The sequence below is a fragment of the Gossypium arboreum genome, chromosome 13 (assembly GCF_025698485.1).
Source record: "Gossypium arboreum isolate Shixiya-1 chromosome 13, ASM2569848v2, whole genome shotgun sequence".
NCBI classification, from domain to species: Eukaryota; Viridiplantae; Streptophyta; class Magnoliopsida; order Malvales; family Malvaceae; genus Gossypium; species Gossypium arboreum.
In genome coordinates this window covers 95,904,694-95,976,782 of record NC_069082.1, presented here as the reverse complement: position 1 = coordinate 95,976,782, position 72,089 = coordinate 95,904,694, and the positions used below count along the sequence as shown (strand labels likewise).

At 33.0% G+C, this 72,089-nt stretch overlaps 2 protein-coding genes, 1 long non-coding RNA gene and 1 other non-coding gene across 4 annotated transcripts; all 4 read left to right on the top strand.

Annotated features, from left to right (window-relative positions):
* The first annotated feature begins 22,430 nt into the window (after nt 1–22,430).
* LOC108455166 (uncharacterized mitochondrial protein AtMg00860-like) lies at nt 22,431–29,601 on the top strand. Its single transcript, XM_017753766.1, has 2 exons — nt 22,431–22,737; nt 29,480–29,601. Exons 1-2 carry the CDS (start codon nt 22,431–22,433, stop codon nt 29,599–29,601), a joined length of 429 nt encoding a protein of 142 aa, XP_017609255.1.
* Nucleotides 29,602–29,725: 124 nt separating this feature from the next.
* On the top strand, nt 29,726–32,468 carry LOC108456140 (wax ester synthase/diacylglycerol acyltransferase 5-like). Its single transcript, XM_017754737.2, has 7 exons — nt 29,726–30,065; nt 30,610–31,173; nt 31,261–31,327; nt 31,408–31,511; nt 31,604–31,813; nt 31,918–32,037; nt 32,136–32,468. The coding sequence occupies exons 1-7, from the start codon at nt 29,808–29,810 to the stop codon at nt 32,295–32,297; spliced, it is 1,485 nt and encodes a 494-aa protein (XP_017610226.1). The 5' UTR covers nt 29,726–29,807; the 3' UTR covers nt 32,298–32,468.
* A 7,604-nt stretch (nt 32,469–40,072) lies between these two features.
* On the top strand, nt 40,073–41,807 carry LOC128286644 (uncharacterized). The gene is made up of 2 exons (XR_008277262.1): nt 40,073–40,157; nt 41,557–41,807. It is a non-coding gene; the product is annotated as an uncharacterized LOC128286644 (long non-coding RNA).
* Nucleotides 41,808–66,713: 24,906 nt separating this feature from the next.
* On the top strand, nt 66,714–66,820 carry LOC128287125 (small nucleolar RNA R71). Its single transcript, XR_008277822.1, has one exon. It is a non-coding gene; the product is annotated as a small nucleolar RNA R71 (small nucleolar RNA).
* Nucleotides 66,821–72,089: the final 5,269 nt, after the last annotated feature.

Here is a 72,089-nt window from a genome sequence, read left to right as displayed (position 1 = left end):
AGGCGAGAGTTCTAGACGAGTAACAATTTATACTTTTATGATTTGAGTGTATATATATATATACATATACATATATACATTCATGTGATTGATACAAACCTACCTATTGAGATAAGATGATTAATTGTCTTATGAATTTATTCATGTTTGGTGATTTTGAATGTTGAGAATTGGACTAAATTGAATATAGTAGAAATAAGCATGCTATAAATTGATAAATGATTCATGATTGAATTGATGATTAAATGTGGTCAATTGCGTTGAAATGAGAATGGTATAATAATCAAGTAGGAAATGAAATTGAGATATATGATATGTTATATGAATATGGTATGAAACTTTGATATGTGAACATGTAATGATATATGATTGAACATTGATTACACTATTAATTGTTTGGGCAGATTCGGTTATATTTGGCATGCCATAGATTAGATTGTATCTGATTTTATACTTTGGTTTTTCCAATGATGCATTATGTATGCCAGTATATTTTCTTCGGTTCGTTCGATGATGCATTATGTGTGCCAGTATATTTGCTTAGGTTTATCTGATGATGCACTAAGGACTCGGGTTGGTGTGCTAGTTGGATGATCCATGTATCTATCTTAAGTTCAAGTCCGGTTAATAGGGGTTATAAGGTATGAACTCAAAAAATGATATTTAATTGAAATGATAATATGAAATGGTACCATATGTGTATACATGTGAAACATGATTAAAGATAACATGTGAAATATCATGCGAACCGATTATTACGAGCCCTTAGGGCTGACAAGGAAATGAAATAAACCAATTGATGAAGAAAGATTGAATAAATAGTAAAAAATGGAATGAATGAATATGTTATGTTATTGTAATATACGGCTTAATATGTGTATATAAACTTGGCTAAATGGGAACTTTGCATAATCTTGGTGTTTGACATGAATGGTATATGAATTGTTTGAATTTAGAGCTTGAATTGATTGTTTTCATATAACTAATGCTATTGTTATATTGACTTGAATCATGAAAGTACCACTAAGCTTTATTTCTCAATGTACAATTCATTTATTTCTATGCGTAGGTATTGTAAGATCGCGAACTCTCGAGAAGTGATCCAACATCTAATCCATAACCCTCGACTCAGTAATATTTGTTTAGTCTCTTCATGTTTCAATAAATGACACGTACTTAGGTTTTGAGTCATTTTTTATAATGTATGATCATTTTGATATTTGAAATAATAAAAGTTGAATTAAATAAGACAAATTAGTTTTACATATGGTGTACTTGAAGTTGCTAAAGCTGAAATGAACTTGTTATGCAATGGTGTTAATATGTTTGGATATATTGAACTTGTACCTAATGGTTATTATGCAAATATGTGGTAATGTTACGATGATAGGCTCTCAACGTGGCGATCTCAAACTTTTGATGTCGTGATGACACTCATTGTTTTGATAAGTTCATGACATGATATCCATGGCATCATGACATCAGCCCAATAATTTGAAATTTTTACATTTTAGTCCTCATTCGATCTTAGGTTATCAAAAGAGCTTTCGTTAACTCGTTTTAACCCTGAAAGTGGTTATATAACATATTTTAATGATGATTTGAACTTAATAGTATGTGTAAACTGTAAGAAATGAATTTTAATGGATCGTAGTTGCTTTGACAATGAATGTGACATCCTGCAGCTCGAATTCGACGATTGAGTCAAGTATGGGGTGTTAGAGGTGATGGATTCATGATCATTCAAGCAAAGAGGGCAAAGGTCACCTAGATTCATTCCCCAATTATCATAAAGTGTCTAGTGGGAAGGGCTTGTTGCCTACATTTCCAAAGGAAGAACTTTAGCTTCAAAGGAAGTTTAGCTCACCATATTGATCCCTAGATTTTATGGTTTGAACTAGGATGATCACCAATAGAAGAATCCCTATCCTCAGAATAAAAGAGTATGCACTATCTAGAGTAAACAAACTGAGCTTTGAAGGGCCCCCACAGATGAAGTTCGTACTAGAGTTGTATGAAGTTACTGAAGTACTTAGAAATATATCAACCACATTTAAAGGTATTTAATGCAATATTGGATGAGAACAACTATTCAACCAACTGTACCACCTGGTCAAATGACTAAGATTCCTCAAAGGGTGTCAAAGGACCATAAACCAAATTACAGATTGGGCCTCTCCTTATTCAATTATCATACTAAAAGCGAAAAGATTTTTCCATCTCTTATAACCCATCTTAACCCTGTGTCAATATAAATACTAATCTTCCTTAAGGAAGACCAAATTGGGGACACGTTCTGTAACACCCCTAACCCGTATCGGACACCAAAATAGGGTTACAAAGCATTATCGGTTAACACACCTCATTCACATACATTTATACATTCATAATCAAAATCCATTCATCTCAATCACTTACTCCCTTGTAAGGTCCTAAGAGGCCTTAAAACATGCTTAGAAGTGGTTTGGGACTAAACCGATAACATTTGCAAACTTTGAGAAACTTAGAAATTTTCTTTAATTTTAAGGTCACATGCCCGTGTGAATAGGCTGTGTGCCTCACATAGCCACCAGACACGCCTATGTCACAAGCCGTGTGAAAACAGGGCATACATACTGATTTGTACCACACGGCTGGAGACACGGCCGTGCGCCATGGCTGTAGGAAAACTGGAGAGGTTAATGACTTGGGTCACATGGCCAGCCACACGCCCATGTGCCAGCCCATGTGCCACACACGGCCAGTAGACATGCCCGTGTGTCTAGGTTGTGCCAAACCTGTATGGTATACTGACTTTAATTTGAAAGGTACCCCTAGGGACACACGGCCATGTAACATGAACGTGTGTCGCACACGGCTGAGACACACGCCCATGTCTTTGCCCGTGTAGACAAAAATAGGTCATTTACAAAGCCATTTTGCCACCCTTTTTCTCATGCCCACCTAGCCATCAAAATGGTATCATTCTAACTCTTATATAGGTAGACAAAACATGTCAATTGACACAAATATTATGCCATCTATCATCAACCATTTCAACTACTCAATTTCGTAATCCAAAACATACCAAAACATTATACCAAAATCATCAAAAAATCACATGATTTATAATTGCATTTCATCACCTTTCCATTAACTAAATCACACCTCTCAAACATATCAAATCATCATCCTCAATTCATACCAAAATATACCTACTTCCAAGCAATAATACCACAATATATAACTATCCAAAAGAGCATTCATACAACCATTCCAAACAAGCCATCACTTAGGACATTATATACCTCACATATATCATTTATCAAACATATAATTCAAGCCAACTTAAATGGCCATATTCCAATATTCACAAGCAAAATCTCCTGGCTATACTCACAACCCAAAACATACCAAAATGACAATAGCCTATACATGCCATATACCAAATATATAAAGCTTCAAAAGTACCAACGAGATGATCGATAGTGTGGTGATGTTTCTCGACGATCCCCAAGTCTGAGCTTGCTTCGATAATCTATAAAACATGGAAAGAACACATAAAGTAAGCTTTAAAAGCTTAGTAAGCCATACACAAATAAATCATCTTATGAATCAATATCATTTCCATCAATTAAGCAAGATATAAATAAGCACATCTAAATACACATTCAAATTCATAAAATCTTTCTCATTGTACACATATTCAATATCATAATTGAATTCATCAAATGTTTTCCGTTTCAATACTTGTATGAATCTCATACGCACCTGAGTCACTTAGCTCATTCACATATTTTTTCTCGACTTGACTTTTCTCGTTGAACCATTCAGAATCGTTAAGGATACTCAAAATCATATAAAGCTCGTACAATGCCATAACCCAGATATGGTCTTACATGTTATCACATATCGATGCTTCTATCCCAGACAAGGTCTTACACGAAATCAAATAACGATGCCAATGTCCCAGACATGGTCTTACATGTAATCACATCTCGGTAACCTAATGTCATGACATTTGTATCCTATACTATTTCTAGGGTTCGTATGGGACTTTCGGATATCGCAACTCTGTTGATTCTTACTCGTAATTACTTGTTCAACATTCATATCAATTCAATCATAATAAAACATATATAATTCAATGCAAAGAAGTTTATTTTCATATGAACTTACCTCATAATCGGAATAAATGGACTGGATAGAGTATTCGATAACTTTGGATTTCCCCCGATCTAAATCCGATTCCTTTTGTTCTTAATCTATATACATTAAAAATTAACTCTTTTATTCATCAACACATTAAATTTAGTCCACAAACACATATTTAGGCATTTTTACACTTTAGCCCCTAAACTTTCACATTTCATACAATTTAGTCCTTATTTCACAAAATCACAAATTACACAATTTCTTTCTAATTTCATGCTAGCCTAATTTTCATAATATACATATTAGCCCATATTTATTATTTATTCACACATTTAACTCCACATTTTCACATTTTCACAGATTAACCCCTTTTATGCAATTTTACCAAAAATTACTTTACAAAACATGATAATCTATCAACAATTACTCATTTTCCACCATCAAACATTCAAGAAATCAAGCATACATCAATGGAAACTTTCAAAATCATCAAAAATTTCAAAAATTGAAGCATGGGCTAGCTAGAACACGAAGCAACGATCATAAAAACGTAAAAATCATTAAAAAACCGAGCTTAGAACACTTACCAATTAAGCTCCTAATTGACCGAACCTTAAAATGAATTTTATGCTTTCTTCTTCCACAATATTCGGCCAAATATGGATGAAATGAAGCTTAATTTTTAACTTTGTTTTATTTAATCTAACTTATTTACAAAATGACATATTTACCCTTAATGAATAAACATTAAAATTCCACTAACTATAGGCATATTTGTCCATCAATTATTCAAATGGTTTAATAGCATCATAAGGACTTCAACTTATTAAACCATAGAATTTGGCACTTTTAACAAATAGAATGCAACTTTTGCATTTTACGCGATTAAGTCATTTTTTCTCAAATTGAGCTATTAAACGATAAAATTAGTTCACGAAATTTTCACACTTATATAATCACATACGGTAAGCACCAAAAATAATATTAAAATAATTTTACGACCTCAAATTTGTGGTTCTGAAACCACTATTTTGATTTAGCTAAAACCGGGTTGTTACACATTTTTCAATCAGTATGGACACGTTCTTCAATCAATATTATTTTAGAGTACATTGGAAATATATCTTCTTAAATTTGATGTTCTTGTATCCCTAAATCATAAGAGATATTTTCCTCGTAGGAGGCGGAACACTTTAGCGAGAAAATAATATGCAATTTATCGAAGTTTATAGATTGACCAGACTTAGCCATAAAGTTGTCAAGGGTATTTTTAATCAAGCCTGCTACTTTTGCATCAGGTTTTGCAAATAATATTACATCATCTACAAATAGGATATGAGATAACCAAGGTACTCCTGGAAGTTCTTATAGGGGATCATTCCAGCTTATCCACTTCTTTTAAAATCATCAGAATGAGGAACTCCATGCAAAGAACTAATAAGGGGATAGAGTTCACGTTGTCAATGCCTCTGGATGGTTTGAAACTCTTAAGCTTGGATGAATTTAAAATCGAAAAGGTGAAGGTCGTCGACATATAGCTCAAAATCAGCTTAATCCAGCTAGAAAGACAGTCGAATAATTTGAGGACCTTTCGAGTAAAGCTCCACTCAAGCTTATCATAGGCTTTCTCTATACATTTCTTTCCCTTATAGCAATTAAAAGAATGGAGAACCTCCTGAACTCACACCACATTATTTGAATATTGATGCCCCGAAAGGAATCTACCTTGGAACGAAGGTATAACATTAGTGAGAATAGGTCGAAGTCGCATGACAAGGATCCTTGTAATGATTTTATAGGAATTATTGCATAAAATGATCAGACTGAATTGATTAATTGGAATAACTTCCCGAGACTTAGGAATAAGGGAGATTGAGGTTTCATTCAATTCGTTAGGGATCTTAGAATTTTGGAACACCATCAATACAAGACTAATCACTTTATATTTAAACTCCCTCCAACAACGTTGGAAGAAAAACAGGTGTAATCCATTCGATTTAGGAGCTTTAGTCAGTTTAAAAGACCAAATCATTTTTGCAAACTCAACCTTAGAAGTACTTGCACACAAAATTTTTTTATCGAAGTTGAAAATCTTTAGCCTATTGATATCTGGAAACACTAAAATATATAGACTTTTTCAACACTTTTTGAGCACTAATTCATGTAGTTTCTAAGCAATTTCTGTCAAATTTTATACTTTTATTATAAAATAATTAATTTAAGGTTCATTTTTAAAAAATTTGAATTTTAATTATTTTATAATAATTTTACATAATTTGGGTTATTTTTGGTAGTTTTGCACAAAATGTGAAAAAGAAAACGATTCGGTAGTCACCTTGGAAGAATTAATTTATGAGACACATTGGGAGCTCAAGATAATGAATTAAAAGCCTTAGAGGATTTGAATTAATGCTTTTGGACTCTCGTGAATCAAACAGTCCAATTTAATTTTTATCGGGAAAAACAGACAGCTTGAAGTAGAGAAAAGGAACTGAATTGAGCAAATAAAGAAGGTTGATTTTAACACCTAGAAATCATCCCTTGAAATCTTCCTAAATGTCGTTCAAACCCCTCCTCTTTCTATGCATTTATTTTTTTGCCACAAGCTAAAAATAGCAAAACCAATTCAACCTCTCCTTCCACCTAGCATGGCCAACCATAAGGAGAGAGATTTGGTCCTACTTTTAACTAATGCATGCTGCCATCTCCCACTATAAATACCTCTCCTTACCTTTTCATTTTTCATCAACTCATTAATCCACACATTTCCTCATTCATTCCCCTCTTTCATTCTCTTTGCCTTTCCAATTTTCTTTCTTCCCTTTACTGATTTCCCCTCATGAAATTGATATAATACATTTATGTCATACTGATTAAACCCGTTTTTAGAAATTGTGCATTTGGAATTTTATTTTCTTAGCTAATCACTTAGTTAATTTTTAGTTTTTATATTGCCTTTTTCAAATCAACATATTTTTCCTCACCAATTTGTTTAATTTTTATTTCATAAATATTTCCTTGTATAATCCATGTAGGTATGATAACTCGACATACTTGTCACTTTATTTCTTGATATAATTGTGTACACTTACACATTTTTGTCGTTCCAATATCCCCACTATAGACTTGAAAAAAAGATGCACATTTAGAGGAGCTAAACAATTTATAGAAATTACTGGTGTAAATGGATTCCAATTTGACCCTACTTGTAATCCACCTACCAAAGGTGTCGTTTAGCCCAACTATGTTATTGTAATTTCTTTGAACCAAAGTAGACAAGTGAAAGAATCTTGTGTTTTGTGCCCCATTGATGAGTCAATGCACATGAGATTTTAAAGCCCAAAGGAGTTCTTCTTCCCTAAGGACAGAGTTCAATTCCACAATGAGGGACTTATGAAGATTGATAAGATGATTACATAGAGCTTTAGCCAAGGTCTCTTAGTCCTCAAAATATGAGCTAAAATATGAATTTTTTATAATAAAAATATTTCCAAACATATTCTAGATCCACTATTTAAAAAGTCCTAGAAAGGAGTGATGGTTGCCAATAGAGAATAATCTGAATTAGTCCAGAAGTTATCCATAATTTGATTGAAATCTAGATGATCAACCACATTAATTGGAAACGGAAAAAGGAATTCCATTTTTTCCAAACATGGTTTTCTAAATAGATAAGTAACAGATAGTGATCTGAATGAATCTAAGGAAGATAAATAACCAATGAATTAGGAAAATGAATTCTCCAACTCGGGTTCGCAAAGGCATAATCTATTCGCTATTGAATGAGACAATAGGGACTACGTAGATTGGACCAAGCAAACATTGGGCCTTTGAACCCAAGATCAATTAATTTAGAATGGTTTAGGCTGTCATAAGAGTCTCTAATCCTATTACAAGAAGGTGGGAGACCCCCAAGTTTCACAAAATTACCAATGACCTTATTAAATTTTCTAGTAACAAGCTAAGGTTGGCTATGATTATTATGTGTGGCTTTAAGATTATGCTGCAAAAGCTATCATTCATTTAATCTAGGGCTGGTATAGATAGTAGATAAAATTCATTAAAAAAAATTAAAGGATGTACCTTAACAATGACGTGAATTTCTTGTCCAATCTCACAAAAAAGCTCAACTATCACAGCCAAAGACTAGAGAAACTAGATGCCACCTTTATGACCAATAATAGTAGTATCATAACAAGCATCAAACGACAAACTATTAGTACCGGTAGAAACATCCACATTCTTCATTTTGGTTTCAATGATGATCATCATAGATTTCACAAAGTTTGGGTGGCGAGCCCCTCTATAGTTCTATGTAAGTATCGACATCGATTTCTGATACAAGGGTATTCTGGGGTGTCTATTTCCAATAGCAGTATAAAAAGGAACTCAACTTGTATAGTAAAGTTTCCTTCCCTTGGACAATCCGAGAATTCACACTCAACTTGAATTTCTCCACATTTGTTTCCACTTTCAGTAATTGAGTCATTGATATGTATTTTATTAGATGAATTTCAATTGTCAATTCTGAAAAAGGGATATTGGGAAGTCGTTGATCCAACCAAGGTTTATCAAGAGGGTCAGCTCCCTTGCGATGATGCCCATGGATAATAAGCAACTTGGTTCAAGCAATAGTGGCACTAACGATGACAATATCACAATCGAGATAATGGTCCAAAGTTGATTGGGTTTGTTGATCACTGTTCTTGATGAACTCACTATTCTAGATCGTGGAGATGGGGAACGTGAGGGATAACGTGTTGGAAAAAATCTAGTTCTAAAATGATTTCTTTGCATAGAGGAAATATAAATTTTGAAATCAAGCTGGTTTGTGATATTTATAGCAATAAACTTTTCCCAAAATATACTTGTGTTTTGAATGGGGCATATCCTTGTTGTTCCCAGTTGTAACACCCTATTACCCAACCCGATCACTGAATCCGAGTTATAGATGTAACATTTGTTGCCGGAGCAATCACAATCAATTTATGATTAAATTATGCAATTCATTGAAATAAATTAAATAATTATACATACAATATGAAATACAATCATTCTTGAGCTTTGTATGGGCTTACGAAATCTCTATAGCTAAATAGAAATTGAAGGACTAAAAATTCTAAAATTCAATATTGACGTCATGACTTGAGGGAGTTCCTCGTCGCAATGTCACTCCCTATAATCTGGAGCTCAAATTTGTTTCAATAACAAGAAAGTTGACATTTCGATGTTGATCTCTTGTCACGACCACATGCATACGACGTTGCAACGTCACAGGCTATTTCTACAAAATTTCATTCAAAAACATGCAATTTCCATCAACACCAATTCAAGCAATTTTCTATCTTCAAGAATGAACAAATGATCTAGACATTTATGACATATCCAACTACAATTAAAACATATACAAATCACTAAATCTCATTCAGCTAAAGTCAATTCAAACTTAACATACATTAAAACAGATTCATTTTAACTTGGTACACCACATATAAATTCAAACATCAAGTTCTATATTAAAATGCACATTATACCATTTATCTAAACAAAACTTACAATTTTATATACCAACAAAAATTACCTATAAATGCTTACTAAACTGTTTAATTTATTAACAAGATATAATCAACCATGTTAGTGCATTCATACACATTTCAAGCAAACCAATTACTTGTTCATTCATACTTAATTCAACAATCACTCATTCATTCTTGCTAATTCAATAATCAAATCATGCATCAACATATTCAATACACATATATCAACTATATCCATACTACTTACTCTTTTAGCTTCTAATCGATCAATTAACCTTCTAATTATCAACCATTCAAGCAATTAATTTTACTTATTATATCACACAACAAAAGTATCATTTTATAATTACATGATTTATACTATTTTCAAGATTATGCTAACATATACATTTTAAATACATTAACTACAATCCATCATTCGAAAATAGGTTGACATAATTAAAGACTCCATAGTGCACATGCCCTTAACTAACATAGGGAAAATCACCAACATGGTTGAGTTTGGGATTCTTGACAGATGCTAAATTTTGATGATCGATTGACCAAAATGCCTAACCTACACATGAAAACAAAATTGTATGCTGAGTATAACTCAATGGTATTTCTATATTCGAACATTAGAACATAATGTAAATTATATAATATAATGAACCAACAAACCAAATATTTATATGCAAATCAATATGTCAATCTTCAAGTTCTAATACATCACCTGATTATGTAACTCATTTTGCTTATCTTAAATCGAGCTATCACACTTGCAGCATATACATTATTCCAAATATCAATAGAATCGATTAAATCGTGCAATTTCAAATTCACATTTCTGGACTTATAATCTAATATCCACTATCCACCCTTATTTCAATTTCATTTATAATAAATTTCTCAATTCTGCATATTTAACAACTAATTCCAACACAAAACATATTCAATTGCATATTTACAACAATATACAATATTTTTGAAACTATTCAATTTAGTCATTATCGCTAACAATCAATCCACATAAATTAAAATCAGCTCATTTTATCATTTCTAACTTACCTTATGATCTTACCATGGAACACAGTTCATAAATGCAACAATTGAAAATGGTTCAGATTATAGAAATACAAATCGTAAACTCTGATCTATTCGTCAACAACCTTATCTTTTCCTTTCTTTTTCGAAGAATCTAGATTGACGTTAGGTACAGATTAATACAAACATACCAAATCATCAATATAAAAACAAATTCACACCCAATTGTAAATTTACGCAACTTTTACATTTTATTCAATTTAGTCCCTAAAACCGAGATTAACATAACTTTTAATTAGAACTCATATTTTCAAGTCGAATTCACTATAGTCCATTTAGGACCTTTAATTTCTCATTTCTACTACAAAATTTGAAATTTATGCATTTTAGTCACTACGGAACACAACTATAAATTCACTTCACAATTTAGTTCTTTTTCAACTCTAAGCTTAAAATCTATCATTTTAATACCTAAAACTTCACAGATTCATCAATGGCATCATTCTAAAACTTTAACAGTTTCAAAAAATAATATATGGATTAGTTAGCTTAAGCTCTTGGGATTTCAAAAATATAAAAATGACAAGAAACAAACTAAATTGCACCAACCAATTGAAAGCCTAAACCTTGAAAACCCTCAGCCAAATGTTCTTTGTAACCTCTCAAACCTGACTTAGACGTTAGGGCTAGATTGAGAATCCATTGAAATGGCAAACCAAACTTACGTTACCTTTGAAGACTTTAAATAAACTCATTTTAGAGAAAAATCGTAATTGTACTTCTGTGTTAGTTTAAAACATTCATTTATTAGGTAACTACACTTAAGATTCATTTTATTGTTGATAGTGTTGTTCTAGCAAAAATCATTTGTTTGTCGCTCATCTTTGTAAAAACTCAATCTTAAACTAATGCAGTGGAAAAAAAAAACCATTTTTCAAGTTATTTTGGAAACCTAGTTGCTTTATCGATTTGTTTTTCAAAAACAGTTCCTTTGCAATGCAGCGAAAATTAAGGAACAATGTCAAATTTTACTTAAGCCTGATATCATGCATTTTCTAGTTATTATGCTTCAGTAATCCATGCATGCAAAAATCTCCAAATGAAAATTTATCAAGCCACAGACCATAATTAATTAAAAATTAAACCAAAACCAATAGAGACTGATTAATACTTATTAAAATTAGTCCGAGGTCCAAGGTGATTTTTCGTATACCGAGTCCAATCCTAGTGTCGAGTTTTACTTGAAAAGTTAAACATTATAGGGGGTGAGCTTATGAAAGATCAATGTGAGTTGAATAGTTATTTAAACGGACATAAATATCAAATGCAGTGAAACATATTAGTATTAAGAACACAGAACCATTATTGGAATTTCATATCATTATGTAACACCTCAAACTTGGCCTAAACGTTATGGTCAAATCCAGGAGTACTACGAAGAAGGGTTTTGAAAACGGAGTTGTTACTTTAAATCGTTTCAGCTTAATCACTCATATTCGTTTATGTCTATAGTCGAAAATGTTGTTTAATTGATTTCTTTGGTAAAACGTAATTTACAGCGGATGATTCTTAAAATTACGTTTGTGTGTTTAGAAAACCTTAGTTTTTTAGTAAAATCATGTTTTTTATATCACATATAAAATATAAAAACAAAATCCAAATCCCAGAATTAAATTAAACAGTCTAGAGAGTCCAATTATTACAAAACTCCAAAAAATAATCCTTAAATTAAATCAAAACTAGTACTTAAGTCATTTTAAGAATTCGTGGTCACCGTGAGGCTCCGTCACACCGATCTGCCTAAGCCTGTGGATTACCTAAACAGAACAGACAAACAGATGTGAGTTTTCGTAAACTTAGTGTGTAACCCAACAGAATTAGACATGCATAACATACAAAAATCACATATACAATCAGATTCGGATTCAGACCTAGGTCCTTTACATAAGCAGATAACAAATTTAGATATGCAAATCAGATATACAGAGTCCTACCCCATCCTCTACACATCGACTTCGACCATCCTATCACATCATGTGGGGTTAAAAACACCCACTCATCCCTACACACCACATTGTGTCTTTACGACACATATCAGATAATATGTAGCCAAGCTACCAGAATATAGGCAATGATCGCCATACAGAGCACTTCTTCCACATATAAAAATCCCACCCTAGTCAGATATATATATTCAGAATTATCATGCTTACATGCTAATATATAGATATCAGTATATATATATATACATCAGAACAATCAAACATGCACAATAGTGTCATATACAGAGCAAAATATTAGACTAATAGATCACATAGTTTTAGGGTTTGGTTAGCCCTTACCGACAGTATGGTAGGCCCACAATCAATCGGAACGACCCGTGCTACCCTAGGAAAAATTACAGAAATATGGGCCCACATGCCCGTGTGACTTGCCCATGTGGGCCAACACGCCCAGATTGGCCTTGCCTGGGTGTTCCACACGCCCAACTTGGCCTAGCCCGTGTGGCTCACACGGCCACACTCACACCACCACACGACCGTGTCTTGTGCACGGCCATGCCTTCGTCGATCACACGGTCGTGTCTCGTACACGACCAACCACACGGTGGGCCACATACCCGTGTGGTGTCGACAGTAAGCATTTTTAGCTTTCGACCAAACTTAATTTTTCATGGTTTGGGAACACACCTGTTACGATTTTGATGAAAAATCACTCCCAAGTCACACAGCACCTAGTATTGACTAATAAATCACCAAATTAGTCGCTTAAAATGCTAGTAAACCGAATTACTTCGAAAAAGACAACCCTTTAATCTACCAAAACCCTTACCTTCGAATAAGCAACGGTGATTCGCACAATTAAAGCTCCGATTGGAAACCTCCAGCCAGTTGATCTTCTCCTAAATACCAAACGAACCCCATTAACCAATGATTCACTAATTAAAACAAAAATTGCCCTTACCAAACTTACCAGAAAATGCACAATGAACACCAAAAATATGGGATACGGAAATTCAACAGTAGAAAGAAAACAAAAATAAAAATCGCTGAAAAGGAAAAGGGAGGAGAAAATGGCAGAGAATAGAAAGAAAAGTTGATGTCAGACTCTTTTGGGAATTTTTTAAAGAGAGAAGAAATTTTGAAAAAAAAGAAATAAAATAAAATATATTCACATATCCCTTAATTTCTTCCCACTAACCCACTACTCATAACTCCCTCAGAATTTTAAATCTACCGAAACTCTATCAGACAACTAATCAAAAATTAACATCCACGCTTGTGCAAGGATTCGAACATAAGACCCCTATCACAATAAGTCCCTTATCACTCAAACCAGCAGGCTTATTCTGATATAAAATAGCAGACAACCTTATATAAACCGACTCAACAAAGGTAAGGCTAGGATTAGAAAAATAACAAAATTTGGAAAAGGGGAGAATTGAACCCAAGACTTCACACACACACCCAGAATACTTAACCACTAAAACAGATACACAATTGTGTCAGATATTTATAGAAATAGAAATAAATTATTCAGGGCGTTACACATTACATAGCCATTATCAAATAGATTTCAAACGATGTATGAGTATGGGTCATCATTCATTCAAGTAACAATCATTAATTTCGATATCATTCAATACAACACAATATAATACGTAGCATAAATCAATAACATTTGAGTATGTCGTGAGCATGATGCAATGCAAAAAGGTTCTTACCCATGCCATATGTTACACACCACAAGTTCTCCAGAACTCATTTGTGAAACTCCAACGAATACGATTATAGCTCGATGTGGTAAAACCACCAAATAACAATAATGCAGTAAAACTGTCGAATAAAAAATAATACGATATAATTGCCAATACCCTCAGTACTCCAAATGCAGTTCACTGACTATGAATAAAATGCAGACTTAATATGTCGTCGGTACTCCATGGAACTCCTCCGTCAACCACAAGATATCTCATTCCAATGCACATGCAATAAGTCATACAATCTCATACATAACCATAATTTAATACTTTTCACATTTAATTGACATGTTCAACATGCCCTCAATAATCAAATACTTTCAGTGAATGGATTCAATATTCCAACTTTTAAATTACCATTAAGATGGTATCATTCAACATTACACAATTTCACATACTTTTACGAATTTCCAATGTGTATGTATATCAACCTTTCCAATATAACATAGCAAATTTTCTATGCAATTATATCATGCATAAACTCATATTTTAGCAAATCATGCAATATATACAACCTATCTCATACCAAATGACACAATCATGCATCACAACATCAATCATATAATCACACTGTCAAACTAGCAACTTTGCTAACACATCAATCTTTTAGGGCTCAAAACGTATTAGACTCGACCACTTACAAAATTAATTATTTGGATATTAATTCAATTCAATCATCAAGCTAAATCATCAAATATATCACAAAAATTAACGCTTTTAATTAAGTTTTTGAGTTTACAACCCACTCTTTATTTTACGCTTTTTCATAACATACTAGTGAATCTTCCAATTTCCTTAAAAAACATTAAAGCGAACATAAATTAAAAATCAGTATAAATTAAATTAATTCACCTCTTAAACAGCCCCCTAAACACCTACTTATGGGTTCAAACCAATTTTCACGATTACAACTATTTTACGAATCCAAACTAGTTAGATTTCTTACATTGTTTTGATGTGAATCTCACACACGAACATCTTTCAGCTTTACAGTTGATTTTGGGCATTCGGGTCAGCACCTAAGATATTTACATACTTGAAAATAATTATCCAATATTGATTAAAATCCTTCATTTAATCAATCTATAAGCTTTACCCAATAACTATGTCGAAACAACAAACTAGCATGCATATAATCGCACTTATGCTTCTCAATTTGTGAGATTTGAATGGCCAATTGATCAATAACATCTTTCCTTAATTGATATGTAATTAAAGGTTGATTAAGAGGGTTAAAGAACTCGAATTAATGTTGTAAATAGATGGACAAGAATTTAAAAACAAAGTAGCCCCTTTTCTTGCACCTAGGCGCATGTACAACCACTAATGATGGCCAAAATTGGGGTTGATTCAAGAACGATTTTGAGATCCTTTTAAAAGTTGGAAAAAAAAACCTTTAAAATCTTTAAAATTATCCCAAATTACATATCAAGAAATTTAGATTTTTAATTGACAAGATTAATCAAGAAATTGAAAGAAAACAAGAACTTACACAAGCTAAGTGAAAGATGCAGCAATGGCACTTCTTAGCAACAATAGGAATTGATCTTGGAGACTCAATATTTCATATTTGGGGCCGATTTAATTAGATAAAATGGCATCAATATGATGGAGGAGACGATGCAAAATCTTGTGGCAAAAAGAAAAGAAAAAGATGATAAAAGTAGGTGTTATGGACGATGGCAACAATGGAGAAAGGAAAAAAAATTGAAAACAAAAGAGGAGGAGAAGGGAGGAACAGCTAGGGTGAGTAAAAATAGAATAAAATTTGATTATTTTGTGTAAAATTTAACATTTATACCTAGGATTACAAGGGTATGGGTGGCACACACATTAAAAAACAAGGGATTTTGTGAAATTAATTATTTTACATGAGAAAGGATTCAAACTTAATACCTCAATTTAATACCATACTTTCAGATATAACAACTAACTACTTAGCCAACTTCTTATTTTTGAAATAATTTTGAAATATTTATTTTAAAAACAAGGCATGTCACATACTAGGGTTTGAGGCAAAATTTGCAAAATAATAAAAATGGTGCGATAGAAGGGATTTGAACATCGGTTTCAAGGAATATTTCACTAACACTTATCTAACAAACCAATACCTCATTTATTTCTAAAAACGCATAGATAGTCTCAAATATTAGGACATGGCTACACTCTCTCTCTTGATTCACAAAGTCGATTCTACTAACCCCCAACTTTTGGATGTTATATTCTTTCTCATTTCTAGAATGGTGGTTTAGTTTGTGGAGAATATGAGAATCCTCAACTCTTTCTTTCCACTTTTCTTTATAATTAATTTTTATGTTTTTCTTTATTTTATATTAATTAATATTATTCTCTTTTCATACAAAATTCATATAATGCATGCCACTATCCACTTAACATTAAAAGGTGTATATTCCTTTTAATCTCTACTGATTTTCGATTAAAGATTCTTTAGTAATTAAACTTTTATTACTATTACATTTTAGTCCATGTATCTTAATTAATCACTAATTCGTTAAAATTACCAATCCAAAATTTAATTGTCTATAATATAATTTCGTAAACATTTATATATTTATGGGTTCGATTTATAGAAATGGGATCTAGAAACCACATTTTTCAATACCGCTAACTTTAGGATCATTACACTTATACCTTAATTAACTATCAATTAAACAAAATTACTATACCAAATTTTAATATATTTTTATATTAGTCCCCCGTAAATATTAACTATTAATACGAACATGGTTTACATAAATGGTCTTTCAAAATCGTAATTTTCGACACCACTGACTTTTAAGTCGTTACACCGACTATCAACCAAAAGGTCTTCTTCGCTATTCTCTTACCACGAACTGCTTCGTGTATGAGCTTGAACAATTCCGAATTAAACACAAAACCAAAAATAATTTTCTTACTTTTAGTATGAAAGTAAATCTCTCTTTTATAGAAATCAAAAGAATTTTTATTCCCAGAAAATAGAATTTCTACTTACAAATAAATTCTCACTATTTTTGGGCAGAATAACAATATCTCAAAAGTTGTGTAACTTATTGTATTTTTAGCCCTACCAGTGTCATCTATTTATAGGGAGAGGAAATGAAACCCTAGTTGAATTAGTAGAATACATTTAATGCATGTCTTCAATAGAAAAAAAAAAATCAATCCTCTAGCTGAATTAGGAGAGAGGGGCTGTAGCGCCCAAATCTTTTGTTTCTGCTTCTGTAAAATTTGTCATAAATATCTGTCTGCTATAGTGGTTGAGTGGTCTAGGACTGTGAGAGAGGTTCCAAGTTCAAGCCTTACATTTGGTAAATTTTGGTATTTTTCTGACTTAAGCCTTATACGTGCTCAGTGGACTTATATTAAATGACTTGTAAAACCATATTAGAATGAGCCTGCTAGTTCGAGTGGTAAGGGAGTCTATGTGTTGTGTGGAGGTCCTGTGTTTGAATCCCTGCGCGAACGTGGGTATTTATTTTTTTGCTTGATTATGGGCCAAAGTTTTGGTAAAGTTAAAACTCTGATAGTGGGTGGTTATGATAGTGTTGTAGTGGGATTTGGGCAAATATGTTTCCCCAAAATCCTCTTTAGAAAAACTAACATTCTCTTCCTCTTCCCTTACCGTTTTCCCTTTTCCCTTCTACTCTCTGCCGATTTCTTCTTCTCCTCCTTACTGCCACTTTTGTTTTTGATTTCCTACCTACTATCAAGCTTACGTGTCTCGTTATAACAATGATTTTGGGCATTATCGATAAGTTTGGTAAGTATAATTTTTGTTTTTGCTAACGAATCTTCAGTTAATGGGTTGCATCTTATGTTTAGGAGAAGACCAAGGGGCTGGAGATTCCCAATCGACACTTTGATTGTGCAGAAATGTTGTTAAGCGTTCTAAGGTAAATGTTTTAGATGATTTATGGGTTTTCCATTACGGTATGGTTGGTTTAATATCATTTCTAAGTAGTTAATTGGGGTTTAATTGATCAATTTTAGGTTTCAGAAGGCTCGAGAGTATTTTCGTTGCGAAAAAATATCAGGTGTGTACTCGAAATGCAAAAAAATAAGAATTGATGAAAGCTGAAAAACCTCATTGTCAATGCCACACTGTCGTGTGGTAGGCCATGTGCGATGACACGACCGTGTGATCGACGAAGACCAGACAGTGCATAAGACACGGCCGTGTGATGGTCAGAGTGTGGTCGTGTGAGCCATACAGGCTAAGCCAAATTGGACGTGTGGGCCCCCTACAAGGATGCCACACGGGGGTGTGGATTTTGGGCTAAGCCTTTTGATCCACACAGGTGTGTGGGCCCATTTATCTAAATTTTTCCTAGGGTTGCATGGGTCGTCCCAAACGACTATGGGCCTACTGTAGGGTTGGTAAGGGTTAAATAAACCCTAAACTGGATGATATGATTGTTTAATATACTGATTAGATTAGGATACTGATGCACGTCTACTTGCACTATTATCTGCATATCTGTTATCTATGTACGCTTATATGTAAGCATGTGAGCATGTTAGACTGTTTATCTGTATTTGTATATTTCTATATCTGGTATTAGGGATGAGATGATATATATTGGAGGAAGTGTTCTAAAAGGCAATTTACGCCTATTATCTGACAGCATGGCTGCATTATATCTGTTATGTGTCGTATCGGTACAATATGGTGTGTAGGGCTACGTGGGTGTTTCAAACCCCACATGGTGTGTAGGGATGGTCGGAAATGGTGTGTAGAGGATGGGGGTAGGATTCTGACTTCTAATTTTTTATTCTGATTTGCACATCTATGTCTGAATCTGAGACAAGCTTAGGCCCGAATATGTATCTGTCTGATTCTGAATTTCTATTTGTGTGCATGCCTAATTCTGTGGGGTTATACACTGAGTTTACGTAAACTCACTCCTTTTTAGTTGATCTGTATAGGTAATTCACAGTTTTAGGCAGATCAGTATAGCGAAGGACTCGACGGTGACCACGTGTCATGGATCAATTTCGATTATGGTTTTTACTTTAAATTCTTGATTCTTTTCTAAGTATCTTTGTAAAAAAAATAGAATTTTTTGGACTATTGTTTATACTTGGGTTTGACTGTGCTTTGTGATTTTAATATTACAAAACTCGACAAAAGCTCAGATTTTACCAAAAATAAAGGTTTTCTAAAAACCTTAAACAATTTTTCCTATATTCAACGATTTTATAAGCTTTCGCTACAAATACGATTTACCTCTAAGCAACTGATTGAATTAAATATCAAAACTGATAAATGCGAAAAAGGTTAATGAGTTAATGTGGTTTTAACTTAGCGACAACGGTTTTCAACCCCGTTTCATGTGGTACATTCAGATTCAGCCATAACGTCTAGGCCGAGTTTGGGGTGTTACATTTAGTGGTATCAGAGTCAGGTTACAGAATTCGGGCTGTGAATTTTGGGTTAGAAAGTATTGGATTTAAAAATGATTTGAATAATTAAGGAAGCATGTGGTTCACCGAGACTCTGACGCTGATCTGTAATTATTTTTGTACTTGGTCAAAATTGTTCTAAAACACTGTAGTTAGCACATACAGAAACTGTATTGGAATAGTTAGACTGGAACCTTTGGTGATAATTTTGAACACCTGATAATTTACGCATAAGACATCCATTAATAAATACTGAAACTGATACATAAAATTTTTAATATAGATAAAACTCAAATTAGACAATGAGCGCTCGTGGAGCACGCAAGCGTGGTATTCGTGGTCGTGGTAGAGGTCGTATGGGGCTAGAGCTGAGACATCCTCTCTGGGCAGTATGCCGAATTTGGATACGAGTGAGATACTAGTTTCGCCTACTACTGAGACTGGGTCTTAGAGTCGCTCGACTGGGGACGACACACTGTTTCAGGCCATGCTGAGGATATTGGAGAGGCTTATTGGACCTCATTCTGGATCTGAGGGTCGAGGGTCGGTAACTGAACGACTCCGATCTAACGGAGCTTAGTTATTTAGGGGTGTCACTAAAGTCATCCCTAGTGTGGCCGAGTATTGGCTAGAGGCCACTGAGAGAATTATAAACGACTTAGACAGTACCCCCGAGCAGAAACTGAAGGGTGCAGTCTTCTTGCTTTACGATGAGGCTTACCAATGGTGGTTGACGGTTGAAGAAGGTACTCAGCCTGATCGTTTAAGTTCGGATTTCTTTAAAACCACCTTCTAGAGCAAATATGGAGGAGCGAGCTATGTGGATGCTCTCAACTGTGAATTCATGAATCTCACACAAGGTGACCAATCTATGGCCGAGTATGAGGCTGAATTTTTTATGTTGAGCCAAACGCTCGAGAGATGGTGGCATCTGAGTACGAGAGGTGTGTCCGATTTGAGGACAGCTTAAGAGAGAGTCTGAGGGTACTAATTGCTCTTCAGAGGGAGTGCGAGTTTGCTGTACTAGTAGAGAAGGCGAAGGTCGCCGAGGATGTTAAGCTCGTGGAGTGCCAGAATAGGGACAGAGAAAGGGGTAAGAACAAGAGGGATTCAGAGCCCTCTAGTTCTATTCCGAGCCCTCTAGATCTGATGGCCAGCTAGAGTGGGGGCTCCTGTTACTCCAGCTAGGCTAGAGCCATGCGGTGATTGTGGTAGGAGCCATACGGGCGAGTGTTGGATGAGGATTGGGGCCTGTTTATAGTGCGGATCTTTAGAGCACCGTATTAGAGATTGTCCACAGTGGGCAGATCAGATGCAAGCTTCGGGTTCTGTACAGCCTCAGATGGTAGTTCAACTACCACCTAGGGCCGTAAAGCGACTAGGGGTGGTAATGGTTTGGGCCGTGAACAGAGAGCACCGAGCAAATATGATAATCAGATAGAGGCAAAGCAGCTTGCACTAGTTTATACTGCACGTCGTCGAGAGGATAGAGATGCTCCTGACGTCATCACCGGTACGTTCTTTAGTTTTGATGTACCATTCACCGCTTTGATAGATATAGGGTCTACTCACTCATATATAGCTAGTTTTGTTTTTGAAAACCTGGGGATTTTCGTTGAGAGCACTTCAAGTGAGGTTACTGTATGAGTCCGTTGGGGCAATCTATTCGGGTTAGTAAACTATATAGAGATGTTCCGTTAGTGGTGCAAAGGATCGTTTTTTTGGCTAATTTGATAGAATTTCCATTTGGAGAGTTCAATATAATCTTGGGTATGGACTATTTAGTCAAGCACCGAGTCAATTTGGATTTTATAACTAAGAGGGTCGTTCTAAGGACTATGCATGATGAGGAGATGGTAATAATCGGTGAGCGTCGAGATTATTTGTCTAAAGTGATCTCTGCTCTTGTGGCTGAGAAGTTGGTTCGGAAAGGGTGTGAGGAGTATTTGGCGTACGTTAGTGTTTCTGCTTCTAGGGACTCTACTATTGGAGATATCAGAACTATAAGGGATTTTTCGGACATCTTTCCTGAGGAGTTACCAAGATTACCTCCTAATTGGGAAGTGGAATTTAGGATTTAGCTTCTTTTGAGTATAGCTCCGGTGTCCACCGCTCCCTACCGTATAGCACCGAAAGAGTTTATTGAGCTTAAGGCTCAACTGTAAGAGCTTCTAGACCGCGTTTCATTTGTCCTAGTATGTCTCCGTGGCAAGCACAAGTTCTATTTGTTAAGAAAAAGGATGGGACCATGAGGATGTGCATTGATTATCAGTAGCTAAATAAGTTGACTGTGAAGAATAAATATCCGTTTCTTAGGATCAATGACCTGTTTGATCAGTTCCGAGGGGTTTCTATGTTCTCCAAGACTGATATTCAATCTGGGTATCATCAGTTGGGGGTTAAGGATATGGATATTCATAAGAATGCATTTAGGATTCGTTATGGACACTATGAATTCCTAGTTATGCCTTTTGGTCTGACGAATGCTCCAACTGCATTTATGGATTTGATGAACCGGGTGTTTCAGCCTTATTTGGATCAATTCATCATGGTTTTTTATCGACAATATTATGGTATATTCTAAGACGGAGGATGAGCATGATGAGTATCTCAGAATAGTGCTTCAAATTCTTTGTGAGAAGCAAGTTTACACTAAGTTAAGCAAGTGTGAGTTCTGGTTACGAGAAGTGACTTTTCTGGGGCATGTAGTTTTTGCTGAGGGGGTTCGATTTGATCCTCGAAAGATCGAAGCTGTGTTTGATTGGAAACAACCTAAGAACGTGTCTGAGATCCATAGCTTTCTGGGTTTGGCGGGATACTATCGACACTTTGTTGAGGGATTTTCTCTGATTGTAACTCCTCTTACTAAACTTATACGTAAGTGTGCCATTTGTATGGACGGATGCGTAGTAGTCAAGCTTTGAGAAGTTCAAGTCTTTTCTGACTTAGCTCCTGTTCTGATATAGCCTGAATCTCATAAGAAGTTTGTGGTTTATAGTGATGCGTCATACGTTGGTTTGGGGTGTGTTTTGATGCAGGATGGTAAGGTTGTGGCTTATGCGTCCCGTTAGCTTAAGACACACGAAGGGAACTATCCGACGCATGATCTTGAGTTGGCTGTGGTGGTCTTTGTATAGAAAATTTAGAGGCATTATCAGTATGGTGAGAGCTGTATCATCTATACCGATCACAAGAGCCTCAAGTATCTCCTTACTCAAAAGGAGTTGAACCTTAGGCGGCATCGTTGGATTGAATTGCTTAAAGATTATGACTACACTATAGAGTATCACCCTGGTAAGGCCAATGTGGTTGCCGACTCTCTAAGCCATAGAGCGATGATTGATCTGAGGGCGATGATTGATCTGATGATAGGAGCTTATTAGTTGAGTTGCAAGTTAAGCCAACTTGGATTGATCAAATTTGAGATAAACAGTTAGTCGATGAGACTCTGGATGTGTAGTTCTGTCAGGTTAAGAGTGGCAGCACTTCAGATTTTGGATTGAATAATGATGGGGTATTATGTTTTCAAGGTCAGATTTATGTGCCGGATGTCTCTGAGACAGTCGATTCTGAAATACGCGCATAGTAGCCCATATGCTATACATCCCAGTGGTAATAAGATGTATCGTGATCTCCGTAAGTTGTATTAGTGGCAGGGGTTGAAACGTAAGGTTACGAATTTCGTTGCTCATTGTCTAACATGTCAACAAGTTAAGGCTGAGCATAAGTTACCTTCGGGTTTGCTTCAGCCGGTTAAAATTCCCCTTTAGAAATAGGAGCGAGTGACGATGGACTTCGTTAGTGGGCTGCCTTTAACACCCACTAAGAAGGATTCTGTTTGGGTCATCTTGGATCGATTGACCAAGTCTCCTCATTTCATTCTGGCTCAAACTGATTATTCTCTGCAAAAGCTAGCGAAGTTGTACGTTTCTGAGATAGTAAGACTGTATGGGGTTCCTGTCTCAATCATTTCTAATAGAGATCATCACTTTACTTCTTGGTTCTGGAATAAATTGCACGAGGCTCTGGGTTCAAGGTGGACTTCAGTACTGTGTTTCATCCTCAGGCCGATGGTCAATCTGAATTTTCCCTAAGGTTGCATGGGTCGTCCCAAATGACTGTGGGCCTACTGTACAGTCGGTAATGGCTAAATAAACCCTAAACTGAGTGATATGATTGTTTGATATATTGATCGGATTAGGATACTGATGCACGTCTACTTGCACTATTATCTGCATATCTGTTATCTATGTACGTTTATATGTAAGCATGTGAGCATGTTAGACTGTTTATTTGTATTTGTATATTTCTATATCTGGTATTGAGGATAGGATGATGTATATTGGAGGAAGTGTTCTAAAAGGCAATTTACGCCTATTATCTGGCAGCATGGCTGCATTATATCTGTTATGTGTCGTATCGGTACAATATGGTGTGTAGGGCTGCGTGGGTGTTTTAAACCCCACATGGTGTGTAGGGATGGTCGGAGATGGTGTGTAGAAAATGGGGATAAGATTCTGATTTCTGATTCTGATTTGCACAGCTATGTCTAAATCTGAGACGGGCTTAGGCCCGAATCTATATCTGTCTGATTCTGAATTTCTGTTTGTGTGCATGCGTAATTCTATGGGGTTATACACTGAGTTTATGTAAACTCACTCCTTTCCGATTGATCTGTACCGGTAATCCACAGTCTTAGGTTGATCGGTGTAACGAAGGACTCGATGTTGACCACATGTCATGGACCGATTTCAATTATGGTTTTTTACTTTAAATTCTTGATTCTTTTCTGGGTATTTTTGTAAAAAATTGTGGACTTTTTGAACTGTTGTTTATACTTGGGTTTGACTGTGCTTTATGATTTTAATATTGTAAAACTCGACAAAAGCTCAGATTTTACCAAAAACAAAGGTTTTTTAAAAACCTCGAATGGTTTTTCCTACATTCAACAGTTTTATAAGCTTTCGCTACAAATATGATTTACCTCTAAGCAACTGATTGAATTAAATGTCGAAACTGATAAATGGGATAAGGGTTAATGAATTAATGTGGTTTTAACTTAGCGACAACGATTTTCAACCCCATTTCATGTAACACGTCTGGATTCGGTCATAACGTCTAGGCCAAGTTTGGGGTGTTACAGGGGCTAATGGGGTGTGCCTCCCCCCATACGTATTATGATTGGGATTCAGACTTCTTTTGTATTGGGTCTAATTATATGTGCTTCCTTGATTTTTAACCCAACACTTTATAATTTAATCCAACCTAGTACATATTTTTCTATTTCTCAAAATAGACATTATTTATAAAAATAATTTTAATTAATTAATTTTTCAATTAAATAATTTTCTCAACCTAATTTTAATTCTTTTAAAATCATGGAAAATTTATCGTAAAAGAGTTTATGAGAAAATATATTTAATTTCTACATTCAACAGATTCACAATGACCAATTAATTTAATTCTATTTTCAAACTTCAATTATTAAATAATAATTCGAAAAACTTAAATTAATTCTCAGGTCATTTCCATACTTAGTGAGAAACCACATTCATTTCCGAATGTAACCCATTTCTCTAATTTTATCAATTCTATTCATTTTTATTCATTTGATTCAACATGCAAATCATTTTTGGTTTCAGCAAGCTAAAGGAGGGACCAATTGGACATATGTGATTAGGGTTCAAATGATTTATAATTAAGTTCCAGCTTTTCGCCTATTAATTATAAACTCATTTAATCATAAAGTCATTCCACTATAGTATCGTGACTAAACTCTCCCTAATAACATATCATTACGGAAGCTACTGATTAGTGTTAATCCAATGACCTTGTCATAAGTGTGTTACCCTCATAGGATATCCTTAATCTCTTTAGAATAAATTTGTTCTTATAATATGATCCTATTTTACCTCATGATAACCATTACATCTTCCTTTATGAAAAGTCAATTACTATCAAATAGTAATTAAATCATTCATTACAAAGATATGTGACGTGTGGCCACATTTACTTTTCATCTATCATGTAATGCTAATCAGAGGATATCATTTACCCATTTCTTGGGCTATGAATTCCACTATTGTGAATGATGCTACATACTGTAGAAGTCATATACCCAACACACTAACTTTCAATTCCTTATCTATTCGAACTCAAACTTTTACTTACTTCAAAGTATACGAGTCATACATACATAGTTCATCATCCACTCAAGTTTAAGACATGTCATACTATGAATGTCACAAGTGAATAAATCCATAAACAAATTCAAGATCTATTCTACTTGGGTCCTATCCGATGTATTGTCAGTTTAGTCAATCACATTTATGTCTCTATCTTCTAAGAGTCATCCACTCTGATGCTTAAGACAAAGCATCTCCCAATTGGACTTGATAGATGACATATTAGTCTTTCAATCAATTTGCTTATTTCCAATTAGACAAAGGACATGTTTACGTTCATCTACTAATATAAGTTGTCTTTCTGTATTACAATCTAACCATGTACTACCGCTTAATATTAGTTAAACATTAGATAACCAATGAGCTAATATTTGCTTCCATTTTGCTTTGCATGCAAAAACCATTGAGATATAAAGGGTATTAATGTAATTCGTGAATAATTTTATTAAACCAATCCATTCAAAAAAAAAAAATACAAGTGTACATAGACAAAAATACTACACTTAGGGCACCATATCCAACGTGACGTTCCTCTTCGGGGATCTTATAGCAGCTCCAATAAGTGAGGTCCGTCGTCAAGAAAGATCATTGGGTCATTCACTAACTCTAAGTGGAAAGGGGAGGTGTTTCTCCTTTGATTCTGTTTTAGTACTTTGTTGGTGCCCGAGGCTCTCTTCCATGAAACTGCATTTTGTGCTAACCTCTTTAGCCGTCTTTCCTTTTTTTTTGGTCCCTTGATGCCATTGCTATATGAAATTTCAGTGGTTAGAAAGCAAATAGATGAAGAGGGATGCAAGATTATTCATATATTTGACTTGATCACATATCTCGTAAAAATAGAAGGATAATTACAATACAAACAAACTAATATATTAGTTTCCTTGTTAATAAAATTTCATTTAAATTTTCTACACAAAAAAAAATCATGAAAGGTAAAAAAATGCCAACAAAAAATGGACATAAAATACACAAAAACTAGTTGCACAAGTTGCAATTGAGTATTTGCGACTACTTGTATCAATAGTTCTTTTAAAATTCGATGGCCTTTTAGGGCCTACTTGGTTGGATGGAAAAAAATAAGGCGGGAAGGAGGGAATAAAAAGGTGAAAAGAAAATAAATTTTGAGTGTGATTGGTAGAGAAGAAAAACGAGACAAAAGAAAAGAGAATGATCATTTTGAATCCTAATGCATAAAAATTAATCTTTCCAAATTGGAATGGTGAGAGGAGAGAAAAAAATGAGAGAATGTCTATGATAATTCAAATTATGCATTTTTCAAATGTTTTATTTTTTCCTATCATTTTCCAACACTATCATGTAATGGAGGGAAAGAAAATTACATTTCCATCTTTCCTCCTAAGCATACTTAAGGAAAAAAAACTATATTTTTCACCTTTCTATTTTTCTATTATTTAAGTTTTTATTTTTTTTTAATTTTCTTTCTACTCTACCAAAAAAAAAGCCTAAGTTTGAAATGTAAATATAGATCAAAAGCAATAGCCAATTTTACTTGACTAGTTTGACAACGAAAAGGAGTATTATATTGAAACTTTATGGCACCACATTAGTTAGGACTATAAGAAGTTCCCTTTTTCTCTCTGAGATAAAAAATATATTTATTTATTTAAAAAAGTATGGGTTAGGTCATCAGGAAAATGGATCATTTGGGTTGGAACTCAAAACTATATGGAAACTTTTGTCTTTAGTTTAGTGGATCAGTTTTAATCTAGGTTATTTAATTCATTTGTATTTTAGGCTTCGTTTGTTTCACCGAAAATGACTTCTGATTTCTAGAAAATGATTCACTTTTTTTGGAAAAGTTAATATTTTCTAGTGTTTGGATGAATCTGTGTAAAATATTTTCTATTGTTTGGTAGATTTCCTTAAAATATTTTATAAAAGTTGTTTTCAATTAAGCAAACATATATCTGAGATTTTTTTCATTGTTTAATTGAATTTATTTTTATATATAATTTTATATTTTACATTGGTTTTCATATATTAAAAATATTATGTTAAATTCAGATTCATTGCAACGTCACTTTTTAATTACATGACTACTAAGTGAGTATTGATTATTTAAAATGTGACATCAACAAAATTCACAAAAAAATTTAACGATGTCAACAATTGGACTTGATTTTCAAATTTGAAAAGTAAAGGGACTAAATTCTTAAAAATAAAAGTACAAAGACTAAATTAAAAATCCGTGAAGTGTACATAAACTTATGACATATTTTAACTTTTATACTACAAAATATTTATTATTAATATATCTATAATTGTAATAAATACTTATTATTAAAATATTAATTTTGAATATTTTCAATAATATTTGAATAATATTATTTAAAATTATTATTTTAAAATTTATTATTAAAATAAAATTAAAATATTAAATAATTTATTATATGACTAAATATAAATAATTAAATATGTATGCTTAATAATATTGAAAAATATAATATTTTAAATATTTTAAAATAAAATTTATTATCAATATAATAATATTAAGCTTGATTTAAGTTAATTTTATATAAAAATAAAATTATCTAAAGATAAGCTCTTTTCCGGAAAATGACTTACTCTTTCCAAGATGGTAAGTCATTTTACGGAAAAATAACTTATTTTACCTTAACCTGTAAGTCATTTCCGGTTGACCAAACTATTTTCTCGTGAAACAAACAATGGAAAATGTAGAAAATATTTTCCGTAAAACCTTTTACATGTAAACAAACAAACTTTTATATTAGTTTGATTTCACTTTATAATTAAATATGTATTTTTAATTATATAATAATTGTATTGTATTTTTAAAAATTTTAAGAAAAACGGACCTATAAGAGCATATTTGATTGAGAATTTTGTTAGCAAAATTTCTACAATAAAAGTTATCGCTATCAAAGAAATTCAATTTCATTTTGACACCTTAACCACTTAAATCCTCATCATCTATTTAATATTTTTTTATATAATATTGGAGATGACGAGTTGATAGAATTTGAATTCACGTGAAATGAGTGTTTGATAAAAATTTTAATTATCACCTATATAAAACAATATATATTCTATTTAATAGTTAAGCTAAGCATAATTATTGAAGTTAAAAAAATTGAAATTAATTTTAGTTTCAAAGTTTTTAAGGACACATCTTTTTAGATTAATTTATTGCAACAACAAAAAATATATAGATATGAATTGGAACGTATTAAAATGTGTGCTTAATAGAAAATATTTTTTTACATAATTTTTTAGTGTGTATAAATCTTTTGGGTTGTAATGTGTATATAATATTCTGTTTTTAAAATTTTGAGAAAAAAATTTATTAAAATATAAAATTCCAAAAATACTTCAACTACGTTTAATCCGAATATAGGGGTAAATAAGGATTAAGGAGCCTGCCTTTGGCCCTGTTTCCTTGAGAAATATTGCAGGAAATGTTAATGGGTGGAGTCTTGTTGATATGTGCAGAGAGATCAAATCTGAAGCTGATAAGCTTGCCAAGTCTGGTATTAACAGGCCAAGTGCCCTCGTTACGGTTCTAAGTGGTTATTGACTGCATTAATCACAATTTATTTATAACAGTGACTAAATTGTTATTTTGTTGATTCAATGCAATTAATTACAATTTTGTCCTGATGTCTGATTTCTATAAATATATAGACGTCAAATGCGAATCCAAGCAAGCAAGAACAAATAGAGAGAGAGAGAGATCAAATTTAGTTTTTTTATATTTCTCCTTTTTGAGAGTAAAAAATATATATGGAGTTGGAACGTAAGAATGGGGAATGGATAAAATCGGGAAGCTGTGATCTTGGTCTTAGAAGAATAAAGGTAAGAAAAGAAAGCGTTGATGAGGAAGAGGAGCCCTTGAGTCCCATGGCTCGTATGTTCCAACAGCCTGAATCCAACGTCTACATTATTGCTATGTTGGGATTTAAGAGCCCCATTGACCCACACTTTCTCAAGGCAAATTTGGTTGACACTTTTCTTAAACATTCTCGTTTTTCTAGTGTGCAGGTAAGAAAGATTAAGAAATTTAGAATTTTTTAATACAATACTAAGAATAAGGAATCACAGCTCAAATTCATATCAATTATATATGAGGAAAACTTAGATCACTACTGAATTTTAATCAAAATTTTTAATTACGTTTTATATTTTTCATAATATAAACCATATATGATATCTCCATCCGTATTAAACTCCAAACATATTTGTTTTGGTTTTTGGCAAAACAAACTTTCAAAGATCCTTAAAAAATTGGATAAGTTACTTGAATTTTGGAAATGCTCAGCTCAGTGTTTTAAGGATTACTTTAATTATTGTCTACTATAAAATTATTTATTTATAATTAATGGGCAAAGAGAATATATATTTATATATAATTATTAGCACATATTAGTGCTTCAATACATTTATATATATATGAGTAGACTGACGAATGAATGAAAATGTTTCACTTGGTAAAACTAAATTTAAAGTTTAAGCTATCAGCATAAACCTAAGTCTAGTACATCTACTTGAGCATTTTTAACATTTTCTTTTTAAAAAAATCCATTAGGTTGCAGATGAGAAGAATGGTGGAGAGGTGAAATGGGTGAAAACAAAGGTAGACTTAGATAATCATGTTAAAATACCCATGGTTGATCAACATATGGCCTCCCCAGACCAGTTTGTTGAAGATTACATTGCCAACCTTACCAACACCCACATTAGCACCTCCATTCCCATGTGGGATGTCCATATTTTGAACCTCAAAACCTGTGATGCTGAATCCACACTGGTTATTCGAGTTCATCATTCCCTTGGCGACGGAACATCTCTCATGTCATTCCTCATCTCTTGCTGTCGCAAAACATCTGAACCTGACGCCTTGCCTAGTTTTCCGGCCGCCAAGAAATCGAGACCTGACGCCGGATGGTTTTGGAAATGTTGGTCTGTGTTGTTATTAGCGTGGAACACTTTGGTTGATATATGGATGTGTGTGGCGACAACGTACTTCTTGAAGGACACCCAAACTCCCCTCAAAGCACCTTCAAGAGCAGTTGCTTTTACTTCTAGGAGAATTATGCGTCGAACTTTCTGTGTTGATGATGTCAAATTGGTGAAGAATGCAACCAACACGGTTAGTCTAGTCTAGTCCACCATTTTCATAGCACTTAAGTATAAAACTTAAGTATAGTTGATAAGTTTTGGTATGATTAATTTGCAGACGGTGAACGACGTGGTGCTAGCAATCACACAGGCAGGCTTGTCTCGCTATCTCAACCGAAAATATGGTAATTAAGGTTGCAAGATGGATAACATGAAAACTGATATTGCAGTTTGATATTAACAAATGCTATATATGAAATGGCAGGCAAAGGTACGGGCGATGGAGAATCATGGGAAAACAACCTTCCCAACAGTATTCGTCTTACAGCAACTCTGTTCATCAACTTGAGATCATCTCCAGGGATTTATGTATTGACTTCATTAGCAGTTTCCTTCAAAGAAAAACCAAAAACTTCAATATTTAAAAAATAATAATAATCTCATTATAATTTAATTTACAGGCCATAGCAAAAATGGTGAAGAAGCATAGCCAAACCGAGTGGGGGAACAAGATTGGTTATGTTCTCTACCCGTTTAAAATTGCATTGAAAGATAACCCATTGGATTACATTCGCGATGCCAAAGCAACAATGGACAGAAAAAAAGCTACTCTTGAAGCTCAATTCAGGCTGTTTATGGCCAAGGTTTTTGTGAGGTTTTACCCTACCAAAGTAAGACGGCATATATTGTTCCTTCAAGATTTGCCTTTACGTATAGAGAAAGGTATATTTCAATTAGATTGAAAATTCTTATATTGATTGTACATTAATGGCAGCTGGCCACATTTCCATTGACGACTATGTGGTTCTCGAATGTGGCGGGACCACAGGAGGAAATTAGCCTTTTTGGCAATCAAGTCACCTTCATTGCTCCATCTTTATATGGTCAACCGGTGGTAAGTTTAAATTACGATTTCTTTGGTGAACCAGGGAAAATCCCCGTATAAACCTATATGATGAAATAGTGGTAAGTTAGCCTTTCATTAATTTGCAGGCGCTCACAATTCATATAATTAGCTATGAGAAGAAGATAAGTATGGTGTTATCGGTGGATGAAAACATTATTCCTGATCCCTATCAGTTGTGCGATGATTTTGAAGAAGCTCTTAAACTCATCAAGAAAACGATCGTTGCTGAAGGTCTGATAAAGAAGTGATTTAGAAGGGTCGTTTCGAGTTTCAGTACTTAGTGGGCTGTGTGGCCACAATAAAGTTGCTTAAATATCTCTAGGATTGGCGTGTATGCTTTGGTTAGTTTTCATACCATGCCATCATGTTTTGTGAACTATACTTACTATAATAAGCAAATAAAGTTTGGATTTGGACAACAGCTGTCGTATACATACGTGAACAGGGAGGCCTTAAATACCCACTACAGGAAACTCATCTTTTAACAACCAAATTCGGTAATCATGTAATAAACAACAATGGTGTAAATTTAGAATATTCGTAATCACTTTTAAATATTGTTATGGGATAAGATTTGTCGATAAAATAAATCATTATTAAATGTTTTATCGTATAATTTAATTTTTGGTCATTAATCGCAATAATACAATTTGTTATTGTGAATTCTTTATGAAATATGTAACAACAGAATTAATTGTTAGTGAATCTTATTATATTAGTAACAATTATAAAATATTATTTTTAAATTTCAAGCGTATTTATTAAATAATCGATCCATTTATTAATAAAAAATAATAATAGATTCATACTTCTATATTAAAGGGATTGGTCAATTTTTTCTCAATAAACCAACATTGCTTATATATGTTTGGTTGCAATTATTTGGCTCAATGGTGAAGCCAACATTTTTGTGACAATGATTATGAAATAGTAATTGAAAATGCATTGTTATGATGTTAATATGAATTACTATTGAAACGTTTGTCAATATTTATAGTTATCATAACGCAATTTAATTTTTTTTTATAATGATATTTAAATCAAGTTAGAAAAGTGGAGTGAGCCTCAAATAAAGCATTTGAATCCTCAACTCCTCTCATCTACTTTCCATACGAATTGGTTAGATGAATTAAGGGATTGGTAAATTTATTTAAGGAATGAATCCTTTTTTGCTTAAAAATAAAACATTGTTGTTTCCATCTATTTATTTAAAGGATCGATCCCCTTTTTAATAAAAAATAAAATAAAATACTGACCCGTCCTCTTATTCCAAGGGTTTAATCAACTCTTTCTTTATAATAGAATATACCTATAATTTTGTTAATCAAATGAATTGATCCATTTACTTGATTGATCCTTCCTTTTTTATAGAAAAATACACCAACCTTTCTATTTAAAACAAACGATCAGTCCCTATAATAAAGAGATCCATCCCTTTTTCTATAAAACATACACACAATATTTTATTAAGTAAAAGAATCTATCCACATATTTAGTGATTAATCCTTTTTCTACAAAAGTAATACTAATGTGATTTTTTATTTAAATGAATTTCCTCCAAAAACACCTATGTTGCTTTTTCCCTACAACACTAACTACTTATAAATATAGAATGGAGTTTTGGTTTCAACATTCATGGTTAAGCTTTGCATCGAGTATTTTCAATAAAATTTATATCTAGTTAGTTTTCTTCTCAAGTCACTTCTACTTTTATGTATATGTAGGCTATTAGCCAAAATTTTGAAAGTCATATAGGTCGTTGTTGGGGGTGTGATTTTAATGTAACAATACATATTTAAGTTATTTCAACAGAGATGGAGGAGGAGGAGAGAGCTGGTGTTGAGGAAGTTGAGTTCACCCATTCATGGGCCAAGAGTAAAAAAAGTAGAAGGATTCAGGCAAAAAAAGGTTGGAACTTTAGTTTGTTATGGTTTTGTGTGTGTGAATAGGAGCCCCCCTGTTATGTGGTATCTTAGGGTATTTATAGGTAAGGGTTCCTACCCAATTATATCACCCATTTGGCCCTGTGTGGCCCAATAGAGGGTCAAATTGGGTCCAAATTGATGTAGGGATATAACAATAGTCCCCCTAGTCAAGAGGTAGGATATAAAGTGACTATGCCTCGAGACCATCTATAAGTTGGCCCCTTACAGATGGTAGTTGTAGCAAATAAAGAAACAGGACGAAAGGCACAATTATAGGCTCGATAACCTGGGAATATTTGATGCCTTGTAAGGCTTTTGAAATTCATGCATACCCTTTTTAATAATGTGTTTGTGAATGATATTTCTATTTGTAATTGATTTGTATAAATTTTGCTTTGTGATTTAGCAAGTGGTATGCCCATAGGTTCAACAATACAAGAATATATAATATATACTCAAGTGGTGTAGTTCTTAATTTGAGTATCATGAGTTATACAATGGAGATGTGTTATATGCATATCGTGGATGTGATTTTGGGAATGTGAAATAAAGGAGGTTCAAACAATTCATTGGCAATATAAAATGTAAGAGACGTGACCCGTTCATTGGTAATATGAAAAGTAAGAAATGCATATTATTCGTTGGTGATATAGAACGTAAGAAATGTATACTATCAGTTTGTGATATAAAATGTAAATAATGCAAAACCATTCATTGGGGATATAAGATGTAAGAAGTGTAGATCGCTTGTTGACGATGTAAAATGGAATAAGTGTAAACCGCTCGTTGGTGTTATAAAATGGAAGCACTGCGTAATGTTCATTTAGAATATGAACAAGAGAACTATCCAGCGCTATAAATAATGGCAATAAATGTAGCTTTTGGCCTGAGTTTTTTATGAGTAATTAGTTCCAAAAAATGACTATTGATCTAGGAAATAATTGTTGAATGCATGTGCTTAGAGTTATAAGATGTATTCGTTAACCTAAATTTGATTGCCTATCCCTACACATGGAAGGGGATTTATAAGAAGAATTACAGGTTGATCACATTACCGTGGCTCTTGCAAGTCAGAATTACGTAGAGAGTAACAAATTTCCTACTCCTAATTGCATGAGGAGAGACTTATGGAAGGTAGTAAAGTGACCCTACTCCTAGAAGCAGAAAAGGGACAAAACTTTAGTGTTTTAGGGTTTTGTGTGTGTGGAAAGGAATCCCCCTACTATGTGGTTGTTGAAAAAAAATTGGTTTAAAAATAGTTTTCTGTCACAGCGAAAAATTAAAAATTTGAAAAGCGAGCCAATTTGTGATATTTATAGCAGTAAACAGTTCTCAAAAAGTACTTATGTTTTGTGCGAGATGGATCCTGGACATTCTTGGCTTTCAATCGAACGACCTTCTCCACTATTCTCATACCACAAATCACTTCAAGTGTGGGCTCAAACAATCATGAATCAAATATAGAACCAGAAATAATTTTCTTACTTTTAGTAGGAAAGTAAATTTCTCTCTATATAGAAACCGGTAGAATTGTTATTTCGGAAAATATAATTTTATACTCAAAAATAAATTCTCATTATTTTTGGGCAAAATAACAGCATTGAAAACTTATGTGTTAATAGTTCTACCAGTGCCATCTATTTATAGTGAGAGATAGAAGAATGCTGGTTGAATTAGTAAATTTTTATCTTATATAAAAATAAGTCCTCTAGTTCTACTAGGAGAGATGGGCGATTAACCCTAGTTAATTATACTAGGGTGTGCCACCCCTCATACTTACTATGAGGGTTTTGGGTTTTCTTGTATTGGATTTAATTATACATACTTTTTGGACTTTTAATCCAACCCAATACATGTTTTTCTATTCTTAAAATAAAAATTATTAATTAAATTAATTTAAATTAATTAATTTTACAATTAAATAATTTTCTCAATCCAATCCTAATTTTGTTAACGTCATCACAACTTTACAGTACAAAAATCTATGAGAAAATGTGTTTAATTTTCATATTTAGAGGATTCAGAATGACCAATTAATTTAATTCTATTTTCAAACTTCAATTATTAAATAATATTCGAAAAAATTAAATTAATTCTCAGATCATTTCCATACTTAGTGAGAAACCATACTTATTTTCGAATGTGACTCATTTCTCTAACTTAATCATTTTTATACATTTCTGTTCATTTGATTCTAAATGCAATTCATTTATGGTTTCAACAACCTAGTGGAGGGATCGATTAGACATATGTAATTAAGGCTCAAATAATTTATAATTAAGTTCCATTTTTTTTCTTATTAATTATAAACTTATTTAGTCACGAATTCATTCCACTAAAGTATTGTAACTGAGATCTCTCTAATTATATAACATTACAAAAGTTACTTAATAAGTACTTGTCCAATGACATTGTCATAAGTGTGTTACCCTCATTAGATATCCTTAATCTCTTTGGGATAAATTTTTTCTCAAGTGTGTTACCCTCATTAGATATCCTTAATCTTTTTGGGATAAATTTGTTCTCCCAATATGATCTTATTTTATCTCATAGTAACCATTATAACTTCCTTCATGAAAAGTCAATTACTATCAAATAGTAATTAAGTCATTTATCGCAAAGACAAACGACGTGTGACCATGTTTACTTTTTATCTATCATGTAATGTCAATGAGAGGATATCATTTAGCCATTTCTTGAGTTATGAATTCCATTTACATAAAAGTATACGTGTCATATATACATAGCCCATCATTAATCGGGAACAAAATATGTCACATTATAAATATTATGTAACATCCCTAACTCGTATCTGTCATTGAAATAGGGTTATGGAGCATTATCAGACTTATTTTATAAATAATCATACAATTCACATACAATTTCCATTTTCAAATATAAATCATTCACAATCAATCATATAGTTCCTAATACGAGCCTACGAGGTCCAAATCATGCATTCGAAGTGGTTCGGGACTAAACTGATAACCCAGGAAATTTTTATAAAACTTAGAAAATTTTCAAAATACAGGGGACACACATCCATATGGCCCAAAACACGGCCAAAGACACGCTCGTGTCATAGGCCGTATGGATATTTGAAATGGGATCACATGGCCGTGTCCCAGCCCGTGTCCAAACTCGTGTAACTCTCTAACTTTAGTCACATGGCCAACCACATGCCCGTGTGACTAGTCCGTATGCCCTTCGAAATGGCCTCACACACTCATGTAGCAGGCAGTGTGCTAGGCCGTGCCAAAACTGTAGGGTATACTAACTTATGCCACACGGCCAAGTCACACGCCCGTGTGCTGGGTCGTGTGGAGCATACTAACTTGGTTTCTAATTAAACACCAGATGACACATGGCCGTTGTAATGGCCTAAATTCAAGGTTATCGGAATAGTGGTTTCGTAACCACAAATTCGATTTAAAGAGAAATTTATTTCAATATTTTTGCATGAAAATTGATATGATAGGAAAATCATATGAAAATATTGATAGAAAAATTTTACCGATTTAGTGGTTAGTTAGAAAAAGAAATTATTGAAGAAATTGGGTAAAATAAGGTATCGGGACCTCTATCTCGTAAAACCGAGTCGAAAATAATTTTATAAATATTTATGAAATGTTAGTAATGTGGTATTAAAATTTCATTAGGAAATTTTAATGTTTGGATAGTTAATTAAATAAAAAGGACTAAATTGTAAAAGGTGTAAAAGTGGATGGGATGATTAAATAGCTTAAGTGTCTAATGAGAGAGGATTTAAAAGGCAATTAGACCCAAAATTTATTTGGGCTGGACGGCAAGGGCATGAAATCAACAGGAAAATTGATAAATTAAGGGCAAAATTGGAATATTGCAAAATTAACTAAATAAAACTTGGACTAAATAGGAAATATATAGATTTCTCTTTATTTCTCTTCAATTCCAGCAGCTAAAAATGCAATAGGAGGGTTCTCTAAGCTGGTATTCCATAATATTTGCACCAAGTGAGTTAATCATTGCCTTTTTCTTGTAATTTTTGTGTTTCTAAGACTTTTACAACTATGTCCTACTATTAAATTCATTAGTTTTTTATTTCATGGATGAAATTGAAAGTCACCACGGTTGAGTGCTGTAATTTTATGATGAAATAGAATGAAATTAAAGCTTTAATTTGTTTATGAGATGATTTTATTAGGTAATTTCAATAGAATTTGATTTTTAGGACCTAATTGTGAAAATGTTTGGAATTAAAGTCTATTGCTGAAATTTTGATTCCTAAATGTTGTAAACTAGTTTAAGGTGATAGAATAAAGTGTTAATTGAGAAAAATCAGCTCAATTGAGAGGCTAATTGAGTAGGGACGACATTGTTATTTATTAAAAGCTTAGGGAAAAAATGGTAATAAACAGCTTGCACTAAAACAATATTGGACAACAGCAGTATACTAAATTTGAAAAATCACCATAAATTGTAGGAATTGAATTAGAAGATGAAAAAAATATGAAATTAAAAGTCTAGTTTCTAATAAAAGAAACGGTGTAAGCAATGGATCTGTAAATCATGAGATATAATGAATTTTATGAGACAAGGTCAGAATGAATTTGAGTTCCCCTGTTCTGAATTTGAAAAATCCTAAAAAATTAATAAAAAATTATGGGCTTAAATTTATATGCATAGAATCCTGAATGAGTCTATTTTCAAGAGAAACAAACGGAAACATCACCCGAATTCTGTATGAAGAGATAATTAATTTTTAGTGAAGAAGGGTTAGAACTATCAGATAGCAGAACAGGAGTGACTTTAAAGAATAAACTGTACTTATTGACTAAACCAAAAATTCTGAAAATTTTATGGTAAGAATATATATGAGTCTAGTTTCATGGAAAATTAACAGATCTTAATTTGGAGTTCTGTAGCTCAAATTATAAATAATTTAGTGACTATGACTCAAATAGACAGCTTTGAATAAACTATAAATAATAATAATGAAATTATAGAAATTGTTGCATATGAACATGAAATGTATTAAATTGATAATTAAATTTATTTATTTAGATCCAGAAGATTCAAATACGAAGCTAGATCGAGAAAAGGAAAAAGTTCAGGATTAGTAGATTTTTGTACACGAACAAGTATCAAGGTAAGTTCGTGTAACTTGAATTATATTCTTAAATGTTTGAAATGTATGTTATTGATGTGAATATGATTTGAATGTTCATTGTATGAAAATTGATGAAACATTGATATATTTGATAAAAAGCGGAAGAAATCCCTGTTGGATGGAAGGAAAATTCGATGGATCTCTGAAAAGGAATTGACGGTAAAAAGGATCTAGCTCGACGGGTGATCCTATCCCGATATAGCCCTCCCAAGAATATGTGGAAAATGGATTTAGCCAGACGGTAATCCAATTAGGTCTCAATTTAGCCTGACTGGTAATTCGATCCAAGCTCATTAAAGTAATTGTCGTTGTGGGATTTAGCTCGACCGGTAATCCCATTGTAAGGATGAGGTTCATGGAGTGTGCTCTCGAAATGGAAATGTGCACATGAATATGAATTGACGGACCGGAAATGTACACTAAAAGTGTACCTCTGAAAATCCATCAAAAATTCCAAGAAATTCAACGTGATAAATATGAAGAAAATATATATATATATATATATATATATATAAGGAAATGGAAATCATGTATTGATGAGCTCATCAATCATAGTATATATTATTGGTACATGGAAATTATTGCTGTAGACACTCAATTTTGCCCGGGCCCAGAAATAAGTCCAAAAACAAAAATATAATAAACCCCCAAAAAAAATGAAGTCCAAGTTCAGTCCAGAATTAAAAATATAATTTGGCCCGATCAGAATGGCCCATTACTTGAAAAGATTTAAGGTCCATCTACAAGCTTGACTTATATGGAAATGTAATCTTTAAGGATATGCAATCTTAGATATGATATGATATGATATGCAATCTTGAAGATATAATTTTGTAATCTTGGAGATTTAATTTGTAGATATCCTTTAATCTTAACCGTTGATGTAATTGATCTGTACCGTTGGATTTGGGGAGGCTCAACTATAAATAGAGGCCTCTCCCTTCATTGTAAATCACTTGAGTTTTGGGAAGCAATAAGAATTCTTGAGAGCATTCACTCAAATTTCTCTCCCTCTTGCGTTCTTACTCTCTGTGGTTTGTTCTTATTTTATTCTTCGTCTATATTAGTTTTTCAACCTTTTTTTTATTTTAATTTCTTCATTTTTTCAAATATGTATATTTATTCCTATCTTTTATACATTTGATTATGTATTTTATATATTATAATATTTAACCTTTTATATAGTTTATTTTCAAATATATATTTTCTATGCAAGTATATATATTATATTATCATTTCATGTATTTTGAACTATTGCATCATATTTTTATAATTTGTAAATGTTCTATTTATTCATTTTTTAGTGTATGTCATTTATCTTATTTGTGCATAGTTTCATTTTTTTATATGCTATATTTAATTATTTCTTTTATATGCTATTTTATCATATATATTGTTGTATAATTTTTGCATGTATTATGTTTTTCTTTTAGTTTACTCATGTTTTTATTTGTTTATTATCTTTTATTTACCCTAGTATGATTTTTTTCATTAAGCTTATGTTCATGTTATTTAGTTTTGTCATAATGATATTATTTATGTTTGTATGGAAATGTTAGAATATTTTGTACATCTATGCTTCATGATGCATTAATATGTCATCCTAAAACTTCATTTAAAAATAATATTCCAAGGTTTTTTTTAAAAAAAATTAAAAGGCAATGCTTGATGTTTGGAAACTTCGAGAAAGGTAGTGCCCTAACTTACTGGGTTGCAACTTTTCTCGTTGAATTCGAATAGTCAAGCACTCTTCTAAGTGATTTTGAGTTTTCAAAACTTAAACAATTATTTCGAGATTTCAAAATATAGTGTCCTAACTTACTGGATATGACGTTTTGTTGTTTCGAGATAGAAATTTTCGAAAGACGAGCTTAGTTTTGAAGGTTTTAAAATGTTGCGTCCTAACTTACTGGATGTGATGTTTTGACTCGTTTGAAATAAGTGAACCTTAATTTTCAAAATTGAGACATTCTAAATAAAAGAGGTTTGCATCTTAAAACTTTCAAATTTCCGACATTAAAGACACTTGATAATCAATTAGGTACCAATTTTTGGGCGTTACGAGGGTGCTAACCCTTCCTCGTACGTAACCGACTCCCGAATCCGTTTTCTCGACTTTCGTAGACCAAAATTAATGTTTTAAAACAAAACATTTTATAAGGTGATCCAATCACACCTAAAAAGATTGGTGGCGACTCCCGTTTTTGTTTTTCTTAAAGTAAATTCCCATTTTCCAAAACTCGATTTAAAAATGGTCTCGACAATTGTACTAACTTGAATGTTGAGTTTGTGCATGTTAGGGTAATAATGCATTAAATGGATATAGGAATGTTTATTGTATTGTATTGAAAATATTAGGTAAGTATAATTCTTGTTACATGAGCTTACTAAGCACAAAGTGCTTACCCTATTTCATTTTCCCCTGTTTTGTAGTGTTAAGAGCTCGAAGGTCGGATTTGGTTGGAGACACATCACACTATCAACCTCAGGATTTCGGTATATAAAGAAACTTTATTTTGGAAATCAATGGCATGTATAAGCTAATAAAGTAAATGTTAACGTGAAATGAATATAAAGTTAGCCATTAGTATGGTTAACAAACCTGGTTTTGGGTATGTGATGATGTTATCTTATAAATATGCATGAATTTATCTTGAAAATATGTTGAATTGGTTTGGTTGAAATGCATTGGTCTCGATTTAATATTGCAAGGAAGGTTAGATATTTATAAAAGGGCTATATTGAATATAAAAAAATCGTAAACTTCGGTAATACCTCGTACCCTATTCCAGCAATGAATACGGGTAGGGGGTATTACAGCCGTGTCACCTGACTGTGTGTCACACACAGCTGAGACACATGCCCGTGTCTCAACCCATGTGGACAAAAATTAGGTTATTTACCGAGCCATCATTCTCACCTAATTTGCATCCATCTAAAAACATCAATTGGCATATAGCTAGAATCAATAGGCATTCAAACCAATCTCAATCAAGCCTAATTCATGTCATTTCAATACCAACAACTTCAAGTCACATAAGTATCAAAATTAGCTATTAATTTCATACCAAATTCACATTCTAAAATCATCAATATGGTCACTTTCAATTATACATAACTTTACCTAAAGCCACAAGCATACAATTCTCAAATTTGAACCATTTGGTATTCCAAATACTAATTCACCACAAGCATTTATATAGCAATTATACACAACATATCAAAAATGTCATTTGCACATATATATATATACATCACCAAGCATGCCAAAATAAGCCAAGTTACATGACTATACATATAACCAAGTATTCATCATTTACAAACAAAGTCAAATGGCTAAATCCATTACCAAACTATAGACCAAAAAAACCACAATTCCTATACATGCCATTTAACCAAAATCACAAGTTCAAAAGTACCTAAATGAAAGCTTGATAGTGTGATGAGATCTCTGACGACTTCTAAATCCGAGCAAGCTTCGATAACACTATAAAACACGAAAAAGTAAATAGAGTAAACTATAAAGCTTAGTAAGCTAGTATGCTTAAAGTAAAACTCACCATATAAACACATTTTAAACAATTTATATATCATAACATAACTAAAATTGATCCACAAACCTATCATATATTCATTCACAAGGCTAGATATGAAATTCACAAGTTTCTTCAATTCAATGCTTGTATGTTTCATATACATACCTGTATCAACTAGTATTAGTTTCACACTCATCCATATCCTCGATATACTCGTTGAACCATTCATAATAATATCAGATACTCAGGAATCTTGCACTCTAAGTGCCAAATACATAGTCGAAACTATCTTAATCTCATATCTCATATAACACTCCATCTCGAGCTATCAACGGGTCTGCTCACACAAGCTGACAGACATGATGTAGGTACACGGTGCTGCTCACACAAGCTGACGAGGATCCGCAACACATGTCGGACAACTCAGCCACCAGTAGGATATATGGACCAACACCCAAACATTAAGCCCTAATGACATGTCATTTGCATCCTAACCTATTCCTAAGGTTCAACCGGGATTTCACATTGCTGAATCTTCATTGAACATATCTGTAGGATCATATTTACAATTAATTCAATAATAAAGCATTTAAAAACACAATTATATTAATGCTTATTAACATACGAACTTACCTCGATTCACAAAAACGATAAAATGAATCGACTAGTCCAATACTTTGTTTTTCCCTCGATCTAGATCCGAACTTCATTTTTCTTGGTCTATATGATATCAAATTTAACTTATTCAATTATTATTCTATTCAATTTAGCCCAAAATACATATTATAAAAAAATTACACTTTTTCCCTAACATTCCAACATCTTTGCAATTTAGTCATTATCTCATAAAAATATAAATTCATGCAAATAGGCCCCTACCCATGTTAGCTGAATTTCCTTTATTAACATAGCAGCCCATATTTTTCATTTATTTCACAATTCAACCATAAATTTTTCACATTTTGCAAATAAATCCCTAATTGACAATTTTTCCGCAAATCACTTAACAAATGTTGTTTATCTAACAACAACCATTCATTTTCTATCATCAAACATCAAAATACATGTACATTCATCAATGGAAAAACCCTAAACCTTTAACATTTTTTCAAATTATTCCATGGGCTAGCTAGGTTAAGTTACACCAACTTCAAAAATATAGAAATCATTAAAAACCGAGTCAAAAATTACTTACATGCAAGGATGAACCCTAGCCGAAATTTCAAGCTTAAAACATGGTGTTTCCAATTCTTATTTTCGATGGAAGAAGATGGACTAAAAGATGGTATCTTTGGTTTTCTTTATTTTACTTAATTTATTTTTATTAAATTACATTTTTAGTTATAAAATATTAAAATCACTTAATACATGTCCAATAATGTCCACTAACTTTATAAATGGGATAATTATCACATAAGGACCTCTACTTTAAGGTTTCATAGCTATTAGACACCTTTAGCTATTAGAACACAACTTTTACACTTTACACGATTTAGTCCTTTTTATCAAATTGAGCACTCAAACGATAAAATTTCTTAACGAATTTTTTACCAATCATACTAACATGCTGTAGACATTAAAATAATAATAAAATAATTATTTTGGCATCAAATTTGTGGTCCCAAAACCACTGTTCCGATTTGACTAAAAATGGGCTGTTACACGTTACAAGTGAAAAAAATTCATAAACAGATTCATTATCTATTCTACTTGGATCCTGTCTGATGAACTATCAGTCACATCATCTATGTCTCTATCTTCTATGTCACACCCCAAAATTGGGGTTAGAAGTATTAAGGACAGTTGGTTGGGTCAATGGTTCGGATGGTCTATTAAGTTAGTTTTTGTGTTTTAGGAACAGAATGAGTCTACTGGTTTGGTGGTAAGCTTTTTGTTAGTTCGCTCTTAGGTCTCGAGTTTTGAATCCTTAAGGAGGCTTAGAGGATGTTATTTTTTATTTTTTTTCAAATTTGGGAAATCTAATGGGTTTTGTTACATTTGATCTTTTTTTTTTATTGTTGAAATAGGAAGTCCCAAAAATCCTCTCACGATTCCCATATTCTTTTCATGTCTTTTTCCTCTCTCTTTTTCATGTCAATTTCTTCCATTTATTCCAAATTCAGATTTGAGCAATTCTTTTGCTACTGCATCTTTTTGCTATAACTTTGCTTCTTTCAAGTCATCCTTGTTCTTTAATTCTTTCCTTTGTTCCACTGATTATTATACTCCAATTTTTAATGATTTTTAGACGCCTAATTTGTTCTCTTGTTTTCGATTAATCAAGTGTCGAATTGGGTGAGTGTAAGTGTCGTTTCCTTTTAGTTTTACATTATTTTCTTCAATTCTTTTATGAATGGTTTCGATTGAAATTCTTATAGATTTATCATGTTGTAAAATTGAGTTTTCAGATCAGTTTAATTTAGGCGCATCAGTTGAATTTTGTGCACTGGAATCGTCTTTCAAGTGTGTGTTCTTAACACTTGTAATTAGGTGTAATTTTGATGCTGATTTTAATGATTTGCAGCAGGATTTAGAGTGGTTTTTGAACCACACGATCATGTGTCCCTTTACAAATTAAACTAATTTTCATGTTACACGGTTTATAGTGGGTTACATAGGTTGGCCGTGTGACCTGTGTTAAGGAAGTTATCGATCGCACCAGCCTAAAACATGGTCGTGACTCCCCTCTAAATTGTGAATTTTGTCACACAGGCATAGAGAGTTACACAGTCTACCCACATGGTCTGCCCACACAATCGTGTACCACAGTCACACGAGCGTCTCTTAGCCATATGACCGTGTACCATTGTCGCACAATCTGAACCTTCCTACACTACCTAGCCACACGGTTGTGTCGCCCTGTTTTTACAGTTTTGACTACTTATTCGTTAAATTTTTTTTAGTCCCTAGTTGATTTCTTGCACGTTTAAGCCTTTGTAGGTATGTTTGGGACATGATTTCTGACTGTTGGTTAACTATGATGAGTGTTTTTCTGATGGTTATGTTTACATATTTGTGCAAATGTGTATAACTTTTGGTTATTATGATCTAATAAATTAATATTGTAATATGAGATGGATTAAATATGTTGATCAGAAATTAATCTTGTGAGCATGATATGAGTTATCAAAAACTGAATATGAACATGACTAATTTGGGAATTATTCACATGAATGATGTGATTTGCATATGCATTTTGTCTGGGTTATGAATATGAATAGAAGGAAATTTGCTTTGGAAGTAAACTTGCATTTCAATATTTCAGCGGTAAACCACAGTTATGTTAGCAGCTTGACTGCATAGCATACAAGTGGCACATGACCACTTTAAGGTGTAATTTGGTTTAATAGGTCCACCATAACTCAAGTATTGGTGTGTAAAGGTTGGAAAGGGTCCAGTATACCTTATTGGTATGTGTGGGATTTATGGAGATAGTGTGTAGAGGTTGGATTGGTTGGATTTTGTAATATTTTCATTTGAGCATGGATTGCATTAAATTAATCCGATTTGGTTGTGATGATTCATTTCGATATGATTAGAAATTGATTGTTGTATGTCTGTTCGTTTGTTGTCGCTACATTGTTTGCTACTATATGACTCTGTTTATGTACATCTGTTCAACATTAATGAATTACGATGCTCTATACTAATGTGACATCCAATTGTGATTCGAATTAAACTTTTGCATGCTTGTTTGATTATTTATTAATGTATAGTCTATTTACATATGTTTAAGACTCACACTGAGCGTTGTAGCTCATTCCCTTAATTTTTTATCCCTTTTTAGTTAATCATTGTGGTTAGGTTTTGGACTTGGTGAACTAAATGTCTTAGAATTCCTCATTCCCATAATTTTTTATCCCTAATCCTTCTAGTTTAGAGTCGCAACCTATGAAGCGGGCCAGGTCTCAGCATCATGTTGGGAAAAATAATGCGAATGGTTCTAGCAGTAGCAAAGATATTTTGGTATGTGGGTTATGTAATAAGCGCCATTCAAGCGTGAATCAGAAGAGGTCTGGAGCATGTTTCAAATGTAGTTCCATAGAGCATTGAGTTAAGGATTGCCCTTGTTGACCACTTGTCAGAAGCAATTCTCAGAAAAGACTCGAAATCGAGAAGTTGGAATCGACAACGAGATAGATATTGTTGTAGGTTATTTTGATTTGTGTTTAGTTTTGTTTGCATATAGTTTGGCCTTTTGTTTGATTAGTTGAGGTAATGTGTATGGTAATGAATTAATCTTTTAAGATTGCTCGAAGGGTTAAAAATATTAAGGTCAGTTGGTTCGGTCAGGGGTTTGGATGGTCTGTTAAGTTAGTTTTTGCGTTTTAGGAATTGAATGAGCCTATTGGTTTTGTGGAATAGTGTTTATTAGTTTGCTTTTAGGTCTCAAGTTCGAATCCTTATGTGGGCTTAGAGGATGCTATTTTTATTTTTATTTTTATTTTAAAATTAGAAAATCTGATGGATTTTTTTAAATCTCAAAACTCTTCTCACAATTCCCATCTTCTTTTCACGTCTTTTTCCTCTCTCTCTTTTTCACGCCAGTTTCTTCCATCTATTGCAATTTCAGATTTGGGCAATTCTTTTGCTACTGCATTCTTTTGATATTACTTTGCTTCTTTCCAATTATACTTGTTCTTTAATTCTTTCCTTTATTCCATAGATTATTATACTCCAAGTTCTAATAATTTTTAGACGCCTCATTTGTTCTCTTATTTTCGGTTAATCAAGTGTCAAATCAGGTTAGTCTAAGTGTCATTTCTTTTGAGTTTTACATTAGTTTCTTTGATTCTTTTATGAACGGTTTCGACCAAAATTATTATAGATTTAGCATGTTGTGAAATTAAGTTTTCAAATCTATTTAATTAAGGTGCATCAGTTGATTTTTGTGCGTTGGAATCATCTTTCAGGTGTGTTCTTAACACTTATAATTAGGGGTCATTTTAATGTTGATTTTCATCATTTGCAGCAGGATTTGGTGTGATATTTTAACCACACGAATAGTCCACATGACCATGTCCCACTTTAGAAATTAGGCTAATTTTCATGTCATATGGTTTGGAATGGGTCACATGGGCTGATCACACGATCATGTGACCTCTATCAGAGAAGTTATCGATCACACACGATTTAGGGGTTCCCAGACAGCCTGAGACACGGCCGTGTCTTCCCTCTAAATTGTGAATTTCGCCAAACGGGTACAAAGAGTTATAGGGTCTATCCACATGGCCGTGTATCCCAGTCACACGTGCGTGTCTTTTAGCCACATGGTCGTGTACCACTGTCGCATGGTTTGAACCTTCCCAAACGGTTGTGTGGCCCTGTTTTTCCAATTTTTACTCCTTATTCGTTAAATGATTGGTTTTAGTCCTTGGTTGATTTCTTGCACGTTTAAGCCTCTATAGGTTTGTTTGGGACATGATTATTGACTGTTGGTTGATTATGATGAGTGTTTTTCTGATGGTTGTGTTTACACATTTGTGCAAATGTGTAAGTGTTGGTTATTATGATTCGATAAATTAATCTTGTGATATGAGACGGATTAAAGGTGTTAATAAGAAATTGTCCTTATTAATGATTCTGCTAAATTGTATTGGTTGTGAGCATGATGTGCATTATCAAAACCTTAATATGAACATGATTGATTCAAGAATTATTCACATTAATGATGTGATTTGCATATGTATTTTGTCTAGGATATGAATATAAAGAAAATGAAGTTTGATTTGGCAGTAAACCTGCATTTCCTTATTTTAGCGATAAAACCGAAATTATGTTAGCAGCTTGACTGCATAGCTTACAAGTGGCACATGACCACTTTAAGGTGTGATTTGGTTGAATAGGTCCAACGCAACTCAAGTATTGGTGTGTAGAGGTTGGAAAGGGTCTAGTTTACCTTATTGGTGTGCGTGTGATTTATAGAGATAGTGTGTAGAGGTTGGATAGGTTGGATTTTGTAATAGTTCCATTTGAGCATGGATTGCATTAAATTAATCTGATTTGGTTATGATGATTCGTTTTGATATGATTAGAAAATGATTATTGTATGTCTGTTCATTTGTTGTCGGTAGATTGTTTGCTACTATATGACTCTATTTATGTACATCTATTCAACGTTAATGAATTATGATGCTTTATATTGAAGTGACATCTGATTGTGATTCGAATTAGACTTTTGCTTGTTTGTTTGATTATTTATTAATAGACTGTCTATTTACATCTATTTAGGACTTACACTGAGTGTTGTAGCTTACTCCCTTAGTTTTTTCCCTTTTTAGGTAACCTTCGTGGTTAGGTTTTAGACTTGGCGAATCAGAGGTCTCAGAACTCCTCATCTTGGTTTGGTTTAATAAAGTTTTTCATAAGTTTAAATAAATTGTTTTCAATCATATTGTAATCAAGTTATATTATCTATGGTATGGATTTTTGGTTTTAGACTTGTAAAGTTTTGGGTTCTTAGTTTTGGATTACAAACCACAATTTCATGCATGGGTTGGAGCTAACCGATTGGCTGCTTTCTTTAACAATTACAAGATTTTTAAGTAAAGACTGATGGTTTTCTAGTTGTAAGTTGAAATGAAAATTTTTATTTCGTTTACATAGGTTTTTTTTTTTAACTTCAGTTTTCAAATCTCCTAAACGAGTTGGTATACAAGTGTGAATTCAGTTTTTAATCAAGTTTGGAAATAATGAAACAAATGTTTGGCAAACGAAAGATAAGATTAAATTTTAAATTTAGTTAAACACGTGACAAATATTATGGTTTTCGAGAGGAAATAAGGAATTTTGAATGGTGTTTTGTTTGGGCCATTTCGGTGGCTAATGTGACCATCGGAATCCAGTTGAAACTTTTGGGTCGGGTTTTTAGGGTGTTACATTTAGTGGTATCGGAGCCAAATTTGAAAAAATTTGACCTGTGTTTTTAACGTGTGTATATGCATGGATTTAAAAAGAGTTTTGATAAAAACATACTACAATGTTTGTTTAAACAAAGCATCTAAGACTCCGATGTTGTTCTGTAAGAAATTCTGAAATTGCAAGATTAGAATTGTATGGTTTTTTATATCTAATTATTCTATTATGGAATTGTAGACACTATAAGACTTTAAACACGAGGTTATCATGGAATCTAGAGATAAGCTAAATTGTGAGGATCAGCCTAGTGAGACTTTAAATGAGACCTCAGTTTCTCTTGGCATGTGTCTTCTTAGGAGACAAAGGTCACGTGGTTATGTCAGTTACTAGTGGCGGTAATTCGAAGACTGGTGTTGATTCATTGACCCAGCCAGTGTTTGGTGTTTCGGAGAAGGTTTTCTATACTATGTTGGAAATGGCTAAAGAGGAAAATATGGATAAGTGTATTAAGTGTAAAGGTAAGGTTCGAAATAAAAGAGGCCCTAGTCTTTCTAGTTTAGAGCTGCGATCTACGAAGCGGGCTAGGTCTCAACACCATGTTGGAAAAAATAATGTGAGTGGTTCTAGCAGTGGCATAGATATTCCAGTTTGTGGGTTCTGTAATAAGTGCCATGATAAGTGTATTAAGTGTGAAGGTAAGGTTCGAAATAAGAGAGGCCCTAGTCTTTCTAGTTTAGAGCTACTATCTACGAAGCGGGCTAGGTCTCAACATCATGTTAGAAAAAATAATATGAGTGGTTCTAGCAGTGGCATAGATATTCCAGTTTGTGGGTTCTGTAATAAGTGCCATTCGGGTGAGTTTCAGAAAAGTTTTGAAGCGTGTTTTAAATGTGGGTCCACGGAGCATCAGGTTAAGGATTGCCCTCATTGACAACTTGGTTAGAAGCAATTCCCGAAGAAGACCCAAAATTAGGGAGATGAAACCAACGACGGAACATGTATTGTGGTAGGTTATTTCGATTTGTGTTTTATTTTGCTTGCATGTAGTTTGGCCTTTTATTTGATTGGTTGAGGTAATGTGTGTGGTAGTGAATTAAATCTTTTAAGATTGCTTGAAAGGGGATTTTTAAGGTTAATTATTGTTAGGTAGTGCATTAGGGATCAGACTGCGCAGCAAAAGTGTGGTAGCGAATTTGGTGTTTAAGCGATTATAATGTTAGTAGGAAATTTCGGGGACGAAACTTCTTTTATGAAGGGGTGAGTTGTCACACCTCAAAATTAGGGTTAGAAGTATTAAGGTCAGTTGGTTGGGTCAGTGGTTAGGATGGTCTGTTAAGTTACTTTTTGGTTTTAGAAACAGAATGAACCTACTGGTTCGATGGTATGGTGTTTGTTAGTTTGGTTTTAGGTCTCGAGTTTGAATCCTTATGTGGGCTTAGAAGATTTTTTTTTATTTTTTTATTTTTTTCAACTTTGGGAAATCTGATTGGTTTTGTTAAATTTGGCCTTCGTTATTTTTATTTTTATTTTTATTTTCAAAATAAAAAATCCCAAAACTCCTTTCACGATTCCTATATTCTTTTCACGCCTTTCTCATCTCTCTCTTTTTCACATCAATTTCTTCCATTTATTCCAATTTCAGATTTGGGCAATTCTTTTGCTATTACTTTGCTTCTTTCAAGTCATCACTGTTCTTTAATTCTTTCCTTTCTTCCACTGATTATTATAATCCAAGTTTTAATAATTTTTAGACGCCTCATTTGTTCTCTTGTTTTTTATTAATCAAGTGTCGAATTAAGTGAGTTTAAGTGTCGTTTCCTTTTAGTTTTACATTATTTTCTTCGATTCTTTTATGAATGGTTTCGACCGAAATTCTTATAGATTTAACATGTTGTGAAATTGACTTGTTAGATTGGTTTAATTGAGGTGCATCAATTGATTTTTGTGCATTGGAATCATCTTTCAGTTGTGTGTTCTTAACACTTGTAATTAGAGGTCATTTTAATGCTGATTTTCATTATTTGTTGTAGGATTTAGATGGTTTTTGAACCATACGGGTGGTCTACATGGTCGTGTGCCACTTTAGAAATTAGGCTAATTTCCATGTCACACGGGTTGGAGTGGGTTACATAGGCTAGCCACACAGCCGAGTGACCTCTGTTAGGGAAGTTATCGATCGCACACGGATTGGGAGTTCCCAGACGACCTGAGACACAGCCATGTCTTCCCTGTAAATTGTGAATTTTGTCACATAGGCACAGAGAGTTACACGGTCTGTCCACACGGCTATGTACCCCAGTCACACGGGTATGTCTTTCAACCACACGGCCATGTACCATGTCGCACAGTCTGAACCTTTCCACACGGTCGTGTGACCCTGTTTTTGCAGTTTTTACTCCTTATTCGTTAAATTATTCGTTTTAGTTCCTGGTTGATTTTTTTCCCCGTTTAAACCTCTATAAGTATGTTTGGGACATGATTACTGACTATTGGTTGATTATGATAAGTATTTATTTTATGGTTATGTTTAAGCATTTGTGCAAATGTGTATAAGTTTTGGTTATTATGATCTGATAAATTAATTTTGTGATATGAGATGGATTAAATGTGTTAATCAGAAATTATGCTTATTAATGATTTCGCTAAATTGTATTGGTTGTGAGCATGATGTGAGTTATCAAAAACTAAATATGAACATGATTGATTCGGGAATTATTTGCATGAATGATGTGATTTGCATATGCATTTTGTTTGGGATATGAATATAAAGAGAAGGAAGTTTGATTGATTTGGCAATAAACATGCATTCCCATATTTCAATGATAAAACTACAGTTATGTTAGCAGCTTGACTGCATAGCATACAAGTGGCACATGACCACTTTAAGGTGTGATTTGGTTGAATAGATCCAACGTAACTCAAGTATTGGTGTGTAGAGGTTGGAAAGGGTCTAGTTTACCTTATTGGTGTGCGTGTGATTTATAGAGATAGTGTGTAGAGGTTGGATAGGTTGGATTTTGTAATAGTTTCATTTGAGCATGGATTGCACTAAATTAATCCGATTTGGTTGTGATGATTCATTTCGATATGATTAGAAAATGATTGTTGTATGTCTGTTCGTTTGTTGTCGCTACATTGTTTGCTACTATATGACTCTGTTTATGTACATCTGCTCAACATTAATGAATTACGATGCTCTATACTAATGTGACATCCAATTGTGATTCGAATTAAAATTTCGCATGCTTGTTTGATTATTTATTAATGTATAGTCTATTTACATATGTTTAAGACTCACACTGAACGTTGTAGCTCATTCCCTTAATTTTTTATCAATTTTAGTTAATCATTGTGGTTAAGTTTTGGACTTGGTGAACTAAATGTCTTAGAATTCCTTATCTTGGTTTGGTTTAATAAAGTTTTTCATAAGTTTAAATAAATTATTTTCAATCAGAGTGTAATTAAGTTATATGAATTGTGATATGGATTTTTGGTTTTGGACTCGTAAAGTTTTGGGTTCTTAGTTTTGAATTAAAAACCATAATTTTATGCATGGGTTTAAGCTAACCGATTGGATACTTTCTTTAATAATTATGGTTTTCTGGTTGTAAGTTAAAACGACTAATATTATTGTGATTACATAGTTTTTCTTTTTCTTGTAACTTTGGTTTTCAAATCTCCTAAACAATTTGGTATACGTATGAATTAGGTTTAAATCAAGTTGGGAAATAATAAAACGAATGTTTGGGGAAAGGAAGATAAGATTAAATTTTGAATTTCATTAAACACGTGACAAAGGTGATGGTTTTCAAGAGGAAATAAGAAATTTTGAATGGTGTTCTGTTTGGGCATTCCGATCGCTAATGTGACCTCTGGAATCCAATCGAAATTTCTGTGCCAGGTTTTGGGGTGTTACATTTTGGGAGTCATCCACTCCGATGCCCAAGACAAGACATCTCATCAATTGGACATGATAGATGACATCTTAGTCTTTCAATCGGTTTGTTCAATTTCGATTAGACTAAGGACATGTTTATGTTCATCTTCTAATACAAGTTGTCTTTTCCTATTACGACCCAACCATGTAATATTGCTTAGTATTAGTTAAACAATAGATAACCAATGAGACAATATTTGCTTCTATTTTACTTTGCGTGCAAAAATCATTAAAGGTTATATACAAATGGTATTAATGTAATTTGTAGATAATTTTATTAAATCAATCTATTCGAAAAAAATTCAATTATGTATTGATGAAAATATTATATATATGAGATCAGATTCAACAATAGTATCTTGACATATTTATAGATAAATGAGAATTCCCACTCAATTATGTCAGCAATTGGGCTATTGGTGGCCCAATGGAAGGTTCAAATATATTCAAATTAAGGTAAGGATATAATAATATACTAAAAAATGTAGCAAGTGTGAAGTGTGTTTCACATGAAAACCTTGAGATTGAAAGTCATAGAGAAGTTGAATTCAAGTCGAGATTTTAGACTATTACTTAAGTACCAAAAGACTGGAACTACTTGATTATAACAAGCATATCTCAGCAGCATCGAGATTATTGTTGTTGATCGCAAACTTAAGGTAGAAATTTGTTTATCGCCCCTCCTCCCTCAACTTAACCTTCGTTATTCTCCATTTACATTCAATCTCATCTAATCTTTTGCATCTTAAATCCATCCATTCCTAGCATAAAGCAGTTCAAGCCTATTTGATCTATGTTTTGCTTTTGTAAATTTGTCTAAGATTCAAGCAAGTATGCATGTTACTTAATTTTGGGCCACTTTTTTTCCATTCTTCAAATTTCAAGAAGTTAGATCTGCAATTAAATTAATTTGAAACAAGATGTTTTTAATAAATTTTATTTTTAACCTTATTAAATTTAATAAATTCTAAATTAAAACGTGTAAATTTTAATAATTACCTTATATTGTTACTAATTTTTAAGGGTAATTTAAACTCATACAAAAATGTGGTAAAAAGCTTTATGCAAATTCATATTCTTATTCTTTTTAAGGGAAAATTGTATTAAAATATAGGTATTTCTCAACTAGACTTTTATCCAGTTTTATTATGAAATTATTTACACTAATAATTTTGTATTATTTTTATTTGTATCAGTTATTACAATCTATTTTTAATTTATAATATGTTATTATATAGGATGGTTAATTGAGGCAGGAGAAAAGTAAACTTTAATTATGTGTTTATTATGGTACATTACTATAATTTTATAATCTTTAGACTTATGCTTTATTTTAATTTTTGTAGTTTTACTAGATTTTTATACATATTATTTTTGTTATATTTTTATTTTAATTTAATTGCAATAAAATAATATTATTTCTGAACAAATATTTAATTTCTTTAAAATTTTCGTTACATATTTTGATTACCAACTAAATAAATTTTTTGTGTAAATAAAATTAAACAACCATAATATCATTTTTACATAATTGTTAAAATTAGGGCTAAATTAGGGGCGACCTTTCTAAAATGGAAATTTTTTTATTTTAAATTAATAAAAATAAAATTATACTTTGGTCCCTTAGAAATAATAAAATTTGATTTAATCTTTTAAAATTATAAAGATATAGATTATTAAAATAGTGAAATTGTATTTTCTAGCTCGCCCATGATTAAAATTAACTTATACAATGACATTTACCGGTTATATAACAAAAAACATAACTAAATATTACGTCAGTAACAAATTAATATTTTACAACTATATAAATACTGTTACATTAAAAATTTAACAGCCATGTTATTATTACTACATAAATTATTTAACAACTTATTAAAACAAATTTTTGCTAATGGCATTTAAAATGCATAATGCAATACACAACTAATTCAAATGTTGTAACAGATCGTTATAATATTGTTATGTAAAAATTTTAGTATTTAAATTCACACTATTTCAATTTTATTTTGCAATCAATATATTATTATGTAATAGTTTTGTAATTGAAAATTTATCATTTCGTCGAAATACTGTAACCAATTTTATGATAAATAAAAAATATCTAGACAAATAAAATAAGTCTATTGTTAAAAAGTTTGTAACTGCTTAATAAATTTACTTTTGTAATTGATTTAACGTGTTAATACTACAGTTACATCACTGAATTACTTGACGCATCGCAGAAAATCATAAATACTTTGTACTCTTTAGATTAATGAGTGTCATTTTATAACTTCCTTATTATACTTTGCCTGAAGACTTCTTCTAGAATAAATCTTGCAAGAAGCACTTGTCACCCGTTATAAATACTTCGCCATGTCAATTACATTCATTAAGAGGTTATGTATCGTACTATGTACATGCCTCGTCAATTTGTTCAAGTTGACGTGTATAAACATGAGCCTCAATACTCATCAATTTTTTTAAGTAATCATAAGAGGTTAGGCCATACACCTAATGAAGTCTCCATCAATCTCTCCCAATCGAGATAATACAAACATATAAAATCTCATTGTGGAGAATAAGACACTAAGTGCAAAACTCATTAACACTATAATATGGACAACAGATTCTGGGCTCGGCCTATCCCAACTTTTGCTTCTTTGTTCGCAGCTCTCCCAATATGAGCAATTGTTAGAATTAAGTGATCCAAATTCTTATTTAAATAAAATACGATGGAAAATAAAATAAAAGTAAAATCTATATAGAACTAGACTTCTTTTATTTTATTTTAGAATAAGGTTTTTAAACCTTATTAAACTCCATCTATTTTATATTGATTAGGATAAGGTGTTTCAATCCTACTAGAATATGGCTTTACAAGCCTATAAATAGACATAGTCTATTCCTCTTGTATTGATTCAAATTTTCGACATAGTGAATTTTCTTCTCCTCCGCCTGTGGTGGTTTTTTTCCGAAAGGGTTTCCACGTAAAATTTGTGTGTTCTTTATTTTATTTATTTTATTTTATTTTAATTTTCACAAATTGGTATCCGAGCTTCCGGTTATTCATCTCGATCACGGTAATGGCGTCTTTGAAGTATGAAATTCATTGTTGGATCGCAACACCGATTTGCGTTGTGGCAAATTAAGATGCAAGCGTTCTTACAGATGGATCGGAGGATGCCCCGCTAGGATAGATAAGATGCCTTCGACATTAACAGATGAAGAGAAGAAGCGTAAGGATCGAAAGGCATTAACACAATTACATCGCATTTGTCCAATGAAATTTTGCAGAATGTGATGAAAGAGAAAACCGCCACTGCATTATGGAAGAGGCTAGAACAAATATGTATGTCGAAAACTCTAACAAGCAAGTTGCATATGAAGCGGCGTCTTTATGCTCATCGTTTGGAGGAAGGTGCGTCGTACACGAACACTTAAGTGTTTAAAGAAATTCTCTCAAACTTGGAGGCCATGGAGGTTCAAGATGATAAGGAAGATCTAGGGTTGATTCTACTTTGTTTGTTGCCCGCCTTATTCAACCTTTAGAGACACGATTTTATATAGCGCGAGTCTCTCACAGCTTGATGAGGTTTATGATTCTTTAACCTCGTATGATAAGATGAAGCATCTTGTGGTTAAACCCGACTCTCAGGGAGAGGGTCTCATTGTTCGTGGGAGACAAGATCGAAATGCTGATGATGATCGTGGTAGGACACAAGAGCGGAATCCTCATAGTAAATCTAAGGGTAGATCGAAGTCTTCAAACAGAGGTAAAACTTGCAACTTCTGCAAGAAGAAAGGGTACATTAAATCTGAGTGCTATAAGCTACAAAATAAGATTAAAAGGAGGCTGCGAATCAAAAGGAAAATAACCGAAAATTCGGTGAAGGCGATGTTGTAGAAGACTACAGCGATGGTGAACTTCTAGTCACTTCATCAATGATTCTAAAGTAAGCGAGGAGTGGATACTTAATTCAGGCTGCACCTTCCACATGAGTCCCAATCGGGATTGGTTTACAACTTATGAAACAGTATCTGAAGGTGTTGTTTTGATGGGAAATAATGCTTCATGTAAAATCGCAGGTGTTGGAACAATTAAAGTTAAGATGTTTGATGGAGTTGTCAGAACACTTAGTGACGTGCGGCATGTTCCAGAGTTGAAAAGAAATTTAATTTCATTGAGTACTCTTGATTCAAAAGGGTACACATACACAGCTGAAAGTGGGGTTTTAAAGATTTCCAAAGGGTCCCTTGTTGTGATGAAAGGGCAGAGAAAGATTGCCAAGTTATATGTTTTACAGGGTTCTACTATTATTGGTGATGCAGCTATCGCTTCCTCTTCCTTGTCAGATGATGATATTACTAAACTTTGGCATATGCGCCTAGGGCATATGAGTGAGAATGGCATGGCAGAATTAAGCAAAAGAGGACTTCTTAATGGGCAAGGAATTTGCAAACCGAATTTCGTGAGCACTGTGTTTTTGGGAAGCAAAGAGAGTTCGATTCACTAGAGGAATCCATAACACAAAGGAAACGTTGGAGTATATTCATTTCGATCGTGGGGCCATCCAAAGTGCCTTCGAGAGGTGGAGCTAATTATATGCTAACCTTTATTGATGATTTTCCGAAAAGTTTGGGCGTTCTTCCGAAGCGTAAAAGCGATGTGTTTTCGCATTTAAGTCTTGGAAAATTATGATTGAAAAACAAACGGAAAAGCAGATAAAATACCTCCATACGCACAATGGCTTAGAGTTACGCTCGATGAGTTTAATAGATTGTGCAAGTCGAAGGATCATGAGACACTTGACGGTTCGTCATACTCCACAACAAAAGCGGCGTTGCGAGCGAATAAACAGAACGATCATGGAGAAGGTTTGATGTATGTTGTCAAATGCCAACTTACCAAGTCATTTTGGGCGTAAGCCTCATCTGCATGTTTTTGATCAACCGATCTCCATCCGCTGCCATTGAGAAAAGACTCCACAAGAGGTATGGTCCGTAATCCCGCTAATTATTCTGATTTAAAGATTTTTGGTTGTCCTGCATATGCTCATGTTGATAATGGAAAATTGGAATCGAGATCCATTAAATGCGTTTTTCTTGGTTATAAAGCTGGTGTAAAAGGCTATAAGTTATGGTGTCTTGAAAATAGAAAAGTTGTGATTAGCAGAGATGTTGTTTTTGATGAAACCGCTATGCTACCTAACTTATCTCTTAAAGACTCTTCCAATAAAGAAAACCAAAAGCGGTGGAGCATCGATTAATACGTAATCAACTCCTCAAGCCAAGACAAAATTGAGAATAGAGTTGCTTCTTCATCGTAATACTCTATCGCCAAAAACAAACAAGAAGAGAAATTAAACCTCCAAAGAAGTATGCCGAGGTGATCTAGTTGCTTATGCTTTAAATGTGGTGAAGATATAGATGCGAATCAAGAGCCATTTAATTATTCGAGGCGATTAGTCGTGAAGACTCGAAAAGTGGATGTTTGCTATGCAAGAGGAGATGGAATCACTCCACAAAAAGTAACATGGGATCTTGTAAAACTTCCTAAAGGTAAAAAGGTCGTTCATTGTAAATGGGTGTTTAAAAGAAAGAAGGGACTCAGGAGTTGAAGAACCCGGATATAAAGCAAGGCTTGTTGCAAAGGGTTACAGTCAAATTCCAGGAGTGGACTTCATAGATGTGTTCTCCCCAGTTGTTAAGCATAGTTCAATTCGAGCTTTACTTGGTATTGTGGCCATGCATGATTTGGAGCTTGAGCAGTTAGATGTAAAAACTGCATTTCTGCATGGAGAACTTGAGGAGGATATTTACATACAACAACCAGAGGGTTTTACAATCTCGGAAAAAGAGGACTATGTTTTCTTGCTGAAAAAGTCCCTTTACGGTTTGAAACAGTCACCAAGACAGTGGTACAAGAGGTTTGATTCCTTTATGACTTCTCATGATTTCAAAAGAAGTAGTTTTGACAGTTGTGTCTACTTTAAGAAAAACAGTGATGGTTCTTTTGTGTATCTACTTCTTTATGTTGATGACATGTTGATAGCAACAAAAGATAAAGTAGAGATAAGAAAGGTCAAAGCCCAACTAAGTGAAGAATTTGAGATGAAAGATTTAGGACCAGCAAAGAAGATACTTGGTATAGAGATTCTTAGAGATAGAAAAGCAAGTAAATTGTACCTAAGTCAGAAGGGGTACATTGAGAAAGTTCTTTGCAGGTTCAATATGCAAGTGCTAAGCCTGTTAGTACTCCTTTAGCAGCTCATTTCAGACTTTCATCAGCTTTGTCTCCACAATCAGATGATGAGATTGAGTACATGTCACATGTTCCATACTCTAGTGCAGTAGGATCTCTCATGTATGCTATGGTTTGCTCACCTCCAGATTTATCATATGCAGTCAGTGCAGTTAGCAGATACATGGCGAATCCTGGTAAAGAACACTGGAAAGCAGTTCAGTGGATTTTAAGTTACGAGGTACTACTGATGTTTGCTTACAATTTGGAAGAACTAGAGATGGAGTCATTGGGTATGTTGATGCTGATTTTGCTGGAGACCTTGATAGAAGAATATCTCTCACAGGTTATGTCTTTACAATCGGAGGTTGTGCAATCAATTGAAAGCCACTTTGCAAACTACGATCGCTTTGTCTACCAATGAAGTCGAGTACATGGCGACATGAGGCTTGTAAAGAAGTCGTTTGGTTGAAGGGACTCTTTAGTGAACTTAATGAAGACCTTCAAATCAGCACGAGATTTTGTGACAATGAGTGCCATCTTTTTACAAAAGATCAAATGTTTCATGAGAGAACAAAGCACATTGATGTTCGGTATCATTTTGTTCGTGATATTATTGCTCGTGGTGATATTGTTGTGAGCAAAATTAGTACTCATGAAAATCCTGCAGATATTATGACTAAGTCACTTCCTATAACCAAGTTTGAACATTGCTTAGACTTGGTTGGTGTTCATTGTTGAAGTTAAACCCTTAAGGGGTTTTATGGAAGAGGTGGAGAACTTGTTTATTGAAAGTTCGCGATGAAGAACTTGTTCATTGAGAATTTGTGTCAAGGTGGAGATTGTTAGAATTAATTGATCCAAATTTTTATTTAAATAAAATACGATGGAAAATAAAATAAAAGTAAAATCCATATAGAACTAGACTTCTTTTATTTTATTTTAGAATAAGGTTTTTTAAACCTTATTAAACTCTATCTATTTTATATTGATTAGGATAAGGTGTTTCAATCCTACTAGAATATGGCTTTACAAGCCTATAAATAGACATAGTCTATTCCTCTTGTATTGATTCAAATTTTTGACATAGTGAATTTTCTTCTCCTCTGCCCGTGGTTTTTTCCCGAAAGGGTTTCCACGTAAAATTTGTGTGTTCTTTATTTTATTTATTTTATTTTATTTTATTTTTCACAGCAATGAACCATCTATCGATTGTATTGCATTCCAACAATGAGAATAAAGTCCTTATATAGTGCAGGGGCTGTAGTTGGGTTATAGAACCATTTTACCACAGAACTACAATTGGTTTCCACAATTAGTTTACAGTTCTTGGACCATTCAAAAGCTTTATAAATTAAGACAACTTGTTTGACTGCCATTAACCCTGTCATCGTCGGTTCCGCAATACCCACATGCTTGGAAGAAAACAATGAGTTTCCTACCCTCATCAGTCCTTAAAATCCCACCGATGCTCGAATCTGTATTAAACTTAACAAATCCTTTCTATTGATCCTGCTTTCTATAAAGTTGACCCTTAACAAAGTCACTGAAGTGATGTGAATAAATATAAAAGTTCTGCACTTCAGACAGGCATGTATTCCATTTCAAGCACCACCGCCACCCAATTCTCATTTTAATGGTCTGCATCAACTGGTTAAGATCCAAAATCTTACCCCTGTATGCCATGTCTTTCTTGGCTATCCAAATAGATCAAACAATCACAAAAAGGTCACCCTCCAAACAGGTTCCACGCTCTTGTTCCACATAGCAAACACCCATGATTTAAAGAAGGCCATAGGCCCACTCAGATGAACTAAAACAATATTACAAACATGACAAGAACTTCGCCTAACATGCCAAGTAACACCGCAATGAAAGAAAATGTGTTCGATTTTATTTTATTTTTTTTATAACAAAGCGAGCAAGATCCAGAATTGAGTGAAATGATACCTCTTTTAATCAGCTCGACTTTGGTGGCGATTCTTCCTCCCATCAATCTCCACACAAACAATTCCACGTTTGGAGTAGCAATCCCATTCCAAACAAGTTTCCAAATATTGTCTTCACTTTTAATAGCTGCGAGGACATACGAGCAGAATAGAAGAATAATGGCAATCCTTGGACCCAGCCCACCATACAACATCAGACGTATCTTTGCAGCACCATATTGGATTAATAGCTTCAGTAAAAGCCTCCCTTTGACCCCTGTCCCAATCAAACAGTGCTATCCTCATTTCAATTTGCCATTCCCATCTCGCATTCTTCCATCTACCAAAATCTGACACTTTCTCATCCTTAACAACTAAAGCGTAAATTCTCAGAAAAGGATTGTTTCAAACTAGAAGCCCCCGCCATGTATCTGGTAGGTTTATGTCATTCCATTTTTAGGATTATATGCAATTTCACTCAATTATGTTAGATCTACTCTTAAATAGAGTCTATCACCCTCTGATTCAAGCACATCAAATATGGATTAATAGCCTAGAAATATTAAATCAAGAATTAAGCACACATAATTGAAAACAAGATCTAAGTATTTATTGCGTAGAACAGAAATCAAATAACAGAATCCATTCTCTTAAAATGCCCAAAAAACCTAAAAATTGTGTTTTCTCACATGTTTGGAGTGTGATTCGCGAAATCCACATGGTCTGGCACATGGCCGTCTAGCAGCCCATGTGGCTCACACAGCCGTGTGTCCAACCCGTATGACTCTTGAAACTTGCTTTGATTTTTTTATTTTCACTCCTTTTGCTTACAAATACCCTAAATGTATTAATATGAATTTAAAGGATTAGAAGGATAAAATTCACCATTTCAAATCAAATAATCATCCAAAAATGCATTAAGAATTAGGTTAAAACATGTTACTTCTAACATTTATCAAATATCCCCACACTTAGGTGTTTGCTTGTCCTCAAGCAAAATACTCAACCCACATTCAAGTTAACTTTTCTCAATTTGTCATTTTCATCAATAATGCTTCAAGACAATTCTCAAATAATCATGCATTGGAAATTCAACCAAAAGGGCACTAAAGATTCAAGCAGTCTAAGCCAATTTTTTTTTAAAGCACAAAAACATAGGTGTCTCTCATTATCTAAATAATTACCTTAAATTCAAAACCAACAAGAATCGACATCCTCACTAAAGATTCACTTAAAGCACTCAAAGTGTTTAAGGTTTAAGTAATATGCACTCAATAGTCGAATAACAAATGTCATTACCATAGGGTTGCTTGAAAATCAAATCTCTACTACTATAAACTGAGATGACACACCAATCAAAAGATCTTTAAAAGGTTGTAATGGGGCTTAGGTTAAGGTATGGAAAAGGCTAGAAAAGTCGGTTATAATCGACATCGAATTAATAAGTTACCAAACTAGAAAAACAATCAGTTGCTAACTATATAAGCTCAATCAATTTTTTTCATTTTTTTTATTTTTTTAGAACAAAAATAAAATTCAGCAATTCAAAAAGAAATGAAATATAGTTAGGCAACTAACCAAATCAAATCTTGACAAAAAGGAAGTCAATGACAAGGATTTTACAACATACATATGGGTTACGGGTTAATAAAAACGTGTTAGAAAAAAAATGTGTTAGGATTAAAGGGTTTACTAGGGGTTAATTCAATAGGTAAGTTTTTTACAGGTTAAATGAGTTAAATCCTAAGTGTCTCTATCACCTCAATATATCAAATCAATAAAGTGGTCTCAACATGCATAATTGAAACAAGTTCTAAAATAACAAATCAAGTTAACACACTCACAACCAAAAATAAAATAAGCACGAAATAAAAGATATGCTCTATAGACTCAAAAACTCAAAAAAAAATATGGTTTTGATGTCAAACTTGCAATTTCAAGTTTTCAAGATAAAAATTCAATTCATGGAGACAACCTAAAATAATAATTTCTGAAAAACAACTTATCATGCTTGACTCTCTCATGTCTTAAAGTATAAATAAGCCAATGCACAAACATCCACAAATAAATCCAAAATATCAATAAAAACTTCAAATTAAAAATTTTAACTTTAATAGTAGCTGTGAGAAAATTACTTAAAAATAAACAACAAGACAAGAATTTTATCGAATAAGGATATAAATAACCTCCCTACACTTAAGATGTACATTGTCCTCAATGTACAAACATATATAATCACAGAATAAGTACAGTATCATAAGGAGAAGGGAACCAAAATTGCCCTAAATTTGGATGAATTCGTCGGAATATTAAAAATCAAAATCGTGGGTGATTCTAAATGAAGTGCATGTTTCCGAATAAAGTAATTAGAAAATAGATAAAAAAATATAAAAACAACCGACAAAACAATAAAAGTACAGTGCATAATAAAATAAAAATAAAAATAAAAACAAAAACAAAAAGAACAAAAATAAAATATAAAACTAAATGAAATCGCTTTGGTTAGGCTAGGATGGAAACAAAAGAAGAAGAAACAAACTAGCTTTAAAAGGGAAAAAAATACATGGCCATGTACCAAGCCATGTGAGCCCCAAGGTTGTGTGGTCAGGCTGTGTGAAATCACCCAAACTGTGTGTGATTCAAAATTTTGAAAAAATTAAGCCTAGTAACCACACGGCCTAGGACATGTGCGATGCTCCTTTGCTTCTCCAATGCCCATGTGAATCACACGATCTATCACTCGCCCGTGTGTCACACATGACCATGTCTCTTGACTGTGTAACTCTCTGTGCTCGTGTGGGTTAAAAGAAAATTGTAAAAATTAACTTCAGTTTTCACATGGCCTGTGACACGTCCGTGTGACCAGGTCGTATGTCACACACGGCCGTGTCTCCAAGTCGTATGGATCACCCCAAACCATGTGAACCTTTTTTTTTCAATTTCTTTTCAAAAGATTTTTTCTTTCTTTCTTTTTTGATTTTTTCTCATTAAAAAAATTATAATACCATGAAATTAAAATAAATAAATAAATAAAAATAAAAACACTCAGGTTGCATCCGAGAAGCGCTTATTTAGAGCCTAAGCTCGACTTCCCTTTCTAAGCTAACGGTTACGATGGATCTTAGAGCCAAAGCTCCTCTCTCGTTGTCAGTATTAGCACCAAAATAAGTTTTGAGACAAGTATTGTTTACCTTAAATGTGCCAAATTCAGGATGTGTTACATCAATTGTACATTATAGAAAAACGGTTTTTACCACACATGGGTCTGACCCTCTTGACTTAAACTCTGAAGGAAAAATTCGTGGATCCGATTGTCTAACAGCACTTTGCCCCCAAGTTTAAATTGGTTCATCATCTTCACATGCACATCATGGAATGCTTTGTTTCTTCCTTGTGTTTACTCGGTTTCTCCCCAACTATTTGTCGCCTTTCATTTAATTCGTTAAGCTACACCATTCGCTCGTCACTTGTCCCTCGAGTTCTATCACTTTGAATAAAATATGACTCCAACATGTTATCATGAGGGGTTTCCAACAAAGAACATTGAGCCACATTATTACTATCATTAACAGAACAATTAATTACATCTCACTCATTAGAGACTCTCACAAAATCTCATGCTTAAAGAGTAATTTTTTTATCACCAACACGAAGCACAAATTCACTAGTACCCACATCAATAGCAATTCTAGTAGTGGCTAAAAAGGTCGACTTAAGATCATAGGTATTTTAATATTCTCATCCATGTCCAATACAACAAAATCAACAGGGTATATAAATTTATCGACTTTCAGAAGTGCATCTTCAATAATACCCCTAGGATATTTAATTGATCTATCCACTAATTGAATACTCATTCTAGTAGGCTTAGGTTCCTCAAGACCAATTTGTTTAAACATCTTATAAGGCATAACATTTATAGTATCTCCCAAATCAACCAAAGCACTTTTAACATTTAAATTACCAATAAGACAAGGAATAGTAAAACTCCCTAGATCCTTAAGTTTGTTAGGTAGTTTGTTTTGGAGAATGGTCGAGCAAGCTGCATTAAGCCCCACAGTTGACAAGTCGTCTAACTTTCTTTTCTTTGTTAACATCTCCTTTAAAAATTTTACAGACTTTGACATCTACGAAAAGGCTTCAACAAAAGGTAAGTTAATATGTGATTTTTTTAAAAGTTCAAGAAATTGACCATATTGTTTGTTTATGTGGTCTCTCTTCAGTGTTGCTGGGTACAGAATTCGTGGTTTGTATTCTCTAATTACCAGTTTATGCTCTTTCTTACCTTCCTCAACTTCATCACTTTTCACAATAGCTTCTAGCTTTGACTTCTTTTCAGGCTCGACTAGCCTTTCTATGTTTCGAATAGTGATTGCATGGATTTGCTCCCTTAGGTTAGTTTCAGTGTTGCTAGGTAAGCTCCCTTGTGGTCTTTCCAAAATAAGTTTGGCAAGCTGTCCAATTTGATTTTTGAGCCCTTGAATCGATGCTTGTTGATTTTTTAAAGCTGTCTCAGTGTTTTGAAATCGAGTTTCTGATACCAAAATAAATTTAGCCAACATCTCCTCAAACTTTGGCTTCTTTTCTTGCTGATAAGGTTGCTGAAAACTCGGAGCGGATTATGACCTTTGTTTTCCTTGACCACCTCAAGAGAAATTTGGATGATTCCTCCATCCTACAGGATAAGTATTTCTATAAAGGTTATTTTGAGGTCTAGAATTATTACCCAAAAAGTTGACTTGCTCATGCTCCAGGCTAGACTTTAAGGGTGAATATTCTAGATTAATCATCTCTGCCCATTCGCATCGCATTGCATCACCAAATTTACCTACTTAAAAAATTTCAAACTATCAAATTTTTTATTTAGTGCTTCCATTTGGCTTGCCAACATAGCAACTACATCTACATTAAAAACACTGGCTGTTTTCATCGGTTTTGTTCTCATGACTTTCCACTGATAGTTATTCATTGTTATTTCTTCAATAAACTCTTGAGCATCCTCAGGTGTTTTATTATTCAGTGTTCCACTAGCTACTACATTAATTAATTACCTAGTTAAGGGATTCAAACCATTGTAGAAGGTTTGAACTAGTAACCACAAAAGAAACCCATGATAAAAGAACATTCTCAAGAGATCTTTAAATCTCTCCCATGCATCATATAGTATCTCCATATCAAATTGAACAAAGAAAGAGACATCGTTTCTCAACTTAGTTGTTTTGGCCAGTGGAAAGTACTTCAACAGAAATTTTTCAGTTATTTGATCCCAAGTCATTATAGAACCTCATGGAAGTAAATTCAACCACTTTTTTGCCTTACTCTTCAAAGAAAATGGGAATAACCGTAAGCGTATGGTATCACTAGAAATGCCATTGATCTTGAATGTGTCACAAATCTCTAGAAAGTTAGACAAATGAGTATTCGGATCTTCATCTTGCAAACCATCAAATTGAACATACTGTTGTACCATCTAAATTGTGTTTAGCTTCAGTTCAAAAATTTTTGCACTAAAAGTCTGTCTAACAATACTCGTTTTAGCCCCAATCAGAGTGGGCTTAGCATAATCATACATAGTCCAAGGGGCAGGACATGCAGGAGGTAGTTGATTATTTTGATTATCACCCATCTCCATAGTAATATCCTTTTTCTCTTGATCGTCTACTCTTTTCTGTTGACTTTACCTTGCTTCTCTAACCTCTCTATGATTTCTACGAGCAGTCTTTTTGATCTCATTGTAAAAAAGTAATGGATCCAACGGGTTTCCTCTGGTCATAAACCAAAAGAACCTAGTAGAAGCAAACAAACGAAAAATTAGAATGTAAAAATTAAATTAAAAAATTGGCTAAATTAATAGAAATAAATTTTTCCTAATATTTTAGTCCCCAGCAATGGCGCCAAAAACTTGATGTGAACGAAACCAACTAAAAATTTGACAAAGACAAGTGCAACTATCAATTAATAGTATAGCTACAGTGAGCAAAGATGTTGTTCCCATGATGACTGAAAGTACTAGTAATTACTGCCTTTTTATTATATAACCCACAAATTCGAGAGATTGATTAAAACTAAAATTAACTAAATTAATTAACTAAAGAATACGACAAAGAACAAATCAAGAAACAAATTATTAACAACCAAAAAGCGAAACAATATCCAGGAAAGAATCCACCTAGATTTCTTCTGTCATTATCAATCTGAATCAAACAATTTCTTCACTTAGTATCTTGATCCGTAAAAATCCCTAAATTATGCTAATATGTTGCGTTAACTGACTCTGGGTTGATTAATTGAAATTTCTTTCTAATTAAAACCCCTATTATCTCATTAACTCGATATATGGATCCCGATATTAGATTTTACTCTAATTCAGTAGATTTATTTTGTCCTATTTCTAGGATTGCATGCAACTCCACTCAATTATGCTAGATCTACCGTTAAATAGGGTCTATTCTTCCTCTGATTCAATCACATCGAGCATGGATTAATAGCCTAGAAATATTAAACCAAGAATTAAGCACACATAATTGAGAATAATATCCAAGTATTTATTGTGTAAAACAGAAATTAAATAACAAAATCCATCCTAGGGTTCATCTCCCTAGGTATTTGGAAAATTAGTTAATAATAGCAAATAAAAAATCTCAAAGACAGTATAACAAAAAACAAAGAAACTCATAATAAACTTCAAAGAAATCAAGAGAAGATCTTCAATCTTGATGGAAATCGGCTTCAATGGTATTTTACGAGTTGTTTTCTTCAATATTCTCTGACGACTTCCTCCTATCTTCTTATTTGTGTCATATATAGGTCTTAGAATGCCCCAAAAAACCTAAAATTTGTGTTTTCCTACATGTTTGGAGTGCGATTTGCAAAATCCACACGGTCTGGCACATGGCCGTATGGTAGTTCGTGTGGCTCTTGAAACTTGCTCCGATTTTTTGATTTTTCGATTTTCACTCCTTTTTCTCCCAAATGCTCTCATGAGTATATAAACAAGAATTTAAAGGATTAGAAGCATAAAATTAACCATTTTAAATTGAATAATCATCTAAAAATGCATTAAGAATGAGGCTAAAACATGTTACTTTTGGCATTTATCATACAAGTAAGGAAGAATTAACACCCTTACGATGCTTATCCTGATCTACCTTCTCAGCCTTATTGTTGGAAAAAGTATGGACATCACATACGTAATAAGAATAAATACATATTATTTACTATCATAAAAAATTATCCCAAATTAAAAGTAATCTAATTTGGTTAAGATTTATTGGGCTTCAGTCGTTAAATAAAGTATGGGTCAACTATGTGTAGATACTTTAGTAACTAATTTCTAATTGAGGATGGGTTGATTAAAAATTTAGATTATGTGCAAAAGTTATATATTAGGGTTATAGTTCCCAAATTACATATACATAACTTTTCTGATATCCCATCTTCAGAAAAGAGAGACCACCTTCTGTAATAGTTTATCATGATATATCCTGATTTATTAAATTTTGTATAGAATTTTTATGGTTCTAACAAGTGGCATCCAAGCCTCATCATGTCGAGTTATTGAGAATGAATTATTTTCTATTATTTTTATTGTTTCATTTTTAAAATTTTATGGATTTAATGTATAAATTTAGTGTTTTGATCATACAAATTAAATCTTTTGAGTTCAAAATTTTAAGGTTTATATTTTATTTTTTAAATTTTTGATGAATTTGATTTTTCATGCTTCAATTGAAGCTTTGCGATTGAATTCAATATGAGTTCTAATATATTTGAACCATTAGCTTTGGTTTTTGTTAATAATGGCAATAGTTGAAAGATAAAAAGATTTTAAATTTGTGTTTTGGCTTATATATTGAAAGGTTGAATTTGCAGGAGATAGTGATATTTTTTATGATTTTTTTATAATTGCAATTGAGTATGTATATTGTTTTTATTCTATTATTCGGTATTTACTAAAACCAATCAAAATTGTTTGTCAAAGTTTGAGGAGGAAAAGGACTATACAAAGTTTTCAATGTACAACTATGGTATTAAAAGTATATGGTTGGTTGTTAATTTGATGGTATCAAAGTCGTTTCTTATTTTATTCATATATATGTTTTGATTGGATGAATGTGTGAATTGCATTTGTGTATTAAATTTTATTGTTTGATTAAGTGTTCGGTTTATGTAATGGTAGTTAGCTATAATTTATAAATTCAAGTTTTTAACTTTATGTTTATTATGAGATTAAAGTTACAATTTTAATGGATACTTGATAAATGGTTCAATTAATATTCTTGAAGATTATGGTGGTATAACATTGTTACTACATGTTTATTTCTGATGGCACCATTTAGATAACTTTAGTTTGGTTATTTTCTAGAAACCTAACACAAATAAAAATTTTATTTTTAGACTTTGACTATTATGGAAATATTAAATTTGAATATTGGTAAGTATATATATATATATATATATTAAAATAATTTAACTAAAACAATAAGGTGCCAAAGTGGCATCTATTGTTGAAATTATTTTATTTTAAAATAAAAAGTTGTGTGCATGTAATTTAAGCTAAGTTAATATTGATCGGCCCAATAGAAGGTTAATGTTTAACAAAATTACATGTCCAACTATAGTAATAAACATGTGATGGTTATTCAATTTTACGTGTGGGTAATAAATTAGCCCAAAGGAAGGTTTATTGTTCAACATGTTCTTATTGTTAATGTTTGATTACTACACCAAGATATCACTTACAAGTTAATATTTTGCCCAAAAATGAAATATTAATAAAGTGTCTGATATCTTGAGATGAAGTTTACCTTTATTCAGATTATTTTGGTTTAAATTTAAACTCTTATATGAGTTTCTTTTGATTAAACCAATTAATATTATCCTTGTAACACCCCTCACTCGATCCGGTTGCCAAACCCAAGTGATAAGATGCTACGACCGTTAACAAAATAATTACATGAAATTCATAATTTAAAAATTCAATTAAACATTAAGTAATATCATATATTCACATAAATCATGCATTGCAACCAAAATCGAGTTTAATTTGATTTACAAAAGCTCTAGAATTGACTTGACATCAAACAAGGATCATTTTGAAACTTTTACAAAAAATATAGGAAATTTACAAAACAAAGGTCACACGATCGTGTGCTCAGGCCGTGTGGAAAACTGCAACTATGTGGAATTGGAGTCACACAACCATGTATTCAAACCATGTAACTCATTGTAGTCGTATGGATAAAAAATGCAATTACTCAATAAAAGTCGCACAACCATGTGGCTGGGTCGTGTAACAAACTGAGGTCTTGTGAAACCAAATGAACATACTAACAGCTAGTCACGCGGACGTATGGTCAGCCTGTATAACGATTAGGGACCGTGTGCTATATATACATGCTATAATTCAGTGGCACACAGTCGTGTCACAAACCCATGTGTGACGTACGACCGTGTGGCACCAAAATGTCAATAAGGACCTAATTCATACTAAACCATGTTCCAAAAATAACCTATGTTCAAATGCATTTTAATGCCTATTCCAAACCTGCATAAAACTCAATAAGAACGTACCAATTGACTCATTTTTAGCTTAATTATACAAAATACCAATATGCCTCAAATGACACCTCAAAACAATCAACTAGACATAATTCAACTTAACCATTCAAGCAACTCGATATAGCTCACAAATTTATTCCTAAAAGTATACACCAAACCTACCAAAACCTACAAATTCAATTCAAGTGTCCTACCATTCCATCACCCAATTTATGTAGCCATATCCTATTTCATAACATACCACTTATCCACTATTAAACTATTGAACATACATACCTTATTCACTCATCAAAACACCATCTATTATACATATTCAATTCACATTTGTCATTTAACCATTTCACTACCAACATTAACATGACAATCTGATATTTATTAACTCATCTCATGATCAATAAACTATTACATACACATATACCATACCAAAATACTAAACTATCATTCACAACTATAACATTGTCTAGTCATTAGACTCTCCTAGGTACATGTCATTTACAAGTAAAAACATCACCAACTTTTTATGACCAAGATTGCAGTTGGATGTTGATGTATAATCAAAACCTGACCTACGCACGGGAAAACAAAATCGTACACTGAGTATGAACTCTGTGGTGTTTCTATAATCCAAAATTTAATGCATAATATAAGGAATTCAAGTTAATGATATGAAAATCATAAAGTGTATATCCCATTTTAATTTTTTCTAATGTTACCACTGTTGGATCTAATGCTCTAAGTGTAATATTTTCGTCAATATACACTTTTTTTGAACAGATTGGTTAATAAAACAAATTGATTGATTACATTAATATACTTTGTATAATTTTCCTCACATGGTTTTTGCATGCAAAGCAAAATGGAAGCAAATGTTTCTCATTGATTGTCTAAATGTTTAACTAATACTAAGTAGTATTATATGG

Excerpts from the sequence above, each read along its gene's own strand:
- LOC108456140 (XM_017754737.2), top strand. The coding sequence starts at position 29,808 with ATGGAGTTGGAACGTAAGAATGGGGAATGGATAAAATCGGGAAGCTGT. Across the intron at positions 31,814-31,917 it reads TGAGGTTTTACCCTACCAAA|CTGGCCACATTTCCATTGAC; the intron begins GTAAGACGGCAT and ends CATTAATGGCAG. Across the intron at positions 32,038-32,135 it reads CTTTATATGGTCAACCGGTG|GCGCTCACAATTCATATAAT; the intron begins GTAAGTTTAAAT and ends ATTAATTTGCAG.
- LOC108455166 (XM_017753766.1), top strand. The coding sequence starts at position 22,431 with ATGGTATATTCTAAGACGGAGGATGAGCATGATGAGTATCTCAGAATA. Across the intron at positions 22,738-29,479 it reads TCCTCTTACTAAACTTATAC|GAAATGTTAATGGGTGGAGT; the intron begins GTAAGTGTGCCA and ends GAAATATTGCAG.